The sequence below is a fragment of the Pleurodeles waltl genome, chromosome 4_2, assembly GCF_031143425.1.
Source record: "Pleurodeles waltl isolate 20211129_DDA chromosome 4_2, aPleWal1.hap1.20221129, whole genome shotgun sequence".
NCBI lineage: Eukaryota > Metazoa > Chordata > Amphibia > Caudata > Salamandridae > Pleurodeles > Pleurodeles waltl.
In genome coordinates, this window is record NC_090443.1 from 2,493,023 (window position 1) to 2,565,111 (window position 72,089).

At 46.4% G+C, this 72,089-nt stretch overlaps 1 protein-coding gene across 1 annotated transcript; it reads left to right on the plus strand.

Moving 5' to 3' along the window:
- The first annotated feature begins 42,169 nt into the window (after positions 1–42,169).
- On the plus strand, positions 42,170–46,796 carry LOC138292026 (uncharacterized). Its single transcript, XM_069230353.1, has 2 exons — positions 42,170–44,617; positions 45,144–46,796. Exons 1-2 carry the CDS (start codon positions 43,566–43,568, stop codon positions 45,253–45,255), a joined length of 1,164 nt encoding a protein of 387 aa, XP_069086454.1. The 5' UTR covers positions 42,170–43,565; the 3' UTR covers positions 45,256–46,796.
- The last annotated feature ends 25,293 nt before the right edge of the window (positions 46,797–72,089 follow it).

Sequence of the window (72,089 nt, forward strand, 5' to 3'; positions counted from 1 at the left end):
CCCAGCGTTCCCCCAAGTCTCCCGATAAAAATGATACCTCACTTGCGTGGGTAGGCCTAGCGCCGGCGACAGGAAACACCCCAAAGCGCAACGTGGACACATCCTAAATTTTGGGAAAAAACAGAGGTGTTTTTTGCGAAGTGCCTACCTGTAGATTTTGGCCTCTAGCTCAGCCGGCACCTAGGGAAACCTACCAAACCTGTGCATTTCTGAAAACTAGAGACCTAGGGGAATCCAAGGAGGGGTGACTTGTGGGGCTCGGACCAGGTTCTGTTACCCAGAATCCTTTGCAAACCTCAAAATTTGGCTAAAAAAACACATGTTCCTCACATTTCTGTGGCAGAAAGTTCTGGAATCTGAGAGGAGCTACAAATTTCCTTCCACCCAGCGTTCCCCCACGTCTCCCGATAAAAATGATACCTCACTTGTGTGGGTAGGCCTAGCGCACGCGACAGGATATGCCCCAAAACACAACGTGGACATATCACAGAAAACAGAGCTGTTTTTAGCAAAGTGACTACCTGTAGATTTTGGCCTCTAGCTCAGCCGCCACCTAGGGAAACCTACCAAACCTGTGCATTTCTGAAAACTAGAGACCTAGGGGGATCCAAGGAGGGGTGACTTGCGGGGCTCGGACCAGGTTCTGTTACCCAGAATCCTTTGCAAACCTCAAAATTTGGCTAAAAAAACACATGTTCCTCACATTTCTGTGGCAGAAAGTTCTGGAATCTGAGAGGAGCTACAAATTTCCTTCCACCCAGCGTTCCCCCACGTCTCCTGATAAAAATGATACCTCACTTGTGTGGGTAGGCCTAGCGCTCGCGACAGGATATGCCCCAAAACACAACGTGGACATATCACAGAAAACAGAGCTGTTTTTAGCAAAGTGACTACCTGTAGATTTTGGCCTCTAGCTCAGCCGCCACCTAGGGAAACCTACCAAACCTGTGCATTTCTGAAAACTAGAGACCTAGGGGGATCCAAGGAGGGGTGACTTGCGGGGCTCGGACCAGGTTCTGTTACCCAGAATCCTTTGCAAACCTCAAAATTTGGCTAAAAAAACACATGTTCCTCACATTTCTGTGGCAGAAAGTTCTGGAATCTGAGAGGAGCCACAAATTTCCTTCCACCCAGCGTTCCCCCACGTCTCCCGATAAAAATGATGCCTCACTTGTGTGGGTAGGCCTAGCGCCCGCGACAGGATATGCCCCAAAACACAACGTGGACATATCACAGAAAACAGAGCTGTTTTTAGCAAAGTGACTACCTGTAGATTTTGGCCTCTAGCTCAGCCGCCACCTAGGGAAACCTACCAAACCTGTGCATTTCTGAAAACTAGAGACCTAGGGGGATCCAAGGAGGGGTGACTTGCGGGGCTCGGACCAGGTTCTGTTACCCAGAATCCTTTGCAAACCTCAAAATTTGGCTAAAAAAACACATGTCCCTCACATTTCTGTGGCAGAAAGTTCTGGAATCTGAGAGGAGCCACAAATTTCCTTCCACCCAGCGTTCCCCCACGTCTCCCGATAAAAATGATACCTCACTTGTGTGGGTAGGCCTAGCGCCCGCGACAGGATATGCCCCAAAACACAACGTGGACATATCACAGAAAACAGAGCTGTTTTTAGCAAAGTGACTACCTGTAGATTTTGGCCTCTAGCTCAGCCGCCACCTAGGGAAACCTACCAAACCTGTGCATTTCTGAAAACTAGAGACCTAGGGAGATCCAAGGAGGGGTGACTTGCGGGGCTCGGACCAGGTTCTGTTACCCAGAATCCTTTGCAAACCTCAAAATTTGGCTAAAAAAACACATGTTCCTCACATTTCTGTGGCAGAAAGTTTTGGAATCTGAGAGGAGCCACAAATTTCCTTCCACCCAGTGTTCCCCCACGTCTCCCGATAAAAATGATACCTCACTTGTGTGGGTAGGCCTAGCTCCCGCGACAGGATATGCCCCAAAACACAACGTGGACATATCACAGAAAACAGAGCTGTTTTTAGCAAAGTGACTACCTGTAGATTTTGGCCTCTAGCTCAGCCGCCACCTAGGGAAACCTACCAAACCTGTGCATTTCTGAAAACTAGAGACCTAGGGAGATCCAAGGAGGGGTGACTTGCGGGGCTCGGACCAGGTTCTGTTACCCAGAATCCTTTGCAAACCTCAAAATTTGGCTAAAAAAACACATGTTCCTCACATTTCTGTGGCAGAAAGTTCTGGAATCTGAGAGGAGCTACAAATTTCCTTCCACCCAGCGTTCCCCCAAGTCTCCCGATAAAAATGATACCTCACTTGCGTGGGTAGGCCTAGCGCCTGCGACAGGAAACACCCCAAAGCGCAACGTGGACACATCCACAATTTTGGGAGAAAACAGTGCCTACCTGCGGATTTTGGCCTGTAGCTCACCCGGCGCCTAGGGAAACCTACCAAACCAGTGCATTTCTGAAAACTAGAGACCTAGGGGAATCCAAGGAGGGGTGACTTGCGGGGCTCGGACCAGGTTCTGTTACCCAGAATCCTTTGCAAACCTCAAAATTTGGCTAAAAAAACACATGTTCCTCACATTTCTGTGGCAGAAAGTTCTGGAATCTGATAGGAGCCGCAAATTTCCTTCCACCCAGCGTTCCCCCAAGTCTCCCGATAAAAATGATACCTCACTTGTGTGGGTGGCCCAGGTGCCTGCAACATAATAAGGCCCAAAACCTGAAGGGATTGAAGGGATAGCACAGCAAGTTTATAAGGGCATATTCTTTTATACATCTTTAGATGGACTCTGCTTTTGGGACCCACATAAGTGAGGTGTCATTTTACTTGGGAGACTGAGGGGAAAACTGGGGAGTAGGAATTTTGTGCTGGAGCGGTGATCCTACTAAGAAAAATCAGGAAAATATTCTTTTTTATGCAAATTGTGAGGTTTACAGAGGAGTCTGGGTAAGAAAATGTTGGGGGAGCCACACAAGCCACACCTCCCTAGACTCCTTGGGGTGCCTAGTTTTAAAAAGTTTCTGGGTTTTGTAGGTTTCCCTACATGACGGCCGCACCCAGGACCAAAAACATAGGTGGGCCCTCCCCCCCAAACACAGGTATTTTTGGAATATATCACTTTGATGTGTGCACATACGTCCGTGATGTGCCAAACACTAAAATTGTGAAAAGAAACACACTTAGGTTATGTGAAGAAGACCCCTCACCCACCAACCAAGTTGGTGGCATGCTTCATCATCGGGGTCCCACCTGAGGCACCTAGCGTGTCTCAAGTGTGCTGCAACGCCTGATTACAGCGGAGCAGGTTTTGTCATTTGTACCACACATACTGGTTGGATTTGGCACGAGGGTGAGTGATGGTTCAGTAGATCAAATTTTATTAACAAGAGATTTCACAAAAGTGAAATGCACTGGTAATAACTGAAAGGCCAAAAAACTGAACCAATGACTCACAGCTCGTGAGCTGTAAAGCCACGACAAGGCACCAACCGCTTTACAGTCCATTCACACACCTTTCATACATGACATGCACTAGACCATTCACGCCGCCAGCCACGGGCCCAGCACATTACAAGACTCGCATCCACAGACAGCGCCAGTCAAGGGCCCATCACTTTCATACGCCCACATGCCTGATACAGCAATCACACCAGCTGATGAGTGTGTGGACTGGCGTTTGGCCGGCACTGCCAGCCAAGCGCCACACCACCAGCCAAGCGCCACCCCACCCACACCACCAGCCAAGCGCCACCCCACACACACCGCCAGCCCAGCGCCACCCCACACACACCGCCAGCCCAGCGCCACCCCACACACACCGCCAGCCAAGCGCCACCCCACACACACCGCCAGCCAAGCGCCACCCCACACACACCGCCAGCCAAGCGCCACCACACCCACGCCGCCAGCCAAGCGCCACTCTACACATGCCATCCCCTTTTTTTGTTTTTAAACAACAAAGAAACCACTAATCATAAATTAGTACAAAACTACAAACACAAAAGGTCTAACTGAATACATGACTAATGCCAACCGTGAAACCGAACATATAAAAATATAAAACACCAGTTTACGCTCACGGAATTTCCCAATAATTCTTCTGTGTGTGGTAGCTCCTGAAACAGCCACCCACACACAGCCCAGGCTTTGAAGGACAATCAGGGCAGTACATCCTAGTCTCCTTCCTGATACCTCTTCGAGCACAGACTCTACATCTCTTAGCAGGAAAGTTTTTTTTGGCCGTGGGAGGAATGTGCTCAGCAAAGTGACGATCTTTCAATCTAGCCACATCCTCCACCACTGCTTCTCTAGGAACTCTTGCCTGTTCCAGCACAACAAGGCTAGCTATGAGAGACTCCTGAAATTTCACAAATGTCATCCTTGACTCTGGAGAACTATCCTTAAACACAACAAAAGCATTAAAAGTTGCCAAGTGGAACAAGTGAAGCGCTAATTTCTTATACCACACATAAGACTTACGAGCAGCAGTGTAAGGTTCTAACCTCTGATCTACTCTATCAACACCACCCATGTGCTTATTATAGTCTAAGATGCACACAGGTTTGCGCACTTCGGCAACCTGACCCCAAACAGCCACAGGTGAAGTACTCTCATCATGGATGGTGCTTAGCATGTATACATCCCTCTTGTCTACAAATTTCAGAGCTAGCAGCTCATCATTCCGCAAGGCACTGCACTGTCCCTTCTCAAGTTTTTTACAGACAAGCTCTTTTGGATAGCCTTTCCGATTAGAGCGGATTGTGCCACAAGCAACAGTGTCCACTCTGAACAACTCCTTGAACAACCGAACTCCAGTGTAGAAGTTATCTACATATAAATGGTGACCTTTGTTAAACAGTCGTCTACCAAGTTCCCACACAATTTTCTCACTAACTCCAAAAGTGGGAGGACAACCAGGGGGGTCAATATTGGAATCCCTACCAGTGTAGACCCGGAAATTATAAACATATCCTGTACTACTTTCTGACAGCATATACAATTTAATTCCATACCGTGCCCTCTTGCTAGGAATGTACTGCCTAAAAACCAAACGACCCTTGAACAGGACCAAAGACTCATCTACAGATATTTCTTTCCCTGGAACATAGATCTCTGAAAACCGATCTACCAAATGATCAAGGACAGGTCTAATCTTAAAAAGACGGTCAGAATCAGGATGATCTCGTGGCAAGGCTAAAGCATTATCTACAAAATGCAACATCCGAAGAAGAAGCTCATACCGGTTACGACTCATGATGGCAGGAAATATAGCAGTTGCCATCAAGGGACTAGTAGACCAATATGAAGACAGCGACGGCTTCCTTATCAGCCCCATCAAAAAAGTTAAACCCAAGAACTTTTTCAACTCTTCCAGATTTGTGGGAATCCACCGGCTAGCTCTAGAGTGTGGCCTAAGTCTGGCAGCGTTGTCCCTCAAAAACTGCTCTGCATACAAATTAGTCTGCTCAACAATCTCTTCCAAAAATATATCGTCCATAAACAAAGCAAAAAAAGTTTACGGGCAAAAAGTTTTCCGTATTAACTCGACACCCTGGAAAACCAGTAAACGCAGGCAACTGTGGCTGCTCCATGTTTGGTGCAACCCATGCGTCAGGTCTTCCAATGGGAAGCCTTTCAGCCGCTGGCTCCTGCACCATTGGCACATCACTGTCCTCCTCTAAAACAGGCCCTTCATCAGCACTGAGAGTGGCTTCATCATCAGATGATTCATCTCTGACAGAAAATTCACTTCCAGAATCCTGCACTTCCTCCTCTGCCTCAGATGCAGAGTCAGTCTCATATTCATGGTCAGAAGATGACTCAAAAAGCACACTAACAACCTGCTGAGCGGTCATCCTACGGCTGGCCATGATCCTTCCTACTAAAATTAACTGGACAAATACACCACCAACAACCAGCACTGTGTAAGATAAGTAACAAAGTATAGGTTTATCACTAAGAATTATAAACTCAAAAACTATACTGCTCACTTGCCTGAAAAAGCTTGACTCACCAGCAACTACTCTGCACAGCCACAGCAATCACCAACGATATCCCACTAAAAAGAGAAAAAAAAAAGCAAATTAGACAGAAGACAACACAATAATCATTGTGCATAACTCTAAGGACAATTTCACACACAATCCTGCATTCAGTACACCACCTACAAACATGTCATTCATGCATTGCAACAATACTCACTTGGAGTAAATTTATTTACTTACCTAAAACATGCAACTACGCAAACCGCAGGACAACTACTGCCAAAACTGCAACAAGCCACAGCAAAGTCAGCAAAAGCTTTGAACTAAAACAAAAAGGAGAAAAACTGTTATTATCATAAAAGTAAATACTTCGCCAGTTGACAAACACTCCGCCACTAACCATTTTTTCATTTTCCCGTGTCTAGTCTTCTCTGCTTGGGGGAAGATGGGCCTAAAAAAAAATAGGCCAATCTACCCCCAAGGGGAGGGGGCAGAAATCGCCCAGATTACATTGCACCCTTTGGGGGGGGCGACCCTTGCCCAAAGTGCCACACCCCCACACAAAGCACACACACACATACATAGTATCCCTGGCGCTATGGGGATTCTGCCCCCCTTGGGGACAGAAAGGCCTAAAAAATAGGCATATCTGCCCCCTAGGGGGGCAGAACTGCCCAAAAATACATGTGGGCCCCTGGGGGCGACCCTTGCCCAAGGGGCCACCCCCCAACACAAAAAATAAAAATCAACAATAAAATCCCTGGTGTCTAGTGGCTTTCTGCCCCCCTTGGGGGCAGATCGGCCTAAAAATAGGACCAATCTGCCCCCAAGGGGGGCAGAAACGACAATAAATACATTGCGCCCCTGGGGGGAGCGACCCTTGCCCAAGGGGCCACCCCCCAACACAAAGCACACATACATACATACTATTTCTGGCGCTATTGGGATTCTGCCCCCCTTGGGGGCAGAAAGGCCTAAAAAAAATAGGCCTCTCTGCCCCCAAGGGGGGCAGAACTGCCCAAAAATACATGAGGGCCCCTGGGGGCGACCCTTGCCCAAGGGGCCGCCCCCCAACACAAAAAATACACATCAACAATAAAATCCCTGGTGTCTAGTGGCTTTCTGCCCCCCTTGGGGGCAGATCGGCCTAAAAATAGGGCCAATCTGCCCCCAGGGGGGGCAGAAACGACGTAAAATACATTTGCCCCCAAAGGGGAGCGACCCTTGCCCAAGGGGCCGCCCCCCAACACAAAAAATACAAATCAACAATAAAATCCCTGGTGTCTAGTGGCTTTCTGCCCCCCTTGGGGGCAGATCGGCCTAAAAATAGGGCCAATCTGCCCCCAGGGGGGGCAGAAACGACGTAAAATACATGTGCCCCCAAAGGGGAGCGACCCTTGCCCAAGGGGCCGCCCCCCAACACAAAAAATACAAAGCAACAATAAAATCCCTGGTGTCTAGTGGCTTTCAGATCGGCCTAAAAATAGGGCCAATCTGCCCCCAGGGGGGGCAGAAACGACGTAAAATGCATGTGCCCCCAAAGGGGAGCGACCCTTGCCCAAGGGGTCGCTCCCCTACACTAATATTCACACACACACACACACATACAGAAATCCCTGGTGTCTAGTGGGCATTCCTGCTGCCCGATCGCATCGCGATCGGGCAGCAGGAATGCTCAAAGAGACATCGAGGGAAAGGAAAACCCTTTCCTTTCCCTCGATGCCTCTCTGAGAGCACCCCCACCCCGCAGGAAGGTGAAATACTTACCTTCTCCCTTGACGCGCTGGAAGCAAATGGCTTCCAGCGCGTCATTCCCCCTTTCCATGAAATCAGCGCGCGATCGCGCGCTGACGTCATGGGGGGGGGTGGGGGGGGGGGCGTGAAAGGGGAAGGGATTCCCCTTTGAGCCCTGGCCTGGGGGTGTTGGGGGGCGGCCCTCGGGGGAAGCGCTAGCGCTTCCCCCGACTGCCAGTCCCTGGACGTAATGGTTACGTCCATGGCGCCACACGGGCGCTGCCATGGACGTAACCATTACGTCCGTGGCGGGGAAGGGGTTAAACTACTGAAGAGAATTACACTGAATCACAAAAAGCAAGCTTTCTGGACCATGATCTAGCTCTTTGCCAAATTCTGTCTAATTCCATTCACCCATTTGGCTGTGTCTAATTTTCCTATGGAAAAATTAATTGGGAAAATGAATTGTTGAGACCCCATTTTTCTTAGTCCCCGCTTAACAGATCACCCCAAAACTTTCCGGAAAGGAGTTGAGGTGGATGAGCCTTTTTGTTTTTTTTTAAAGTTTCATGAAGATTCATCAGTTGGCACCAGACTTATAAGGAAACCAAAAAATGCTTTTCCTATGGAAACGTGGTCTTAACTATAACTACACAGTGGCGAACACTCTAGAGTTTTTACATAGAGCAAACCAGGGATCCTTCATATATTAGTCCACACAACAGATGTCACTCACATCAGCTTGTTTAATCAGATTTACAATGTATGTCAATGAACTCTGGGTAGGTTGTAGAGGTGGAATTCTGCACAGTAGAAAATAGGTTCCACCACTTTAGTCCACCTGGATTTTTCACAATGGACTACCTGGTTTTTGGACTTTTACTGTGAGTGGGTCTCACTACTTTAGTCTCACATATGGTAAATTTACAGTAGTAGGAACAAGAGTGTTAACCGCCAGTGTCCACCTTTCAAGATAAGGCCAATACTGTGCAGCTATGGTAAGAGACAGTTGACTATTTACACTTGAACACTTGTGCACATGCATGTACGCTTGTGTACTGGTTGCACGAGTGAGTACCATTGTGCGCAGGCCAATATCTGAGCACAGGTAGCCAGTCACAGTAGAGACGCTGCAAGGATTGGTAATGATCTGAGGTAGGCATTATAATATGAGAGGTAATTTATAGTGTAGGTCTGTAGTGCTTCCTGGAAAATCTGTGATGTTTTCACTGTATTATTATTATACATATAGATGAGGTCTACACTGAAGCAGTTTCACTCCACTTAAGCCTACAATGTCCAGGAGTAACAAACTGGGGTACAAAATGCATGCTGAGTTTGAATTTGCTGTCCCTCAATATCCCAAAACCACAATATATGGGACTTCAGGATTTATCATATTTCTCTGGCTCAGCTCATAATCAGATTGCAGGACTTTGTCGGTTCTACTAGGCTACGCTATTTGTTCTGCTTCCCAGCAGTGGAATGAAAGGCCTCCCCACATGAAAGGGCAATTAACATTGATTGACTCAGTTCCTGGGAAAGGAAAGGGTGGGGAGAAATCTGCATCTGTTAATTAACTTGTCACATAGCACCTGGAGGTCGCACAGCCCAGGCCCATTGGAACAATTGGAGGGAGGCCAGACCTCTGTAACCAACAGTGGAGAAGCTCACCTTTGAAGTTTTGATAGGAAGGGACCTGGAAGCTATGTCAATTAGGCACAGAACAGAGGCTCTCAGAGTTCTTACCAAAGAAAACTTGAAGTTGCCATTTTGGATTGTCTTAGAAGCTGTTGTGGGGAATTAGGATATTTGTGGGAGAATGATGTGGCATTGTAGGATTGGCAAGGAGTGCCTGGCTCCTAAAGCATTCCACGCTACCTTAAAAATGTTTGCCAAAGAAAGACAGTTGTGAAGACCCTGGGAGGTGATGCTGCCGGAAAGGATGCTCAGCTGGAAGGAGAAGCTACCTGGTGCACTGTAAAGATTGGCTAAGTACCTTAACTCTGGGTGACCATCAAGACTAGGATTGGTCTTTCTGGGACCAGTGTCACTACCCCCCTTAGGCCCACTGAGGCCCAGTTTGGAGAAAGGACTTGGACTCCATTGCCCTGCTGGGTGCCCCTCAAGAGGCCAGGAGGCTCTAGGGCCTATTACATGTGGCAAGGGGGGTTCTGCAGGACAAGGCAATATGTCTCCATCTGCAGGAGACGAGCCAGACTGAGGAGAAGACTGGTGCAGGGACCGAGAAATTCCAACTCCCTGCCAAAAGTGTCCCTTTAGAGAGCAGGATGTGTGATAACAATGCTCCTGGTGCCTAGGAATGGCCATCAGGAGCAAAGCAAGCTAAAGATGGGGAAAATCGGCCAAATGGGGTTAGATTTATGCAATATTGAAGAGTTGTCCTTTCTAAAGCAAATACGAAAAAAGTGACCATGTGCCCGCTCCACCATGATCCATTTCAACTACCCCTGTGGTGGGTGAGGGCCTGGGGATCGGTGCCTCATTATCAATGTAATCTTTTTGGTAGGGGACGTGTGTGATGCCCCTTCCCCGTAGGCATCAGTCTCCCTCGGGCCTGCACAGATGTTCTTTTCTGCCTTGGGGACCCCATCCCTGAGGCAGGGACATGTTTGTTTGGTGTGTTACTGCCCCCTTGCCTATATCTGGAGGGGGACGCAGGTGCACCAAGAACCATAGAACTGCTTCTGCTGCTGGAACAAAGAGAGGACTTACTCCTGCTGCAGAAGGGTGAAGGAAAGCAAATACCAGGCTCTTGCTCAGCATAAGACTGGGACTGAGGCAACCAAAACAGAGGTGAAAGTCCGTAACACAAGACTGTTGGGCAAGGTGGCAAGGCTGTTCATTAAATGTTCATTTTGTTGGGGGGGATGTGTCCATTAATGCCCTCAGAGTGCTTTTATTGGCATATTTTCTCCTATCTGGTGCCCCAAAGTGGGGCAGCCATACCACCAACAAAGTGATTAAGTGTTGTGAGGGGCTGCAAAGAGTGCAGCAGCCCATGAAGTACTTCATAAAAAGTTCACCCCATAGTGCTTTCTGCTCCCGGAGCCCTCCAACTCCCTGCAGGTCAGAACATGGTTCAAAGAGTTGTGTTTGTGCTTACTTTCCAGCGCAAATACTGAATTGCATTGGAATGTATCCCTAAAATAACACAGAGTAGCACTACATGCGACTTTACATTAAGGAGGCATACCATGGGTGGTGTATGGACGTTACCATGCACTCACCAATGGATTTTGGCGTTACACAATGGCATCAAACAATTACGCCTCAGACAGGCATAAAGTTGGAAAAAAAAAAAAAATATTCCAAACCTTTTCACGTTTGCATTTGTGCTGCACCATATGGCACATACAAAGTGGTACAATGTTAAACTTTGTCAAAGCATAGAATTGTGTGCTGGAAGATTACTCGTCCAATATAAAAACCTAAGCTTGTCATCACGTGCATTGGCGCAAGGCAGCCTAAGCCAATGCAGTACTAGAGGAGAAATAAATATGGTGCTGTTGTCTTCTCTCCTTTTCACGCAATGCAGCACAGCAGCTTTGGTGACTGCGCATCAATGTTTCTTGAGACCAAGCACTCTTAACACATAACGCCAGCCAGTCTGAATGACGTGACTTCTACACCTTATAGTCCACATTGTCTAAAGTAACACTTCCCATAGATTGATTTACACGTTTGTATAACTCATTGTCTGTGTGTAATATGTTTGTGATGTAAAGTGCACAAACACTGTACATTGGGATGAGTAGCGATATAAAATGAATAAACGTGAGAGAAGGGTTAACGAAAGGCTAGGGGCAGCGCTGGAGGGTGGTAGTGAGTGCATCCATGAAGACAGAAGCCATTGGGGGGCAAGGGGCACCAACAAAGATTGCCATTTAATTCTTCAAGAAGTGGCTGATACAGAACAGACCCTAATGTTAACAGCCCCGTCAGGCCCCAAATGAGTTCCATAGCAGGGGTGGAATTAGTCATTGTATAAAGGGCTTTGGGGGAGGGGCAGTGAAAGATGGGGCTGTGAGACTGAAGCACCCAAGGAAGTAGGCATAAATATGCACTCCGGTGGAAGGCCTAAGGAATCAGCCGCCTACATAGCCCCGGAGGAGGAACATTTTATTCACTTCCTGTGCGTTTTGTGTTTTGTTACACACCCCAGTCATAGACTTTTCCTTGTGAGACCACTTACACGCACATTTTTTCCAACTTAACTGTTTCGGAGACACAAAGGCCCATATTTATACTTTTTGACGCAAAACTGCGATAACGCAGTTTTGCGTCAAAAAAATTTGCGCCGTCTAACGGCATTTTGAAGCGGCATGCGGCGTCAAATTTATACTTTGACGTACGGCGGCGCAACCAACAGGTGGGAGTCATTATTTCGTGACGCACACAGCGTCGGTCTGTCGTAAAGGAAACCAACGTAAATGCGACGCACATCACTGTGGGTCGATTTACGACAGCGCAATTGTGAAAACGCGGGTTTTTTTCACGCTATTGCATTACATTTTTGCGCGAAAACTGCCCTATCAGCAGAGGAGAGCCAAAATGGATCCCAGATGCCCCAACAGACCCCAGGAGGATGAGAGCAGACCAGGAACCAGCCAGGAGGATCCATACAGGAACCAGGACATTTAAAAAAAAAAAAGAAAGTGTATCTTCAGTGAAGAGGAGCAGGAAATCCTGGTGAAAGGGGTGACGGAACACCAGCACCAACTTTTCATCTCCTCAAAATTGCCACTCAGTAGGAGAGAGGCCATCTGGAAACAAATAGTGGACAAGATCAACAGTGTGGCTGAAGAACGCCGCACAGTCACTGAGTGTAAGAAACGCTGGCATGACTGCAAACGTAGGACAAAAGAGAAAATGGCCAGGAACAGGAAGGCAGCAATGCAGACTGGAGGGGGGAGTCCAGCACAACAGGAGGCCCTGGACCACATGGAGGAGATGGTCGCAGCCGTCATCCCGGAGGAGATCGTCACAGGGATTCAAGGACTGGACAGCGCAGACTACCACGACACAACGCACATGCAGGGTAAGTCGCATGGGGAATTCAAATGCAATAATGGGGACTGTAAGCAGGGGGGGGGATACCTACTACACAATGCATGTAAGTTAGCATATATATGAAGTGGCATGGGTAAAGGGGCACGGCAGGGGGGCATGCCCAGTACTGACCGAAGCTGGGGCACGACAAAATACAGCAACAACAACAGTCCCATGGGGACATCCTGTAATTACAACAAGAGAGCCAAGGGAAAGCAGTGACAGGTGGGAAGGCCACTACCTCAAATCCACATCCAGGCACTTGTAGTGCAAAATCTAATCTACATCAACTAGGTCCCTATCTGTAATGCAGTAGCAAAAACAACAACTGCAATGTAACTGCCACAACAGTTGACAATAACACCTCTCATCTCTGTGCAGCTATAGTACCAAATGGCAGGAACCCCCCCCTGGAACATACATACCTAAATTAGGGTGTGAGGATGACATCCGCAACTACTCCTAGAAATAAGACAAAGGTACCAGTACACTCAAATGCCGAATGTCCATACCTGACACATACATAAGCCTAAGTAACCAGCAATAGGAGCCACACAGCACTAACGACACACACATGCTGCATACGTCAGGGTCCCTCACGTGCCTGGCTAACAAGGCTACATCACTAATGTCATACTGCTCAGACAACAACATTGAGGAGGGGACACAGGCAACTGGTCACTGAAACACACCTGCACAGTCTGACAAACAAATAGGACATTCATACGATAAACAGGCCAATCCAGTAAGACACACATGACCCAACATCATCTTCAAACATCAGCAATGTTTACATCCATACCACATCCTAACATTGACATGCATAGGTAATGCCACGTAACATGTACAGTTCATGCAATGTGAATAAAAAGTGTATGGGGCAGGGCCTGAGAGGCAAGTGTGCTGGCAGGGCAGTCACAACACCCATAGTCAGTCAAAGTGTATTGTGGCAAGTGAAACGTATACATTGCGCATTAGCTTCAGGCTTTAGGCCTTTGTGCATCTTACCCTGAATGTACTTATACTCATTTGCTCACATCTAAGAGCCTCAGAGCACTTAGCACTAAATGATTCTCATTGTCCTTCCTATCAGTTAACGTAGCAAATAGCCAGTCTTAAGGTGTGGTCAATTAGTCAAATCACACTGTTTTGCCTACTTCTGCACTGGAGTTTGCCAGAACATATTCACTCTGTGCCCCAGTCAAGGATACAGTCTGGTATGTTGCTGATAGATGTGGTAGGGGTTAAGGTTTGGCATTCCTGCGTGGGGAAACTTTGTCATCACCATGACATATGACTTTTAAAATCACTTCCTTGTCCCAAGACACGCAAGAGGGAGTTTCCAAACAGAAAATCACAACTAGATGCTGCCTGCCTTGCTGCTGATGCACAACCAGATCACAGCCTATTCCTCTGATATGAGGGATGATGTCTCCCCTGTGATTCAGACAGGCAAGCTCCAAACTTAACATGCTGTGCTATACATAGAACAAGCAGAGGGAGAGTAGAAACTGTTAGGCACCATGATAGCTGTGTACTAATGTATTACTCTCCTGCGGACTATTTCAATTCTAACAGTGTGTATTGTTTGGGTTATTGGGGCTCACACCTAAATTTCTACAAGTCAGTTGTACAATGAAACTTCATATTAAACAAATACTGTCTTTGTCCTTTGTGTATGGGAACATACCGGAAAAGACATAATTGTGTAGGATCTGAGTGACCACGACTTCCCTGAGAAGTTCCAAAGATGTCATGCGCTCGGATGTCTAAACATTCCTTTGATGTGGGAGACCAGAGGCACTGCTAGTTAGTCTGAGCAAAATGAAATATCTGGGTGACAGAGTTATTTACAAGTGGGTCAGACTTAGTCCCCCACACCATTAGCTATCCTGCTGCTTAGAAAGCCAAGAATCACATGTAGGATAATGAGAGCACACCCAACAAAATGTCCCTCCATAACAATAGTTAAACACCGAGGGAGGAGTAGGACAAAAAAAAGCCTATTCCTAAATTATTACAAAGCAACACCTAGAGGCGACCTGGCAGACATGTCTGATAGCTCCATATCATACATGTGACACACAGGTGGGCCATAGGCCTACAACAATGCCCTATGACGGACAGCAGATACCAAGACAAACACAGAGTACAAAGTTAAGGCATCCAAAGGCTTGTATTTTAGTGCAAAATTGTCACAACACAGACACACTAATTGTACCCTGTTTCATTTCAGAGGAACACGGATCTCCTGCCGATCTGCCTGTCCATGAGTTCCCTGATGACATGGATGACGAGACCATCAACCTCCCACCAGAGACCATTCAAATGGTCCTTGAAAGCCTCCAAACCCCACCTTCAGTCACAAGGAGGAGCACAGAAGAAGCAGCCACCACAGGAGAACCACCCTCACCCCAATTGTAAGACCTGCCAGCTCCAACACAGCTGAGGACTCTGACGACACTGGCACCAGCTTTGAAAGAACAGTCGTTGGGGTCCAGCGGGAGCTGGCCAAGGAGGTGCGGGTGGGGATGCAAACTATGGCAGCCAGCCTTGAGGGGGTGCGTTCGTGCATGTTGTCAACTGCAGATCAGGCAGCTGCAATGCAAGCACGAACATCGCTCTTGGAGGAACTTTTAAAAACACAAAAGGAAATCTGCACAGCTGTCATCCAGTTGACACAACAACTCCAACTGCAAGCCAGTCAACGTGTGCACGAATGCAACTTAGAATCCCTCAGGGCCAACCTGGCTGCCTACCATCGTGATGTGGCTGCCATTCTGAAAAACCAGCAGGCCCTCCTTGCTGCAGTACTGCCCTTCCTTACTCGACAGGGAGCAGCCCCCGGGATGTCTGCCTCCATGTCTTCTAACACTGAGGTGTGTGTTGCCCCTTCACAACCAACAACCACAAGGACACACCAGGCAACACACACATCAGAAGAAGAAGACATGGAACAGATTACATTCACACGCAAGAGTACCCGGAAGCCCTAGTCCCTGCACCATGGCCTACTCTGACCAAGGTCCTACGTTTTGACACATGCCAGTCTCACTACAACTACACTCAATGACTGTTCGGCAATCCACTGTATGACTTGTCCCTATTGCCAGTGAATGTCTCTCTCCTACTATTTGGCAATTCCTGTTCCTCTGCACTGTCTGTGACATCACCCCAGCATGCCAGGAGCATCATCCACACCCCGTCTGTAGGATCACCATGTAAGAATGCACCAGAACGGACTCAGCTAACATTGTGAATGGACATTTTGCACTACACCACCTATAAATAAATATCACTTGCACACCTATTGTGTCTCTGTGTTATTTCACACTTCAAATGTGCAGTACATAACTCCAAAGTGGCTGTGTGGCAACCATGTAGATTCTCTATACTACTGTCCTGATTTCATGTATACTGAAACATCTGTGCATCGGCCAGGATTGCATCATAGCCTTACTATACTGAGGAAAATAACTGATGAAGGGACTAAGCACACACAATCATGCTGTGTTGGACAGAATGATGCACCATCTATAGCTATTCTAGACAACTAATGGTGGCTGAGAAATGTAGGCACCATGCAATACTAAAATTAGAATTAATGCTGTAAAATGTAAGGAATCATAAACAAATTACACTGCATCAATCACCCTTACGGCGTATACTTCCATGAAGGAAATTCATGCTGAATCAGTACACACATGATGTAGGTCAGCAATGACAGCAACAAGACAAGAGTGTGAACAAATCCTCATCTACAAAGATCTCCCTGAACTTCACACTGCTGTCCGACCTATCTATTTACCTACAATAACAAGTCTGGAAGCACTCTTTGTGAAGTAGGATACATGCCAACCCAAAACCTTGATGATCAATGCACACTACCAATGGTGGGTCTCCCACATGGTGGATACTTACCAAGTTAGCACACGGGTAGCTGGCATGTTAAACCTCAATAGCCTGGGGATAGCGAGCATAGGACACAAATGTCATACTAAAACAATCTGCTACACTGATGTCAAGGCCAGGATAATGTAGCACCTAACGCATCATGTAAAGGGTTAACTAAATTTTTATTTCAAAGAAGTAATAAAAGAGGCAACTAAGGGAAAGGTAAACCTACACTAATCTAACCTGACTACTACTAACCCACAACTGTTCCTAACTAACCTAAGCTAAACTTACTCTACACATGTAACGAAACGATCTAAACATCAACCCCCCACCCACCATTATGAGACAAGACACATGCAGGACAACACTTACTAACCTACACACATACTATACTATCCTATACAAACATATATTTTTTTTGTTTTTTTTTTGTTTTTTTTGTTTTTTTGTTGTTTTTTTTGGTTGTTTTTATTTAAACAGGAATCCCAACATTGCCCCCCACCCACCCACCTACACAAAAATAGAAGATAGAAAGAATAAGGACCCCCCACCCTCTTACCTAACACTAACTAAGCTAATTACCTACACTTATCCTATAACTAACCCCCCAAACCCAACTAACAGTATAAAATAGGAAAGAGGTGAAAGGGGAGGGGTAAAAGTTCAGGAGGGCAAACGTACTACAGATTTGCCCTCTGTAGTGTGCGCCTGATGGAGCGCACCTTCTTTTTGACCTCATTCATGTCCTCCGTCAGGTTGTCCACCTTTCTAATCAACTTGTCCAATTTCCGGGACAATGCCTGGAAGGCCGCTGGGGCGATAGGAGGGTCAGTGCTGGTTTGCGTGCCAGTGGAGGTGGATGTTGTGGCAGGAGTTGTGTGGCCACGGGACAGTCCTGCTCCCACCACACGGCTGGGTCCAGGTCTGGAGGAAGATGCTTGGTCCGTTGCTGGGTCCACTTGGGCAGACCTGGTGGATGTGGTGTCGGTGGTTGTTGGTGGCACCGTTGGGGGAGCCTGTGGTGTGGCCCACCACGCCCCGGAGGCCCGATCTGAATGGTACTTGCGGGCCATCCTCCGATACCCACACTGCACCTGCAGGATGTGCCTGTATCTCATCGCACAGCGCTCAAAATGGTTGCGATCAGCGGCACTCAGGTTTGCAGCTGTGAAGAGAAAAGGCAAATATTTAGCTTTGGATTTCCAGTGGGTGGAATACCACAATGGGTCATTTGTCCATTACTAGAAATGTATTGGTTGCAGCAATTGTTACAACATAGTTCACGAAAGGCTCACAGGAAGTACATGTGAAGCATGCATACATAAGGGCATATCACACCTAGCATATCCATGTCTCTACATGATGTATGACATCACCCTAAACTACTCATCCAAATCATACCTAAGGCATTTGACATTATGGCACCACCTCTTCCGCATACTGACTTCACTACATATGTCATTCTATGTGCTAACAATCACACTCCTCACTCAATGGCATTTGGAATTAGTTGTGTGCTAAGATTGAACCCCAGGCCCAGAATCATATGTCCACACTAGGGGCCAGATGTAGGAATTTGGAAAATGCAACTAGCAATTTGCAATGCAGAACGGTGTCTCTGACACCGTCTGCGAGTCGCTATGGGGTCCCTAAGACCCACCTCATGAACATCAATGATGTGCGTTCCAAGTTGCGCCACCTTAGCGACTATGGGCACTCACGGGGATGGAGGCCTGCTGGGAACAGCAGACCTCCATGGACGTGACTGCTTTTAAATAAAGCAGGTTATTTTTCCCCAAGTGTAGGCCGTTTACCTGAAAGGAAAATGAGCTGCAATTAGTTAAAAATCACAACAAATTCAATCTTGGATCATTTCACGGTAATTAGTGGTCCCTTAGATCACTGGCTGTTTTGTGCAGGATTATTTTGGTCCACTCACAAAGGTGAAGGGTTACAATGGGGACCCCTTCCAGTTAGCAAGTGGGTTACCATCCACTTCAAGTGGATGATAACAACGACTCACTTTGCAACCACGTACTCGGTTGCAAATGGGATTGCCTACCACTGTGAGTTGCAAGTAGGTCTGGTAAACCCCTTAATATTTAGCAATTTGAAAAGCATTTTGCTAATATGTTCATGACCACCAATAACAATTTGGAATCGGAAACAGACGTTTGCAACTCACAAACAGAAATTTATGCCATTTGCAACGTGTAGACATTTTGCTACATGTGGCCCTAGGTACTCACTCAAGTCACAAAAGGTGTCAAGTACGTTGCTACAGTCCTAGGTACCCTGTTTCACAGTAACATCCCAGTCTTTGTGGGTGGTGTGGGAAGAACAACCAACAATCCCATGTTCGATGCACACCCAGGAGTGTTTAGAAAGTTCCACAAGTATGTGCCTTCACACACAACACCTATGAAGGGCTAGCAACACGTTGTAGTCAGCCAAACATTGTCACATCCCAGGTCCACACATGTCAAAATGATATGACTTAGGCCAACATGACATACTATCAGTGAGGCATGTTTTACAACACACACAGAGGAGGTAGAACACCCATTCTGATGATTCCACAGAACACCTAGGCCATTGCACTCAAGTCACACACACTTCTAGTTCACCTTGTGGAAGTACATGCCCCCGGAAGATCCGACCTACAGTGTACACAGTCCATCCTCAACTAGGAAGAAGCACTTGTCATCAAAGCCATGTGCCTAAGCTATCTGGGAGACTGTCAGTCTGATATGCAGACTCAGTTCATGGCAAGTCCCTGACCAAGTCTAACATTGACCAGTGTATTCCAAATGAGTCATACCATTCCCCATTGCCGCACAACTGGAATGACCTACAGCCCCTCAAACTGAGAGATGGCTAGGTATTGCTTTACAGAAACAGAAGTCCTATTTGATATCACACTAAAACAACAATGCCAATGAACGGCGAGCGCATCAAATCATGAATTCTCTTGAACACACAGTAATCCATCATGCTTCTTTACCAAACAATGAAAATGGCACTCAGGCGACACTCACTGTAGGTATCGGGTTCGTCAAAATGTGCCACCTCTCCCACGGTGTATGGGGCTGGTCCACCTGTAAGGCATGAAAGGAAGAATATACTCAGACTGGGTGAACTGACAAATAATTTAAGTTACAATGACACTGTGTGAATATGACATGGTAATGATAGACTTTCAGACATGCTCATACTGCATGGATGACTTTGTATTCAACATTATCATTGGATGAGTCTCCTGCTACAGTGACACACCCTACTACACACATGCAGTGGCCAGGACAGTCATGTGTTGGCCAAGTTAATCCTCCATTAGTATGCCCCACCAATAATGTTTTCCATACATCTCAGCATGTGCATCCCAGAGAGACATTCCAAAACTGGTTCCATGAGGACTGCATGACCCCTCACAATCAAACAGGCTAGGTGGACATGTTCAACACACAGCAACCACACACACATGTGACATATGTGTGGACAACATAACTAACTTCATGTGACGTGAAGCCAACACACATGTATAGCATCATCATGGGTATCTAATTTTCTGTCTAGCTATGGCGTCTACATATGTAGGTATGTTGTTTCAACATGACTTACTCACTGGCCATTATGACCAGTAGAGTACAAATAGAGCCGTTCACGTGTTGCTTTTCTGACACAAATGCAACACTACATTACATACAGCTACAGGCATCTGGTATGTGTTGCAAAAATGAGCCATCGGACTGGTAGCATTGGTCTTCATACACATTCTGCAACAAATACACATTAGGGCACATATGTATACCTTTGTAGCGCATCATTTGCATCATTTAGTTACGCAGAGAGGGGGCTACTTAGCAAAATACAGTTAGAAGTTGCAATTTTCTGCTGTTCTTGCGTGAAAATGTTTTGTAAAAATGGGGATATATGTGTATAACCATGGGCCTAGGTTTACCTAGCATTACACACAGTCTGCTACCTATTTAGCAGATTGGGTAACATTCATCACATGTTCCCACACAGATTTCTAATTTTCCCATGTAATTGATTTGTACTCACCAACATGGCCACCAATCCGGAGTCCCAGGTGGTCCAGCAGGTCCTGTTCCCTGGTGATCAGATCTGCCCAGCGGTGCTTGAGTTGATGGACATTTCGCATGCTCCCGTAGACCCGGCCAGGTGATGGCGCACCTTCTCCCACCGGATTTTCCTAGCCTCCGTGTGATACCCCAGTATCACACGGCCCCCAGCCTCCAGCATCAGTGGGAGGAAATGGCTAACTAGCCATATGAATCCCCCCAATTCATCTTCACCCATCCTGGACAGGCGAGGCCTACCTGACATATTTAGAGCTCTAAAAATGGACAAATGAAATATGAAAGTAAAAGTGGGAAATGGGGAAAGGTAGAGGTGTGAAAGAAAAAGAAAAAGTAGAAAAATAGCCCAACTAACCCTCCAAACTATGCTACCCACAACAGACTCCCACAGACAATACAAACTATCACAGGAATAGACAAAACAAGACTAAACAGACAGAGACAATGTTATACAACAAGAATAGATTGACAAAAAGACAAAATACAAGGGACACAGGACACAAAAGCAGTAAAACACAGGACAACACCTTTCACACAACCACACAGTCTAGATAAATCTGAGACTGCAAAGTGAAAGTGAAAGTTAACTCCCAGTACAGATTTGGTAAACAGGATATCCTATTACATCACTTCCTGCATAAAATGGCCGCCGTTTTTATTTTCCCGTTATTACGTCATATTTTCACGCATACACAATTGTGCGTCATTTTTTTTTGACGCATTACATTGCACATGATGCCGAGTCAAAAAATATGATATGAATATGAATATTTTTTATTGTACATGAGATGACCAACATATTGTCCATGTAGCGTCAATTTTACCACGCATACATCATGGGCGTCCTTTTTTTTCCACGTACAGTAGTGCACATGATGCGGAATCAAAAAATATGATATGAATATTAATATTTTTTTATGTACATGAGATGACCAACATATTGTCCATGTAGCGTCAATTTTACCACGCATACATCATGGGCGTCATTTTTTTCCCACGTACAGTAGTGCACATGATGCGGAGTCAAAAAATATGATATGAATATTAATATTTTTTATTGTACATGAGATGACCAACATATTGTCCATGTAGCGTCAATTTTACCACGCATACATCATGGGCGTCCTTTTTTTTCCACGTACAGTAGTGCACATGATGCAGAGTCCAAAAAATTGATGATGTAAATTATACTTTGATGGCAAAATATTAAGACACTTTTGGATACATTCGTATTTGACTCTGCATTGTGTGCACTCATGTACGTGAACAAATTATGACGCCCATGCTGTATGCGTAGAATATGGAGCAAATTTTTCCTTATGTCTTCATGTTTTTACCTTTGGAAAGGTGATTTGTCATGGTCAAACGTGCGATGTGATACACATTTGTGTTTGGATATGACACATGTCCGTTGTTTTATGTATAGAAGGCATTCACACTGTAATGTTTTGGATACGTTAACTAATGTATTGAACATATTTGTCAACATATTTGGGTTAATTGCTGATGGCTATTTTGAAATGATGGATGGGATACCATGATGTATTCCTTCTCCAAAATGTGTCCACAATTAGGATGGTGATGCTTTTATCTGTAGTCCTAACAGGGAGTGGAAGAGTCACTTACAGTTTTTATGGGGCTAACCATGTCCCATTATGATTTTGTGTTTCAGATTTGTGTTGGACTTATGACATGTAGGCCACACATGTGCCTTATGCATGTGTTTAGTTCACAAGTACATGATTCTTGTATGTTTTGGGGGCGGTAGAGGTGGACTTAGGCCCCCAGCACCCTAGGATTTGACCATCCAGAATAGCTACTGTATCCATGGAGTATATTTATTATATCATGGCAATCCTGCAGCAGCAGGCTAATGTAAGGCCATATGGTATGAATGACTCTTGACCATTCATTCATCTCATTAGCCCATTTGACGTTTGCAGTAATGATGAATTGGAGCAAACTTGCATACCATTTTCCTATGACTATGTTTGCAAGACTCTCAGCGTTCCAGATGTGATAATGAGAATAATTTTGTTGTTGTCTGTGTCCCTTTCTGCATAAACTGGTTTAGTGGCATGTTACAATCTTCCTGCTAGGTTCAAACTGGGACACAACTGTGATGGTCTACTTTCAAATATTAGGTTGATTGTATGACATATGTGTACATGTGTGTGGGAATGTGGATCTACTATCACCTGTCTGGGTGTATGATGTCACTGTGACTTCAAGGTCTCCTCCTGAGTTAGTGGCAGCTGATGTTGTACCAATTGGGTATTGCTCATATCACACACTTGAGAGAAGCCATTGATGACATGGTCACGTACACATGGATGGTCCCACCCTGTCTCTGAACACGCGTGATGTGACTTTCAAATGATCTCCAATTTTGGGCTGGATGAGAGACTGTTTCAGTTGTTTGGATCCGGCATGTGTAATTGCCACATTTGTACTCCTGTTGTGCTCTGTGTATGGTAATGTATCATGTCACATCCTACCCTCTGTGCATACATTTGTGATGTTTTTTTTTGGTGTGATGAATGTTATAGCATTCTTGCTCAATGAGACGACATTCATCTTCAGCAATTTCAAAATAAAGGTGGTCAGAAATGAATAGGCCAAAGCATGATGTGGTGTCTCTTATCTGTGTTTATTTACAAGTGTGGAATACAAGTGATTATAATAAATTATGAAAAAAAATTATTGACAATCTGTTGGCGCCTACGCACTCCTGCTGCCGTGTTAGGTTGTTCCCCCTCATGTTGCAGGCCAGCATCCTCCTCTTCGTCATCCTCAGGCATGTCTGGGTCCGGTTCAAGGAGGGGAATGTTCCTTTTTACACAAATATTGTGTAATATGGCACAAGTGAGTATGATCTTACAGACCATCTCTGGGGAATAGAGTAGGCTACCGCCAGTGATGTCAAGGCAGCGGAACCTTGACTTTAGGATCCCAAAGGTCCGCTCCACAATGCTGCATGTCCTCTTGTGGGCGTCATTGTATGCCCGCTCAGCAGCAGTATTTGGGTTCCCATATGGTGTCATTATCCAAGGCTGGATGCCATACCCCTAATCAGCTGAAAGAGAAACACAGAATGGTATCAATTAGATGTAGGAGGCACTGTTGTACGTATCTTTGATGGCAGTAGTTGTGTTGTGTTGTCTGTGACTATTTTGTGTACTAATGTGACAACCTATGGTTGTTGGTGAAAACTTTGGCATTGTTTTTTTTCCTTGGCTGAGCAAGTGTTTGTTGGCTAACTGTTTGTCAGCAGGATGTATTGGTTTCTCCAGTACAGTGTGCCCTCCCTTGAATTGTGACTTGTGATACAGGTGTCCGTGTGTCCTCACTGGCGGTGTGATGATAGTTCCATGCAGAGTTGAAACATGAAAGTGTATTAGAAACGTTCATATGAACATACCCAGGCCATCCCATCCCTTTAAACTTATGCATTGTATTAGTGTACAGGTTATTGTGAGCCTTCAAATTTGCAAGGTGACATTTAGGCAACCACAGTCATTAATGTCTTCACACTAAGCTGTAGAGTAAATTCCAATGTGTGAGAGGTTCAATGGTGACTTGTGAAACATGACTAGTGATGTGAGTACCTCAGTGTGTTCCTGTCTAGGTGTTGCTATTGTGGTGTATGTGTTGTTTATCCTAGAGGGTTTCTGGGCAGTGTGTATATGAGTTTGTTTTTTGTCCTTACCAACAAGTAGTCCATTGCCATACCGTCCATCCTGGAAGTGTTGGTTGATGGTGGAGTGACGGAAGATGAATGCGTCATGTACACTCCCAGGATATTTAGCCACAATGTTGGTGATCAGTCCTTGGTGATCGACTATGGCCTGCACGTTGATTGAATGTGTGTGCTTCCTGTTGCGGTAGAGGTGTTCACTCGCAGCAGGTGGCACAAGGCGTACGTGTGTACAGTCGATTGCACCAAGGACGTGCGGAAAGCCACTGATGGCGTAGAACCCCTGTTTAGTTTCCTGCTGCTTCTGCACTGTGTTAGGGAAGCAGATGTGGCGGGGTGTCAGGCGAATGATGGCATCCAGTACTTTGGGTAAAAAGGCGGAGAATGAGAGTTGTGATATTCCACCAACCAGGGCACCAGTTGTCTGAAAGGAGCCACTTGCCAGCAGGTGAAGTACGGCAAGCAGCTTTGTTTCTGTTGGGATGGTGCGTGGAGTCACTAAAGTGGGGGCCAATTGCTGTTCAATAGTTGTCAGCAGCTGCTGAATGGCCTGCCAGTTCAACCGGTACCTCTGGATGATGTCCCGTTCCCTGAGGCCATGCAGGGTTGTTCTTGGGCGGAATATCCTCTCCTGCCTTCTGCGCTGTCTTTGGGGTCCCTGCTGTTGTTGTTGTAGCTGCTGTTGTTGCTGCAGGGCTCTGCGTCTACGTGCACGCTGAAGAAAAAGCACCTCCATGTCTCCCTGTTGCTGCTCTGCTGCTCAGCTGCTCTGTTGTTTGTTCTGTGTGTTCTGATTAAGTACAGGTGTGTTTGCCCCATTTTAACGCCTGCCCTGACCCAGGCGTTAAAATTTCACGATATTCGTGCTTTGCGCCATTTTTTTGCGCCGCCTGCCGCGCGGGAGTGATTTTTGCCCTGAAGCATAAATACGACGCAACGCTATGTGCGTCGGTTTTTGGACGGGAACGCCTACCATGCATGTCATTAACGCAGGGCGGGGTGCCGCTTCCAAAAACTGGCGCACATAGCGCCATTTTCCTTGTGCGCCGGCTCGGGCGTCAGGGTTTAAATATGGGGCAACGTTTGCGCTGAAAGTGCGTCAAAATTTTTGGCGCACATTCGCCGCAAACGGAGTATAAGTATGCCCCAAAGGCTCAGCGCTGCCTCTCACCACGCATAGGTTATACTGACGGCATACCGCTTGGCTGTCAGGACCTATGCAGAAAGTTAATTTTGACTTGTGACCCATTTTATGGAGTCTTTAAAGTGTGAACCATAGTCCTTAGAACATGTATTGTATTCACTGTTGTGTGTGCAAAGAAGTCAGACAAGGCTTTAAAAGGTCGGCTGGGCCCTGCCATTGCTCAGGTCTGGCAATAAAAACGAACACTTCTTCAAAGGGGTCAATGTCCAGCCCTCCATTTCTGTTCAAGGCCATAGCAAAATAGAGGGGCAGGAGAGTGAAGCCACGGGAATTTATTTTAATGTGGGAGATAGGGAGGCGCCATCTCAGTAACTGGTCACTTGCTGACAGTCACGTAACACGCTTTCTGCATTTTATTTTATGGGATTAAGTATCCTGCCATTACTGAAGAGATGAGCCAGAGGAAGCGTGAGGTCGGAGATCGGCAGCCTGATTGGGTATCAGCACTGGGCAAAAAGCAGCGGCCATGTCTTAAGAAACATGGCTCTGCCCTGCTCTTTCCTTCTAGACAGCCAGTGCAGCAACTTTGGTTGGAATAACAACACCTATTATTTGTTAACTAACAGGGACGTGTCATGTTTTCACTTGGACGGTGCTCTTGTTTTCAAAGGTGGTAACCGAACAATTACTGTTTACAATTTTATTGCATATACAGGGGGTTATTCTAACTTTGGAGGAGTGTTAATCCGTCTCAAAAGTGACGGTAAAGTGACGGATATACCACCAGCCGTATTACGAGTTCCATAGAATAGAATGGACTTGTAATACGGCTGGTGGTAAATCCGTCACTTTTCCGTCACTTTTGGGACGGATTAACACCTCCTCCAAAGTTAGAATAACCCCCACAGTGTCTAATGTATTATTGCTAATTGCCTGCAATATGGGTGATCTATAATCTGCTAAACCTTGCAGTGGTTACTGGGCCCAGTATGATAATAATCCTTATAAACGAAGGCTTTGTTCATGAATTGGTGAGGCATAGGATCATAGTCTACACGTTTTAGGACACTCCATTTTTTCCCGTGGGCACACCTCTTATATAGGTGTCTTAGATTTGGGACCCACTGTCTTAAGTGTTGTGTGTCATCCCGGATTTCATACCCAGCAGCAACTAGAAAACAACTTGAAATGGGTCCCTATCGGGCTCTAAATTCATGTCTTTAACTTTACTTGAAGAAATATTGATCGATTTCTCAACAATGACTGTAAAATCCTTCAGGTATCAGTGATGACATTTCACTGTTTACTTCATCTTGCATTCATTATATTTGTTTTCTTCTAGGTGTTGTGTCGCTGTAGTTTTTCATGCAAAATATGTCTTTTGTTTGGAGGCTCCCTTGAAATGAGTCACCTCCAGGTGCCAGAATGAGTTGAGGTTGTGGGTGGGGTTTTGGAGGGCACACAATATAGAACTCTGAAGCTCAGGCAGAAGTACAGTGTGAGTTTCACACAGTCCTGTGAATGGGTCATAAATGTGCTCAGACTACAAGCACATCCAATCATTGTCGTATCTGCTGAGCCCACAAAGTGATGGTAGCATATGCGCCCCGAGTAATTGTGGGAAAGTGTGAGACATTCAGATAGAGGAAATCGGAAAGAATTTTGGAGAAAAGGGGCTTAAATGGCTAACAAATTGAGAGACTGCAGAAGAAAGTGGTGTGAATGGAAGTGTCTGAGATACTCTTAAGGCCACTACCACAGATCTCAGTAATGTTTAATTCAAGGTCTTGTATTTTCAGAATTGAAGCCTTTTTATTTCAAAGTTTTCCTTAAAAAACATTGTTATTTATTTATCTGATACAGCTAACAAACACTAGATAGCCAATAGGTCCAGCTTGTTTTATATATATATATATATATATATGTATATATATATATATATATATATATATATATGATGTTATCAAAGATGTCATTAATGCCGTAATTTGTGGGTAATTAGCAGTGCATGGTGTGGGTGTGAGTTATAGTTACCTTGGGCATGTGTTATAGTTACTTGGGAAACCTCTAACTATAACAGGTGAAGTTCTATGGTCTTATACATTTAAAATGTGAGCCTAACTATAACATCCCTGTAACCTTTGTTTTTTTCAGTGAATTTCTATGTTTTTTAAATTCTATTTCATAAATATAATGTCCCTGCAACCTTTGTTGTTTTCAGTGTTTTTTTTTTTTTTTTAACATAAAGTAATTTTCATTACTATGGGGGTCATTACAACATTGGCGGTAAAAGCCTCTTACCAACGTGCAGAAGTCCGCCAACACACCACCGCAGCTGCGGAATTCTTCCACGGTCATTATGACCCAAAGCCCGGAATCCGCCAAAATCTAGACACCAACAGAAGTCCGCCACACCAAAGGTCAGTGATAAACTGGCAATAACAAAACCTCCACCGTCACGCCAACAGGAATACGCCCACACTATCATGACCCACGAATCCATGCGGCGGTCTTTCAACCATGGTATTCCATTGGCGGTACACACAGCCACGCTCAAAACACACACACATTTACGAAACACAACCACATTGGACAATTCAAAAAACACACACATGATACACATACACACACACCACTCCCACACACCCAATACAATATAAAACACACACCCACATCACCCACAAACCCCTTCAACAACAATTGCGACTCAAGGCCAGAGAGAGACACCACCATCTACAAACTTGCATCCACAGGCACTCAACACCATCACCCACATAACATCCATGCACCTCACACAACACACCTCTAAATATCACCCCACACATCACAACACACACCACCCCACACATCACCCACACCACCCCATGGCACTGCAAAGACTCTGGGGAGGAGCTCACGGTCATGGTGGAGGAAATCATCTGGGTAGAGCCACAGCTATTCGGATCACAGGTGCAGCACACCTCCATAGCTAGGAAGATGGAGCTATGACGAAGAATCGTGGACAGGGTCAACGCAGTGGGACAGCACCCAAGAAATAGGGATGACATCAGGAAGAGGTAGAACGACCTACAGGGGAAGGTGCATTCCGTGGTCTCAAGACACCACATCCCGGTACAGAGGACTGGCGGCGGACCCCCACCTCCTCCCCCACAACTAACTTCATGGGAGGAGCAGGTCTTGGCTATACTGCACCCTGAGGGCCTCGCAGGAGTAGCTGGAGGAATGGACTCTGGTAAGACAAATCTTTACTACTTCATCCCCCACCCTACCTGCATGCCATCACATACCCCCACCCTCGCCCTCACCCCCATCACTCCAACTCCTCACACATGTCCCAATATCACAAACCACACATCCCAAACTCAAGCCCTGCATGCAAAACCAAAGCATGGACACCCATCACCAAAGCCTGGCCACTGCACATACCCATACACCCCCCTAAACCATCATCACACAAGGTCCCACACAGGAATGCAAGCACTGGGGTACACGGTCACCCACCCATTGCACACCATGGCACACACAGATGCAATAATCATGCTTTTACACCCCTGCAGGACCCCTACCCAACGTCACCGGACAGGAGGGTCCAGATATGTTCACTCCACCCACAGAAGAATCCCACAGTGATGACAGCAGCTCTGTCCAACTGGATCTAGATGACCAGCCCGGCCCATCTGGGACCTCGGGACAGTCGGTTCCCCTCACACTGGCACAAGCCACTACAGACCTTCCCCCCTCAGGAAACACCAGCACAGCACCCACCCAGCGGGCCCATACCTCTGTCCCCAGGACATGTCAAGCAGCAGTGTGTCCACCACTAAAGGGAACCCAGGCTAACCCACCATCCCAACAACACCAGGGACCTGGGGGCAGTGGCAGTGGGCACACGGTTCAGGGGACAGAGGCTCAGGAACACAGGGGAACTGGGAGGGCTGCTGTGTGACAGGGGGAGGACAGGCCAAAGGAACCCCCTCTCCACGAGGCCCTCTCCAACATCATGGGAGCCTACCACCATTCCCAGGAGACGATGGCAACGGTACTGGCCAAGTTTCAGGAGACCCAGCGGCTGCAGGAGGAACAGTATTTGGGCTTCAGGGAGGAACTCAAATCCATCAATTCCACCCTGGGCACCATTGTAGGGGTGCTGAAGGAACTTGTGAACACCAGGAGGGACACTGTGGCACAACAAGGGGCCCCTGACACTAGCCTGGACGATGAACTGCCCACCACCTCCGCCGGCGCTAGTGGACAGGAGGCATCGCCACAGGACCACCACACCAGCACCCCACCGCCTGCAGAGGGAGAACCACCCCGCAAACGGTCCCTGAGATCCAGTACGAAGACAGAGAACGATACTAAGACCCCCGCCAAGAAATGAGACCGCCCTGATTGTCATCCATTTGTCCCACCTTGTCACCCTGTCCATCGTTAAACTGCCCCAGTTCCACTTCCTATGCCCCTTTGGACAATGCACCTGTGTGACTAATAGACTGGACTCTGCCATGGACATTCCGCCACCATCACCCCTCACCATTTTACAACCCCCTCCAATATTGAGCACTTAAATAAACCCCCTTAAAGCACAAAACAATCTGGAGTCTGTCTGTGATTTCGAAATAGTGTATTAGCAATTACAGTGGCAAAATGCTCTTTCAAATGTAATGTCAACATACCTATGTCACGCAGCTCTAGTCCATGAGGAAACAAAGCAGATGTCACACAGTGGGACCCACATCTGTTAAATCGTAAGGGAAAGTGACAACTCAGTGACCATACACTGGGTGAAAATGACAGACAGTAAAGAGGTAGTAGATTTAAATTAGATGTAGCAGGCAGTGTTGTTTTCTTACCTGTGTCTCACTGGAAGTATTGCAGGATCACCGTGTTCCTGTTGTCGATGTCCTCTTCTTCTGCTTCCTCGTCTTCACTGTCCACAGGCTCCACAGCTGCCACAACACCTCCTTCTGGGCCATCCTCCTGCAGAAAAGGCACCTGTCGTCGCAAAGCCAAGTTGTGAAGAATACAGCAGGCCACGATGATCTGGCATACCTTCTTTGGTGAGTAGAATAGGAAACCACCTGTTAGGGTTTGTGCACAGCAAGGAGCATGTCCCCTCTCACTGCACTAGTGGGTTCTGTAATAGCTCCCTTTTAAAATTACTATTGAAAGCCTTTCTTGTTATCTCACCTTCCCCCCCCCCCTAGGCTTCTGTGTATGTTGTTTAATGTGCTGTTTTGTTTACACATTGGGCCTTGCTTTTACCAAGGCTTCTTTAAAACACTCCTCTCTAGGCCATGTGTTAATTTAACTCATTTGCATAATAACTGAAACTCTGCACACCTTTCAAGAACATGTGCAGCATGTGAGGACCACACCCAGCTCTTCAAACCACACCCAGCTCTGCACACCTTTCAAGAACATGTGCAGCATGTGAGGACCACACCCAGCCCTGTCTATAAAAGGCAGCCCCCGAGCCTCACCCAGTGCTTGTGCTCGTCTACCTCCCGCTTACCTGAGGACAGATCCCTCGGCGCTGGCACTCCTGCTCTCTACAGACTTTCATTGGCTTCAATGGGCGCAGCTGCTGGCTCTTCCTTCTTCCGGTTCCTCCTTGCCTTAGCCTCTCTCCTACAAGCAACCTGCCAAAGAGAAAGAAGACAAGGTTAGACTGATCAGTATCTCTTGCCAGCAACAAGTAAGTGCAAAACTTTTATTACCTGAAAGAACTTTGACAACAATTTCTGGATTCGTGTATAGACAATTTGAAACAAGATACCTTCCACGAACATTGTGATTCAAACTCTTTGTTACAAGAATACTTTGCGGAACTTTGTGAAGCAAACATTTTTTTTTTTTTATGGAACTTTTAAGAATCGAACCGTGGAAACCATTAACAGCAAGGCAAACAGTAAATCAAGGACTTGCACAAATTACATGCTGTATTTTGACGTAAAAGTACAGTATTTGTTTTATAAAAGATTCTGGAAATATGGGAAAAGTGAGTCTGCTATTGGGAATTTAGGCTTTAGTTATATTAAGATGAATGTTTGATATTGGTAATTCTGATAACGGTATTTGTTTAATGTTTTAGAAGCTTTAGAGTAATAGAAAGCACATCCCAGAGCAGTAACACATTCCAAACCTGTAAACTAGAGACCAGGATCCAAGAGGTACTTTTAGAAGAAAATTTCTAATAAATAAAGGGATAGTCAGGAACCCAGTTAGGAATAGGTTGTACTTATCTGTTCTTTGTTTATGTTTCATTAGGCACCAGTTTCTACAAAAGTCAGAGAGGGCCGCAGGTTTGTGCAGCACTTCAACAGTGGAAACGCAAGAACGGTGTTGTCTCTTTATTTTATTTTATCCACTTCCCCCCTTCCCTTGAGCTTCAGTTCTTAGTGCACTGTTTTAAAAACTAGTGTGCTGGAACAAGCAGTTTCAGGGTGGGGTCGGATTGTCTTCAACCTCCATCAGAACTGAACAAGGACTCAGGTGAGCTGGGCTTTGACAGAAGCACAAGCCTTAAATAAAAAAATAAAAATTCAGTTCTGGTGGACGATGAATATCGGGGAAGAAATAGAGGGCATTGACGTCACGGATATGGCGCAGGCCCTAAATGAGGACTTGGCTCATAATGAATCAGTGTCTGGCATCTTGCAGCATATGCAAGAGGAAATAGAGAGATTAAAGATGGAGAATACCTCTTTAAAACAGGATTTAAGCAGGTATAAATTTAGGGTATCTCAGTGGAACACAGCTTTTACGCCTTTGTTTAAAACCTCCTCAGAGACAGGGGCACCATCAAAACATACAACTTTGCCTCCCCCAGTTGAGGTCACTGTTAATGTTCCTAATGCTGTGCCCTTTGCAGCACCTGAACGTTTTCATGGAGATAGTAACAAATTCCATGTTTTTATCAATCAATGTCAATTACACTTCGTTTGTAAGCCGCAACAGTTCCCTACTGATGCTACGAAAGTGGCATTCGTCTTGTCTTATTCGGGTGGCACAGCAGCCAATTGGTCAATTCCTTTCGTGGAGAGAGATGATCCCATCCTCCATAATTGGAATCAATTTAAACGTACCATGACCAGCCTTTTTGCAAAACACACTTTCATGTAGGCAAGTGATAATGAGCTTTTAAATCTTAAACAAGGTAACAAGGATTTATTGACCTATCTCACTAGTTTTAATCGTTTACTCACCGAGACACACTGGCCAGAAGAAAAGCGTGTCTCCCTTTTCTATAAAGGTTTGAGAGACGAGTTAAAAGACGCGCTGGCTCATATCGTTGATTTGCCAGAAGACTATTCGGATTTTGTAGATTTAGTTGTGAAATTAGAACATAGACTAGGAGAAAAAAATAGGAGAACCCATTATTCCTCCCCAAAAGTTTTTGGCACCAGTACAACAGAAGGATTTCATCACAGATCTATATAATGCACACATGCAAATAGCACCTCAGGATTGGTTAAAAGATTCCCATTACACAATACAACGAGGTTTATTGTATCACGACAACATGCTGTTAGTGCCCACCTCTGAATTACAAACACAGGTGATAATTTGGCATCACGCCTCACCGTTGGCAGGTCATCCTGGTTGGGTAAAAACCCTGGAAAATGTGCAAAAACACTTTTGGTGGGACACTATAAGAAAGGACATTAAGCAATTTGTCACTACCTGTCCAATTTGTGCAAGACATAAATCTTCTCATAAGGCCCCTGACGGTTTGTTAATACCAATGCCAACACCCAAGCAACCTTGGCACATTGTGAGCGTGGACTTTATTGTAGGTTTACCACCTGTAAAATCTTTCACAACAGTGTTGGTTATAGTGGATTTTTTATCTAAAATGGCACATTTTGTACCATTACGGAAATTACCCACGGCGGCAGAATTTGCAGATATTTTTATAAGGGAAATTGTGCGTTTACATGGTTTGCCAAGCAAAGTGGTGTCAGACCGAGGGAGCCAGTTCAACTCTAAATTTTGGAAAAAATTATGTAAAAAACTGAAAATAGATGTGGCATTATCCACTGCTTTCCACCCAGAGACAGATGGACAGACTGAACGACTGAACCAAACCTTACTTCAAACGCTACGTTGTTTATTGGCTGATTATTCTAGTGAATGGTTGGAAGCTCTCCCTGTAGCGGAGTTTGTTTATAATAATACTGAGCATTCAGCTCTACTTTGCTCACCATTCTATTTCTTGCAGGGGTATCATCCAAGAGCTATACCCATTTTGTTAGAAGATTCTCTGTTACCTACAGTAACGGATAGACTAACAAGGTTAGGTGACATACAAGACAAAGCCAGGAAACATTTATTAAAGTACAAGGAAAGCATGAAAAGCCAAGCAGACAAACACAGATCTGAGGCCCCAATGTATAAAATCGGTGACAAGGTATGGCTCTCCACAAAGAACCTAAACATAGAGGGATCCCGAAAGCTGCAACCACGTTTCATTGGACCCTTTAGTATAACTGCCATAGTAAACCCGGTAACAGTAAAATTAGATTTACCAAAAGAATATCCAGTACATACTACATTCCATGTGTCCTTGCTTAAGCCGTACAATCCAAAAACCCGACCTGAACCACCACCTCCACCCATACCAATTAAGGGAAATCTAGAATATGAAGTGAAAAGCATAAAAGACTCAAAAAGAATTAGGGGACGTCTGTTTTATTTAGTAGAATGGAAAGGATATGATGAATCTGAGAATTCATGGGAACCAGCATCATATGTACATGCCCCACAGCTGATTAGACGGTTTTATTTAAAAAATCCAGGAAAACCCCGTCCTGTAGGAGGGCCTTTGAGGGGGGCAACTGTTAGGGTTTGTGCACAGCAAAGAGCACGTCCCCTCTCACTGCACTAGTGGGTTCTGTAATAGCTCCCTTTTAAAATTACTATTGAAAGCCTTTCTTGTTATCTCACCTTCCCCCCCCCCTAGGCTTCTGTGTATGTTGTTTAATGTGCTGTTTTGTTTACACATTGGGCCTTGCTTTTACCAAGGCTTCTTTAAAACACTCCTCTCTAGGCCATGTGTTAATTTAACTAATTTGCATAATAACTGAAACTCTGCACACCTTTCAAGAACATGTGCAGCATGTGAGGACCACACCCAGCTCTTCAAACCACACCCAGCTCTGCACACCTTTCAAGAACATGTGCAGCATGTGAGGACCACACCCAGCCCTGTCTATAAAAGGCAGCCCTCGAGCCTTGCCCAGTGCTTGTGCTCGTCTACCTCCCGCTTACCTGAGGACAGATCCCTCGGCGCTGGCACTCCTGCTCTCTACAGACTTTCATTGGCTTCAATGGGCGCAGCTGCTGGCTCTTCCTTCTTCCGGTTTCCGGTTCCTCCTTGCCTCAGCCTCTCTCCTACAAGCAACCTGCAAAAGAGAAAGAAGACAAGGTTAGACTGATCAGTATCTCTTGCCAGCAACAAGTAAGTGCAAAACTTTTATTACCTGAAAGAACTTTGACAACAATTTCTGGATTCGTGTATAGACAATTTGAAACAAGATACCTTCCACGAACATTGTGATTCAAACTCTTTGTTACAACAATACTTTCCGTGGAAACCATTAACAGCAAGGCAAACAGTAAATCAAGGACTTGCACAAATTACATGCTGTATTTTGACGTAAAAGTACAGTATTTGTTTTATAAAAGATTCTGGAAATATGGGAAAAGTGAGTCTGCTATTGGCAATTTAGGCTTTAGTTATATTAAGATGAATGTTTGATATTGATAATTCTGATAACGGTATTTGTTTAATGTTTTAGAAGCTTTAGAGTAATAGAAAGCACATCCCAGAGCAGTAACATATTCCAAACCTGGAAACTAGAGACCAGGATCCAAGAGGTACTTTTAGAAGAAAATTTCTAATAAATAAAGGGATAGTCAGGAACCCAGTTAGGAATAGGATGTACTTATCTGTTCTTTGTTTATGTTTCATTAGGCACCAGTTTCTACCGAAGTCAGAGAGGGCCGCAGATTTGTGCAGCACTTCAACAGTGGAAACGCAGTTGTCTCTTTATTTTATTTTATCCACTTCCCCCCTTCCCTTGAGCTTCTGTTCTTAGTGCACTGTTTTAAAAACTAGTGTGCTGGAACAAGCAGTTTCAGGGTGGGGTCGGATTGTCTTCAACCTCCATCAGAACTGAACAAGGACTCAGGTGAGCTGGGCTTTGACACCACCTGCCATATGGAGGCACCGGAACCTGGCCTTCAGGAGGACGAAGGTCCTCTCTATAATCCTCCTGGTTCGCCCATGGGCCTCATTGTAGCGTTCCTCTGCCCTGGTCCTGGGATTCCTCACTGGGGTCAGTGGACATGACAGGTTGGGGTAACCAGAGTCAACTACAAATGGCAAGGGACAACTGTTAGACACACACTAACTCATAGGGACATCCACAGACCCAGACAACTATTCCCACTGTATTGGGTCCATTTGCTCACCTAATAGCCACACCCGGTGCCTCTGTAGTTGCCCCATCACATAAGGGATGGTGGTGTTCCGTAGGATGTAAGCGTCATGCACTGAGCCAGGGAATTTTGCATTAACATGGGAGATGTACTGGTCTTCCAAACACACCATCTGCACATTCATGGAATGGTAACTCTTCCGGTTTCTGTACACCTGTTCACTCCTGCGTGGGGGGACCAAGGCCACATGTGTCCCATCAATGGCACCTATGATGTTGGGGAAATGTCCCAGGGCATAGAAGTCACCTTTCACTGTAGGCAAGTCCTCCACTAGAGGGAAAACGATGTAGCTCCGCATGTGTTTCAGCAGGGCAGACAACACTCTGGACAACACGTTGGAAAACATAGGCTGAGACATCCCTGATGCTATGGCCACTGTTGTTTGAAAAGACCCACTTGCTAGGAAATGGTGTACTGACAGGACCTGCACTTGAGGGGGGATTCCTGTGGGATGGCGGATAGCTGACATCAGGTCTGGCTCCAACTGGCCACACAGTTCATGGATTGTGGCACGATCAAGCCTGTAGGTGATGATCACATGTCGCTCCTCCATTGTCGACAGGTCCACCAGCAGTCTGTACACCGGAGGATGCCGCCATCTCCTCACATGCCCCAGCGGACGGTGCCTATGGAGGAGAACAGCGAGCAGAAAGTCAACCAACTCTGAGGTATGTAAACATAGCTTACTCTGAAAATATTAATAAATCGAAATTTGCCTGTATGAGTGTTTAGGCAAGGCCATGTGGCCCCCTGAAATGGCGGCTGCCTGACCTGTAAGGTGGGACAAGGGGATATGAGGTAACTGCGCTGGGGTTGTACACCGTCACGTTAGGCGGTCGAAGACCGCTGCACAATTCTGCATTATTAACATTGGACCCTATGGGTCCCAGGAGCCAATGACGATGTACGCCGGCAGTGACGGTACGCACCGCTGCGGACGTGACCGCCATTTTCTCTCTGTTCAATCACTTGATACCTGATCTTCAACAGGAGAGGACCTACACTGCAAGTGCTGCTGTGACCTCAGTCTGGAAGAGACAATGGCTCGTGTGTCTGGGAAAAGGGCCCCTGCCTTCAGCACGGAGGAGTTGGAGAAACTCGTGGATGGGGTCCTCCCCCAGTACACGCTACTCTACGGTCCTCCAGACAAACAGGTAAGGTCACTGTGAGCATGCTGTATGGGCAATGCCTGTCTGGAGTAGGGTGGATGAAAGATAGGGGTGGGTGAGAATGAGGCGTGCATTAAACGACGGTGAGTGCATGTGCGTCATGGCAAGGGTAGGGATGCGGGCCAATGACTGTGACGGTGCAGTTGGTAATTACTTCTCTTTTTCTCCTGTACAATTCCTGTAGGTCAGCGCCCACCAGAAGAAGGACATTTGGCGTGCCATCGCCAAGGAAGTCCGGACCCTGGGGGGTCTACCACAGACGGAGCACCCACTGCCGGAAAAGATGGGAAGACATTCGCCGCTGGAGCAAGAAGAAGGCGGAGGCCCAGCTGGGGATGGCCTCCCAACGTGGGAGGGGTGCCCGTCGCGCCACGACCCCCCTGATGTTCAGGATCCTGGCGGTGGCGTACCCAGAGTTGGATGGGCACTTGAGGGCATCACAGCAGCAACAAGGGGGTGAGTACACTCTCATTCTGCTGATTCAGCGTGCATTGTAGGTGTCTGGGTGGGGGAGGTGGGCTGTGGGTTCCCCTAGTCCAGGGCGAGTATAGTATGCAAGGTCCCTTCTTCATGCAGGCCCTGTGGTACCCCACCCCACCTGTGTACAGTGCCAACTAGACCTAGTCAGGCTCCTGTGACATCCATGTGTGCAGAAATCGGCCATAGCCTTGTAAGCCATGTCCCGGGGATCGAATAGTAGACTCCAAGTGCGCGGCGTAGTGCAGGGGGCTTCTGTTTCTGTTGTGTCCGCCAACGGTAGTGGTATTGCATGCACTGAACATGTCTTTCTTCTGTCTTCCACCCCCTTTTTGTGGCCTCCCTGTTCTTGTGTGCATTAGCATCATCAGGCGGAGGAGCAGTGGCACCGGAGCAGGAGGGAGCTGCATCCCACATGGCCCTGGAGGGCGACACTACGGAGTCTGAAGTCACCAGTGGGACGGAGGGCGAGGGGAGCTCCACGGCGGGGACAGGAGCTGACCCCAGCGATACGGACTCCTCCTCTGATGGGTGCTCCCTTGATGTGGCGGCCCCATCTGTGCCCCCGCATCTACAGGTACGGTCGCCACCCCCCCACCAGCACCGCCCTCCCAGCAGCCCCTCAGCGTTTGCCCCGTGCCTGCTCACCCAGGAGGGTGGGCATCACCTTCGCCCGAGGCACCTCAGCCTCTGCCCCAGGCACCCCTGCTTCCCTCAGTGAGAAGGCCATTGACCTCCTCAGGTCCCTCACTGTTGGGCAGTCTACCATTTTGAATGCCATCTAGGGTGTAGATAGGCAGTTGCAACAAACCAATGCATACCTGGAGGGCATTCACTCTGGTCAGGCAGCCCTTCAGCGAGCTTTTCAGACTCTGGCCTCAGCACTGATGGCAGCCATCGTCTTGTCTCTAGCCCCCCCCCCCTCCAACTTCCTCCACCCAGACCCACACCCCTGTACCTCAGCCTATCCCAAGCACACCTTCAGACCAGCATGCACACACCTCAACACACAAAGGAAGCTCTGGCAAACATAAGCACCACACATCCCACAGGCACTCACGCAAGCATCAGACACATGCAGACACACCAACATCCACTGCCTCCACGGTGTCCCCCTCCTCCTCGTCTCCCTCCTCCCTCCCTGTCTCGTCTCCACTCACATCTGCATGCACTACATCCTCAGCCACTACGTCCATCACCAGCACACCCACCACCACACCCCACTCACATGCAGTCACCACCCCCACTACCATTCACACATCCCCTGTGTCCTCTCCCAGTGTGTCTGTGAGGCCACCTCCCAAGATACACAAACGCAGCCACACACCCATACACCCACCCAACAGCCATCCACCTCATGACAGCCTCCAGCCCATGCACCTTCACCCAAAGTCAGCAAACGTACACCTCCTACAACCACCACCTCTTCCTCCACTCCCAAACCCCCTCCAGCTACCCGTCCCAGTGTTCCTAAAAAAAGATTCCTGGCCAGCCTTGACCTCTTTCCTTCACCTCTCCCACCCCTTCAGTCTCCTACGGCCCGACTCTCCAGGTCCCAACCTAGCACCTCAGCAACAGCATCGGCGGGACCAGTGGTACCAGTAGTCACCGGATTATGGAGTGCACCAGGCAGCAGGGCATCCATTGTGGCAAGGAGCCAGAATACAGACAATCCTCCACTTGTCAAGCATAAAAAGTTGGCCAGTGCCTGGCGGGAGAGGGGAAAGAAATCAGCCACTAAAGCCGCTCCCACGGGTACAGTTGGGAGTGTAGAGACATCTGCGACACCATCCAAGGTGGGGAAGGGGCACATTAAAACCCTCAAGTCTGGGAAGATCATCACGGCGGACAAGACCGCCATCAGCCCGCTGCCCAAGACAAGACCGCCAGCAGCAGCCCCGCTGCCCAGGACAAGACCGCCAGCAGCCCGCTGCACAAGACAGGACCGCCAGCAGCAGCCCCGCTGCCCAGGACAAGACAGCCAGCAGCCCCGCTGCCCAGGACAGGACTGCCAGCAGCCCCGCTGCCCAAGACAGGACCACCAGCAGCAGCCCCGCTGCCCAGGACAGGACCGCCAGCAGCCCCGCTGCCCAAGACAAGACCGCCAGCAGCAGCCCCGCTGCCCAGGACAAGACCGCCAGCAGCCCCGCTGCCCAAGACAGGTCCACCAGCAGCAGCCCCGCTGCCCAGAACAGGACCGCCAGCAGCCCCGCTGCCCAGGACAAGACCGCCAGCAGCCCCGCTGCCCAAGACAGGACCACCAGCAGCAGCCCCGCTGCCCAAGACAGGACCACCAGCAGCAGCCCCGCTGCCCAAGACAGGACCGCCAGCAGCAGCCCCGCTACCCAGGACAGGACCGCCAGCAGCAGCCCCGCTGCCCAGGACAAGACCGCCAGAACCACCGCATGACAGTGAGCGCCAATGATTACTACGCAACTGAGGCAGCCACGGCCAGGATGCAGCACTCTGGGCACCAAGCCCCTCCAGAACCAGTGGAGAGTTACATCCACTACCTCTGTCCTTGGCAGGATGAAGCACTCTGGGCACCAAGCCCCCTCCAGAACCAATGGAGAAAGGCATCCACTTGAGAGACTGTGGCTTTGCACTCCCCAGGATTGAACGGTGGGCAACCCACCCACTGTAGAGACATGAGAGATTGTGGCTTTGCACTCCCCAGGATTGAACGGTGGGCAAACCACCCACTGTAGAGACATGAGAGACTGTGGCTTTGCACTCCCCAGGATTGAACGGTGGGCAACCCACCCACTGTAGAGACATGAGAGACTGTGGCTTTGTACTCCCAGGATTGAACGGTGGGCAACCCACCCACTGTAGAGACTTGAGAGACTGTGGCTTTGGACTCCCCAGGATTGAACAGTTGGCAAACCACCCACTGTAGAGACTTGTGATACTGTGGCTTTGGACTCCCCAGGATTGAACAGTGGGCATGGAGCCCCCTCGTGGATCTGGCGTCGTGCACTCATCCGGCTGAGGTGCCCCCTCTTCCCTTCCCCCTGAGGTGCCTGTTTTATTTCTATCTGATGCCCCTGCAGTGTTCTCTCCGTCTTGTTCGGGTATTGAGTGTGGGCCTCGCCCATGCCTTTTGGGCCCAGTGATCCACGGACTTTGATGGTGGAATCCCTTGGACTTGTGTTCTTGGTGTATATAATTGTATATAGTATATAAATGTATATATATGTCAATATTTTTGATTTATGTAATTGAATATATCACAATTATTCAACTCATTTTCTTTTGTCCTTGCATTCTTCCGGGGGGGTTAGGGGTAGTTAATTTAATGTATCAATATGTATTTGCGTGTGTTGTAGTGGGTGAGGGTGGGGGTGGGGGTGTTGCGTATTGCGTGTGTGTGTCACAGTTTTTTCCCTCCTCCCTCCCCTGTGTCGTAGGTGCAGTACTCACCGTGGTCTTCGCCGCCGGCGTACGTGCTCCTGGTATAGGAGCAGGAAGATAAAGGCTGGGAGTATCTGAAGTTCCGGTTCCATGGCATCCTGGTTCCTCGTGGGGTGTGTAGAGGTGATCGTTTTCCCTTCGAAGTCCTGTTTCCGCCGTGTTTTTGTTCGCGGTGAATCCACCCCAGAGAAGGTGGCGGATTGTTGGGTTGTAATAGTGTGGGGGGTACATTGTCCTCCGCCTGTCTGTTGGCAGTTACCACCGCGGTGTTTGTTTGTTTGTACCGCCGTGGCGGTCGGAATGCTAAAGTGGCTGTCTATGTTGACGGTTTCCGCCACGGTCGTGATTCAATTTTTTTTTACCGCCAGCCTGTTGGCGGTCTTACCGCTGCTTTAACACTGACCGCCAGGGTTGTAATGACCACCTATGTGTTAATCCAACCACCAGCGCGCACCGTGGTGGTAGTTGGCTGCAGGGCCTTGCCTCTGGCCAGTCCTGCCCCAACCCTTTTAACCACATAACCCCACACTGTGCATGGCCTTCGGCCGTGTGTAGCAGGGGTTGGCCTCAGAGCAACATGAACTCCACCTCCTGGAGCCAGACCTAAATATTTAATTTTCTTTTGGGGAGAGGGGCTGCGTGCCTCCACCTTCCCAGGCCAATCTCACCCCGGGGGACCCCATCCCCCAGGGCCTGGCCTAAATATATATATATTTTTCGATGGCCCACCTACCCCAGACCGATCTCAGCCCGGGAATCCCATCCCCTGGGGCTCAGCCTAAATCATTATTTTTGGGGGAAAGGGGGCTGTGTGCGACAGTATTTGGCTGCAGGGCCTGGCCTGTGGCAAGACCCTGCGGCCAGACCCTCTAACCACCCAATCCCACTCTGTGCATGGCCCGGTGGCTGTGCACAGAGTCTGTCTGGACTTGAGAATAGGTGTGAGAGGGTGTATTTTGGGTGAGAGTGTGTACTGCTGTTTGTTAAATTTTGTTTTGACCAATGACTTTGTGTTTCACCATTGCGCATATTAGTTGCTCAATGTTCACCAGTAGCACATGGTATGTTTTGTTCAGTTGAGCCGCCTATGGGCTTTGACATTGCATTAGTCATTACATTCTGTATTCTGCCTATTGGCTTTGACATGGCATTAGCCATTACTTTCTGTATTCAGTTGAGCCGCCTATGGGCTTTGACATCGCATTAGCCATTACATTCTGTATTCTGCCTATTGGCTTTGACATGCTGTATCCAGTCTAGCCGCCTATTGGCTTTGACATTGCATGCCTATTGACTTTGACATGATGTATTCAGTTTAGCTGCCTATTGACTTTGACATGCTATTAGATATTCTGCCTATTGGCTTTGACATGATATCACATATTGCATTTTATATTCAGCTCAGCTGCCTATGGGCTTTGACATGATATTATACATTGCATTTTGTATTCAGCTCAGCTGCCTATTGGCTTTGACATGACACTAGACATTGCATTTGATATTTAGGTTAGCTGCCTATTGCCCTTAACATGACAGTGCATTTGATACTTAGGTTAGCTGCCTATTGCCTTTAACGTGGAGTTAGACATTGCAGTTGAGAATCCAAGCTGTATTTTTCCAAGCTGTGTTTTTGCACCAGAGAACCAAGATGTTTTTTCTCACAGTAGACTAGACATGATAAGAGAGACTACATGGGTGTTGTTTTTCTCTTCGCTTGAGCTTGGGAACAGGAGTAGTCTTGGAGACCTGGCCAGTCTCCAAAAGGCTTGCTCAGTTTCCCAGGTCTGAGAGGAGGGGGCACACCTTTGTAACGAATGTAACAGGCTGCAGAGGGTCAGATTCGAATCTGCCGGACCTCGTGCTGGAGCTTGGCGCCAGCTGCCAGCAATCCCGTGTGGGTAGATGAATCTCTCTTTCTCGCGGCTGACAGGGGTCCTCAGCTTGCAGACCTTAGAAAGATGAAGCTGTGAATAGTTCCCACACGGTGAAGTATTTGTTTTGCTTTGCATTCAATATCTTATAAATATAACCTGCTGTGTATATTGCAAACTGATATATTTTGTTTGATTAACGCGGACTTGAAAGCTACTAATTCGTCATACATAAAATATTGTGGTTGGGGAAGAATTAACAACAATAAAAGTCTTCTTTGACCTCAGAAGTGCATTTCTGTTGTGTTATGTTAGTGCTGAGAAACTAAATAAGAGGAAAGCACTACAATTGGTACCTGGAGTCGTGGGGTCGGTCATTAAGAGGTGATTAAGAGGGTGTTGACGAGTTAGTAGATTTCTAAGTGCACACTTTAAAAGTGTAATTGTTTTTTGTTGTTTGGAGAATTACAGAAATTGTTTTCTGTTTGGGGAATCACAGTAGCACGGCAGACCATGTCTGGGACATGTGTTGATAAACTGCCTGATGGTGCTACGAAAAACTGTGAATTGTTTTCTGTTTGGGGAATTACAGAAGAAAATGCATGTGTAGCTAAAATGCCTGATGTAGAAAACGTGTCTTTTGGAAGTAATGATGACAGAAAGGTCTGGATACCTTTATCTGCTTACAGAGAAATGCAGGAAAAATGTAGGAAGTTGGAACATGAAAATAGGAATTTACGTGAGCAAATTAGCCCGACTGAAAGTTATAAAAGGGCTGTTTTTGAAGAAACGTTCTTGTCCCATTCCAGTAATGAGGGGGTTAAGACAGCTCCGAGCTGCACTGAGTTTTCGTGTGAGCCAGGGTTTTTGGCAGACAAAATGCATTCCTTAACAAAACGAAGGATTTTAGAGCAAGACACCCCGAGTTTCATTAGTTTGTTTGATTTTTGGAAAAAGAATAGCCCTCATTTGAGTGAAATCCGAACACTTTTGTATATGGTCACTGTGAGAAATTATATGCAGCTGCGCGCTTGTGATTTGGCAAATGAAATAATGCAGACTTTAGGTTTCTGCGCAGTGCAAGAAGGAAATACTTATGTACATGTAACTCAAGAACAAGGGAAGAAAATAGTGCCCCTAGCTAGAATCATACAATGGATCTGGTACTTGCAAGACAGGGCTAGAGTACCACAGGTAAAAGAATTACCGGTGAAATTGTGTGCACCATTTGAATTCGTGTCTACTGAAGATAAAAAGCATGTTTGTTTTACTAATGATTCATTGACTGAAATGTTGTTTTCTGGCACAGTAGAAGAAACAGCGTTGTATAATGTGTGTCAGATTTTAAAGCAAGAGCTACGTGAGATGTGTCATTTTTATGCTGATTTTTGGTTCTTTGATAATGTTTTAGCCACATGGCTTGTACCTAACTGGTTCAATTACCTTGCAGATGTTAATGAGCAAAATTCAGAGAGAGAAGTGTACACCCAGAATTCTGCCTTAGTGGGGATGGCTAAGTGGGTGCCCCAGAAATGTGAACAGCTGAGAGAAAAACCCACTTACAGGTGGGCAGAGATGAGAGAGATGCACATTCCCCTAGATTTGATAAAAACTGTGCAGCACGCACAAAAGCAATCTGTCATGCAAGCAGTCACAGAGCAGTTGGGGAGAGGAAAGTTACCAGGACAGAAATGGCAAATTGATCAGGTTTTAGGGAGAGTGATTGCTGCAAATTACCAAGGAAAAATCGAAATTATGCTGATACCTAGAAAAGAATCTGATTCATTCATACAAATTGGAGACAGAATGGCCCAACTTGACAAAAATGCAGTGAATGGAGGTTTGGTAAAGAATGAGTCTGCCCCAGCCCTTCTGACAGTGCAAGAAAAGGGAAGCTGTGGCGCAGCAGATACAAACCTCAGTGCTGATGTGTGGGCTGAAGCCCCAAGTGATCCTCCAGAACCTGCAGAAAATATAACAAAGGGCCTCAAAAACGTCCTGCTGATTATAAAACAGGGAGAGAAAGAGGAAGGGTGCAGTTTAAATGAAAAATGTTATTTGCAAGAAAAGTCATACTTGTTTCTTTTGCAGATCCTACCACGTTTCGCCACTGTCCCTGAGTGTGCTGTGTGGTCCCCCTTCCGGTGTGTGCGTGTGGGGTCGGGGAAGGGACCGAACCCCCAACCTGAACCTGGCTGAGTAAAGTGCCAGCACCATGGATCCATTTTGAGCAAACTGCGCCTTCAGTTCAAGTTCAACTTGTTTGATTGCATTCTTCCACGGGAACTAAGCTGTGTTTTTTTTTTTTTTTCCCTCTCGTATGGAACTCTGACTTTTGCTTATCTTCCAGCAAACCTTTCAGGTGGACCGTGCACCTTTACATGAGCAGAACTCATGCCACATCAAATTGCTAATGTAGATGTATCTGATGTGAAAGGTTATGAAATCAATGTGTTAATTCACTTCTGTTGCTTTACAGGGATTGCTTTGATCATTCAAATTTTTTTGTTTGAAACAAGAGATATGTGAAACAAAAATTCATTGGTCAAAGGGCGGAATGTACTGCCGTTTGTTAAATTTTGTTTTGACCAATGACTTTGTGTTTCACCATTGCGCATATTAGTTGCTCAATGTTCACCAGTAGCACATGGTATGTTTTGTTCAGTTGAGCCGCCTATGGGCTTTGACATTGCATTAGTCATTACATTCTGTATTCTGCCTATTGGCTTTGACATGGCATTAGCCATTACTTTCTGTATTCAGTTGAGCCGCCTATGGGCTTTGACATCGCATTAGCCATTACATTCTGTATTCTGCCTATTGGCTTTGACATGCTGTATCCAGTCTAGCCGCCTATTGGCTTTGACATTGCATGCCTATTGACTTTGACATGATGTATTCAGTTTAGCTGCCTATTGACTTTGACATGCTATTAGATATTCTGCCTATTGGCTTTGACATGATATCACATATTGCATTTTATATTCAGCTCAGCTGCCTATGGGCTTTGACATGATATTATACATTGCATTTTGTATTCAGCTCAGCTGCCTATTGGCTTTGACATGACACTAGACATTGCATTTGATATTTAGGTTAGCTGCCTATTGCCTTTAACATGACAGTGCATTTGATACTTAGGTTAGCTGCCTATTGCCTTTAACGTGGAGTTAGACATTGCAGTTGAGAATCCAAGCTGTATTTTTCCAAGCTGTGTTTTTGCACCAGAGAACCAAGATGTTTTTTCTCACAGTAGACTAGACATGATAAGAGAGACTACATGGGTGTTGTTTTTCTCTTCGCTTGAGCTTGGGAACAGGAGTAGTCTTGGAGACCTGGCCAGTCTCCAAAAGGCTTGCTCAGTTTCCCAGGTCTGAGAGGAGGGGGCACACCTTTGTAACGAATGTAACAGGCTGCAGAGGGTCAGATTCGAATCTGCCGGACCTCGTGCTGGAGCTTGGCGCCAGCTGCCAGCAATCCCGTGTGGGTAGATGAATCTCTCTTTCTCGCGGCTGACAGGGGTCCTCAGCTTGCAGACCTTAGAAAGATGAAGCTGTGAATAGTTCCCACACAGTGAAGTATTTGTTTTGCTTTGCATTCAATATCTTATAAATATAACCTGCTGTGTATATTGCAAACTGATATATTTTGTTTGATTAACGCGGACTTGAAAGCTACTAATTCGTCATACATAAAATATTGTGGTTGGGGAAGAATTAACAACAATAAAAGTCTTCTTTGACCTCAGAAGTGCATTTCTGTTGTGTTATGTTAGTGCTGAGAAACTAAATAAGAGGAAAGCACTACAGAGTGGCTGTGAGAGTGTCTGTCTCGGTGTGAGAGTGGGTGCATCAGTGTTTGTGTGGGTCTGTAAGTGGGTGTGTGAGGGTTACAGTGGGTCTGTGACCGGGTGTGTGAGAGTCTTAGTGTGTCTGTGAGTGGGTGCATCAGTCTCTGAGTGGGTCTGTGAGTGGGTGCAAAAGGGTCTGAGTGGGTGTGTGAGTGGGAGAAAGAAATTAAAAAAGAAATTGAGAGAGTGAGAGAAAGAGAGTAAGAGGGAGAGAGATAGAGAGTTTTTAGACTTCGGAGAAAGATATATTTAGAATGAGATATTTCTGGACAAATGAACAGAAAAATGTATTTGTCAATTAAAAAGAGTGAGAACACCTTTTATTATGAACCTTAAACTTTAGAAAGAAAATTAAATACAGTAGGGCAATGACTACAGACACACCTGTACTAGGACACTTTCAATGTGAGGGTCTGTGACCTTAACCATTATGCCACGGGTGATTTCCTCCAGTGGTATGTTTATTTTTTAGAAGTCATTGCATGGCGAGACCATTGCAATGTCTGTCTCACTCTTCCATCCCATTATGGGATGAAGAAGAGAGATAGTGACAGGACAGTGGGGGGAGCCTCAAGGCCCCTTCTGTCCTAGCTGGCTTCCCACGTCCTGTGGGAGCCAGCATTGCTCCCACAAGCTCCCTGCATGTGGGAGAAATGTTTTCATCTGTTTTTCAGCACGTACATTTGCGTGCAGGGAAACAGATGAAAACTCCACTTTCTGACAGCAGGAGCTGTTTGACAGCTCCTGCTGTCAGAAAGGGGACTTTGTTTGCTTTTTCTTGGTAGGAGCTGTCAGCGATCACCAAACAGAAGCAAACAGCTATGTCCCGGGAGTGGGCATCCCAGGACATAGCAGGAGCCAGCCTTGGGGAGTAGTTGTCTCCAGGGCTTTCATTGTCTCCTCGAGGGGGACCGCACAGCCCCCTCCAACTTTAATAGCCCCAGCAAGGTGGTGATCCCCGTGGCTTGGGGGTCCGAAATTGACCCCCTATATGTTTTAAAATGTGTGCCCACAGGATGATGTAATCAATTATGTTAACAGTAATGTCATTTAAGATGTCATCAGTGATGTCATGATGTAATATGTGAGGTCATAAGCAGTGTATTGGGGGTGAAAGTTATAGTTAGCTGAGGTAACTATAACTGATGAATTTCACTGGTTTTGTACATGTGAAATGTGAGCCTAACTATAAAATCCTTGTAACCTTTGTTTTTTTCAGTGAATTTCCATGGTTTTTCCAATTATATTCCTAACTATAACGTCCTTGTAACCTTTGTTTTTTTCAATGAACTTCTACGTTTTTTGTAACGTAAAGTAATTTTCATTACTAAATGTTAATCCAACCACCACCACGCAAGGCCAGCCTGTGGCCAGGCCTTGCAGTCAACCTCCATAACCACCCAACCCTGTGCTGTGCAATGCCATGCACAGTGGGGGTAGGCAGAATAGCCTTTTTTTTAACATCAGAAAAATCTGATTTTCCCAATGTTTTTTAAGGAAAAATGCTTTTAAGCCCTAGCAGGGGCCTTCTGGGGCCCCAACACTAGAACTAAGGGGTCAGGGTCTCCCAACACTAGATTTTTTTAAACTCTTTTTTCCTGGGACTTGGCTGAATCCTTACAAATACCTTAGTATTTCATATAACACATGCACTCAGGAAGAGAATTCTGGTAAATGTATTGATAAACACAAGTTCCAGCCCCAGCAACGTGTTTCGGCTCTACTGCCTTGCTCACGCATAATGGCTCATGTGATACCCTGACTATAAAACACCGCAGTGAAACATGGAAATCAATGAAGGACTGGCAGTCAGAAAGCATTGAAAATTATGTCACAGCATTTGGCCGTCTTGGAGTGAGGCACACACTTTAAGTAATGAAGCAAAAAACAAAGTTGCTTAAACAGTGTTACTCAGAATACAGTGATATCCTTCAAATATAAAATTCAATAATCAACTTGCTATGTGCATACAGCAGTATCACGAGGCACCATATGTTCCATGATCAATTTCACATACAATGGTAAATAGAACATAGAAAAACCGAACATTTGAAAAAAGAAACAAAACATAAAAATATATATAAAATAAAGTCCAAATGGGCAGTGCCTCATAAATAAATGATAATTATAATTTATCCAAACTTGAAAATAATCACTTTTGCATAAACCCGCATATGATCCAGACTGATTCAGAGTACTAATTGGCATACAAGAGAATTTGTGAAAATAATATATAATTATATGCTGCACTGCATCTTCTAACATAAGTCTAGCCCCAATGAGTGAATTCTTAGGCCTTACACACATATTACTTGATCGAAGTTGTCAGGCATTACAGATAACTGCCAGTAATATAAAGAAAACTCGAAGTGCTCAGAAAAATATAAGTTAGAAATAAGTCATATCACCCAGTGACATCCTTCAAAGTGATGGGAAAGGGTGGGGTAGGGTGCCCAGCCGGAGCCCCCTCTCGATTCCCAACAAAGCTAGGTGAGAGTCCCTTCCTCTCCTCCCTAAAGTAAAAAATATAAAAGAAACAGGTATCAACCATAACAAAGGAAACATTTTAAATCATAGCCGCATACATCACATACAATACTGAAAACTGTTCCAGATGGACATGAAGTTCTTCATCTGTGTTAAGACCTTTGGGTGTTTTTTTTAAGCTCAGCAATCAACCTTAATTACTGTTTCCTGAGCCTAGAGACCCTGTCACTATCTCTAGGATCTACAACAATGTGTTCTATACCAAAATATTTCAATAACGTTCGGTCACTATAATGATGTAATTCAAAAGGACGCGCAACTGGGTGGTGCCTGTCCTTATTAGTGATGTCTCTGATGTGTTCTAGTATTCTCTTCCACACAGGGTGTATAGTGCTGCCTACATACCAGAGATCACAGGAGCATTCCAGTATGTAGACAACAAAACCTTTGCTGTGTGTAAGAAATAGAGCTATAGCCTTCTGTGCAGTAGTATGTGGTATGGTGATCTCCTGTGACCAGCGTCACGCAACACCTCTTTGGGCAGCATGACGTAGTGGTAGACTTGAAAGAAGAAACAAACAAAAAAAATATATATATATATAATATATATATACATATATATGTATATTTATATATATATATATATATATATATATATATATATATATATATATATATATATATATATATATTTACAGCGGAAAGCAATTTATTTAGACATAGGTGGCTCGTGCCAAGGTGATATTTCTAAGAATGCTTCTGCTAATGGATAATCTAGGACTTCCATACTTTCCTATTTAACTACGTAGCTGGGGCACTTAATCATGAAATTAGTAACTGTGAGGAGAGGTTGGGTATTCGACCCAACGCATCTGTTTATAATGTGGGTTCTCTGAAGGTTGCCCCTAACATTGTTTCCTTATCAAGTCCTATTGGGCTGACGGTTGGAGGGGCAGGGTTGTTCCTGCCACAAGTACCTCCTTTACCACCATTGCTGATGCCAATCAACCCCTGTTACAAGAAGGGGATAAGGGCTCACCCACAGTTTGGGGCCCCCCAGCTTCTAAGTGTAAAAAAGTAAAGAAAGGGGGCCTGTTATCCATTTGTTGAGTGGCTAAGCATAAGGGAAAGGCAGTGTCTTTAGTGCCTACGGTGAGCATTAGAGACAATCAGAAGTCACACAGCACAATCATTAATATAAATGCTCTTACTCCATTATTGAAACCTCTCATTGAAGCGACGGTTGATAGATGTTTAACCAACTGCATGAACAAACTGTTAGCCATTGAGGCCTTAAAGAACTTAGGTCCATATTTATACTTTTTTAGCACCGCATTTGCGTAATTTTTTTAGGCAAAAGCGGCGCAAACTTACAAAATCTAATTGTATTTTGTAAGTTTCCGCCACTTTCGCGTAAACAAAATGGCACAAATGCGGCACTAAAAAAGGTATAAATATGGGACTTATTGCTTTCTTGTAATGTCAGTACATCTGGAGCAGGTCTCAGTATGAATGCTATAGGTATTGGCCCTTTTGCCCATGAAAGGAATTTGTTAATAATAAATATAAACCCGGCACTGTTGCCAGAGGGCAGTCACTGTGGTGTTACTTCTTCATCCTTCCCTGAAGCAAATGCTGCAGAAGGTACATGGGACCAACGTAGCATTTTACCTCTGAGCTCTGGTTCTCCCCAACGTTCCAGCAAAAATATTTCTATACCTTTAGTACCTACTAGGGAGACAAGGCATGTAAAGGAGGGGTTGCAGAGAGGCCTTCTTTGGAACAGGACGGTGGGGTACATCGCAGGCAAATGTATGATAAGTCTCCTACTGCACAAGTAACACTGCATTTCCCCCTTGCCTCTGCTCCTCATATTGTCGTTCTTACTGGTATTCCGGAGTTGAGGAAAGGGACTAGTGAAGGTTATTGGAACTTAAGGAATAAAGTTACCCATTGGCTATCAAACTTGGATCCAGAAGGCCGCCTCCTGCCCAAAAGGATTCTTATGATTAGGAGGGTTGATTGGGTTGTGCCTTCCTCCAAGAACAGCCCTGGAGATTGATTTGTGATTAACTTTGATGGACAGAACATTGTCCTACTGGTTTCAAACCTGGTACCTCCAATAGTTCTTCCATCTTCCATCCAGGCCCTAGTTTTTTTTTATAGGCTGTCGTTGTTCCACTTGTATCACAGCAGGATGGTAATTCTAGACTGAAGCAGGTAGCCGGGATAAGACAACCTGTGGAACAGAGTTTGTGTTATCAACCAACAATAGGTTTGAGGCTTTGGGTTTAGATAGTGTGGACTGACTTCCTCCTTTTTGAGATAAGAGAACACCTTCCAAGGGTCAATCTGAGCCTGTACCTGGTCGATCACCAGCCAATTATTTTATATTGGGGAATTTGTCACCTGATGCTCATGATATTTCTCAGATAGGTCCCAGTGGTAACTTCTATGCCGCTGGGTTTAGGATCTGAAGAGGGGGGTAGAAGTTGGTCTCGTAGAACATAGCGGGGGTTAGAAGTAAAAAGAATAACCTGGAGTGGCTTGCCTATCTCAAGTCCTTTGTGGTAATATGTCTGCAGGATATATGGGAAACAGAGGGTATCATTTTCATGGATGGGTTTAAGTTATTTTTTAACCCTGTGGTGCCCTCGCTCAGAGAGAGGCCTAAAGGAGGCCTATTAACCTTGGTTTCAAGGTCTTTGAGTTGTAGAGTTAGACAGGTGCCAATATCTTTACCTAATGTCCAAGTCCTGGTTTTCTAAGCTACCGGGATAGGTATTTTTGTTTTAGTGAATTCTTATAATGCAACTCATGGACCTCCTTTTTGTGGCACACTTCAGACACTGAGGTCCTGCATAACGGAGCGTGCAAGTGTGGGCTTTGTCTGGGTGGGGGATTTTAATTTACAACCCAGCATTCACTTGTTTCTGTCGTAGGACCATATGTGTGGTTATCACGCTTTGCACCTCGAGCACAGTCCGGTGGGCTATCATTTAAATAGTATTTTAACTAAGTTTAATCTGAAGTGTGTTATGACCGAGGCACACGTAGATTCAGAGGGTAATTTCCCTCCAACTTTCATCGGTCATGGCTCGAAAACCATGTTAGATTATATTTTCTGCTCCGCTTCATTAAGGGATTGGTTTGGCCCTTGTGGCATTAGTGTCTTTATGAAATCTCGTCACTGCTAAAAAGAGAGAGTTTGATATTTGCCTGGGGGAGCAGCCTTTTGCTGGGTCACTTTGGGGGGCCTATTGGGCTATACTGGAGGAACTTCGTGATAATTTGACTCTTCCCTTAGTGCAATGCGCCAATAACAATCTGAGATGGTTTGACAGTAATTGTTCCAATTGTCACAAGTTGCTATTGTGTGCCCTTAAGACTTCTCCTAAAGATTATGGCCTAATTCTTGTCAGACATAGAGCCTATAAACAGGCGATTGAATTCAGGAAGAAAGATCTTAGAGAGGCAGCGTGGTGTGATCTATTGGAGGCATCTAATAAAGCTGACAGTGGCAAGTTTTGGGAGTTAGTCAATCACCCTTTGTTTAAAGGAGATAGTATTCATGGTATTTTCTCCCATATCGTCCCAGAAGACTGCATTAAGCATTTTGAAAGCATTTATGGGGGGGTTCCGAGACTGGCCTAATCACAGCTCCTATTGTGAATCCTGTAGGTGTTAAGACCCGTCTATCCTTTAAAGTTACAGAGGTTGAGTGTGCTATCCAGTCACAAGGCCGCCGCCCCGGACAGAATACCTGCTGACTTATTTAAGGCTGCACCAGGTCTCTGGGCCCTGATTTTAACTTGATTTTTTAATTTAGCTGTGCAGATGGGCTTACTGCGTTCTTGGTCTGAGTCTATCATTGTTCCCATTTATAAGAAGAGTTCTAGGGACCTCCCTAGTTGTTACAGTCCCAGCTCTTTGATAGACTCAGTGGTTAGAGTCATGGGCAGGGTGATTCTTGAGAGGGCTTTGGCCTGGCAGGGGTCTGTTTTGTCAGATTTTCAGTATGGTTTCGGGCCTGACTTGACACCTGTGATCAATGCCTTAATTTTTATATGCTGATTAATAAATATACTGTAGGTAAATCAGGGTCACTTTTTATAGCATACATGGATCTCTCCTCTGCCTTTGACATGGTAAATAGGTCTAAGCTGTGGAAGATATTATTGGAAAAGGGTCTGGACCCAGATATTGTGTGCTTTTAAGTTGATTTGCATAGGGACATGAGGGAGGAGTTTGTTATAATGCAGAGGGGGCGTCTACAAGCTCTTTTAATCTATGGACTGGCGCTTGAAAATGTTGCATACTGGCACTGTTTTTGTTCATGTTCATGTTGTACGAGGATGACCTTGGGTCAGGTTGCTTGATAAGCCTGTGGGTTGTCCATGTAAAGGTGTACGGATGATCACTGCATTATTGTATGCGGATGACATCGTATTACTGTCTAGGACCACAATGGTGTTGCAGACACTACTTGATGGCTTTGTGGACTATATGAATAACTTAGATCTTTCCACAAATTATAGCAAATCCCAGGTGATGGTGGTTTTGCCCAAAGTCGACTAGAGTAAACTCTTTTCATGTATAGAACAATAAGTTGTTGAGAGTTCAAACCTATTCTAATTTGGGCATGGTGTTTGATGCTCATATTATGTGGAGCCCCCTAGTGAAAGCAATGAAGCTTGCCCTTTCAAAAATTATTAGTGCTCTGTTTTCCTTTTCAGCAAGTACGTAGTAGGCCATTGGGAGCTCTGTTGAAGGTTCATCAGGCCAAATCTGTCTCTATGGCCACCTACCACAGTGACATTTGGGGTTATGCCAATGTCAATGATTTACAAGTCGCCCAAAATAGTTTTTGTAGGTGTTTACTAGCAGATGTCGACATCCACTCCAGCATTTCTGATCGATGAAGACCTGGGTTTACCATATATTTCAGACCTTATTGCCCTGTGCCCGTTGATTAGGTGGCTGACTATTTGGGTGTGCATAGAAAATACCTTGGGTAGGTAGATTCTTATAAACTGTTTGGCCTTAGACGGTTGGTGGCCGATTGGCTGGTTAAAATATGTTAGGGATATTTTTGTTAAACTAGGTAGACCAGCCTTGTGTAAATCACCTACCGCCATGATAAAGGCTGACACTGCTTGGACCAAGGTAATTTTTCTACAGTGGAGAATATTGGAAAGGGAGCTGAAGGAAAACACGGTCCATGCCCACTCTCTGCTGGCGACTAGTCTTCTTATTGAACCTTATTTGACCTATTCCTTTAATCTCCATCATCATTATCTTTTAACTAGGTTCAGATTAAATCAGTATAATTTTTTATTAGCACACCCATTAATAGCACTGGAGGCACATCATTAACATGTCAAAAAAGTGCTTGCCTTATTATGCACTTGATTTACAGGGATGGACAGCCTCCCTTCCCCCGCTGAGCCACTCCCTTCCCTCCCTGTTTACCCCATTAAACAGTCTCCTGTCTGAGTTACCGCACTTCTGCCTTTACAGTAAAGAATTTCTAGCTAGGAATGAAGGAGGGTTAAATAACACTTGCGTATTGTTTCGCTGACCTGCAACTGAATGGTTAACAGTAGGCTTCTCTTTGACATGCACACATGCACAGAACTGTTGTAGTAGGGGAAAGGCGTGTGACTGCCTCCCACACACTGAGTGGGTACAGCTTCCATCCTCACAAACAACCACTGTATACATGCACACAGAAGGGTCATTACAATACTTTCACACACATAATATTGTGACAGGCAGTGCCACTTTACTTGGTTTCACAGAACCAGTAAATTCAGGCAGTTGTGCTGTCATCTTCCATCACAAACACACTGTCCCTGCATCCTTGCAGGCAGGTCGCTTCCTCCTCACCACTGCTCCGATAAGTGCTGCCATTGTTTTGGGCTTGTTTGGGTTTGTCTGGGCTTGTTTGGGCTTGTTTGGGCTTCTCCTCTCCCGGAAGGTTTGCGTTGCTGCTTCCCCGCGGCCCGCCCCCCTCCCTCCTCCTCGGAGCTCTTCCAGCTCCTGACTCCTGCTGCCCCCTCCCCCGTACTCCCATTGGAGGTTTCCCTCCCTCCTCCCAGCTGCCACTCCCTCCCACCTCTCCTCTTCTGCGGGCCGCAGCGCGGACGCGCCAAAGGCAATCCCGTCTGCGCCCGTCCGTGCCAAGACCGCGCCCAGCGCCGGACCCCCTGGCCAACACGCCTCCCGAGCCACCGAACACCTTTATACTGCCAACGAACTCCACGCCCTTAATCTAGGATGCTCCTCCATCTGCTTCCAGTCCACACTGACGCGCACCAAAGGACCCTTCTCCTACAAAGCCTGCAATTTCACCTGCAACCTAACCTCCAAACTCCAAATCAAAACACACAACCGCCTAAGATGCATCCTACTTAACACCCGCTCCGTCCACAAACATGCAATTGAACTTTGGGACCTCCTGACCACATACTCGCCCGACGTCGCATTCCTCACTGAAACCTGGATGAAATCGGCCTCGGAACCAGACGTAACCATAGCCATACCAGAAAACTACAAGATCGCCAGAAGAGACCGAAACAACAGAACAGGAGGAGGAATCGCCATAGTCCACAAAAACACCATAAGAGTCTCCACCAACTCCCACAACACCATCAACTCCGCCGAGCACCTCCACTTCAAAATCCACATCAACGCCAACAACACACTCAGAGGAACACTGGTCCACAGACCCCCTGGACCCAGACCGCAGTTCTGCGACGACATCGCCGACGACATCAGCTCCCAAGCCCTCGCCTCAACAGACTACATCCTCCTCGGTGACCTAAAGTTCCACCTAGAAAATAACAACGATATCAACACCACCAACCTAATCGACAACCTCGACAACTTCGGCCTCAAGCAACTCGTCACTTCACCCACCCACTCCTCAGGCCACACACTCGACCCCATCTTCTCAGCCAGCAACCACGTCTCTTTCAGCCACACCACCGAACTCAGCTGGACAGACCACCGCTGCATCCACTTCTTCTACCAGTCACTCACCACCACCGCATACAACCCCCGACACAACTGGAGCAAATCTCAATGAATCAACTGATCTCCACTCTCGCCCGTGCCCCACCCCCGGGAACCCCAGACACCAACACAGCCACCACCAACCTGCATCACTGGATAGAAGATGATGCCAACACCCTCGCACCGCTCAAAAAAAAAACAAACACCTCCCACAGAATCAAGGCCAGCTGGTTCACCTCAGAACTACAGGAATCCAAACGGCTATGTCGCAGAACTGAAACAACCTGGCACCTTGACCCTACCAACTCCAACCACATTGCTTTTAAGGAGGCCCTTCGCAAACATCACCAAATGATCCGCACCACCAAAAGGACCCACTTCAAAAACCGCATTGATGCTAACGCTCACAATAGTGAAGAGCTCTTCGGCATCATCAATGAGCTCTCCACCCCCAGGACCTGCTCCAACGAACCCCCTCCATCACAGAAGTTCTGCAACTTAGTGACAACCCACTTCCATTGAAAGGTAGAAGAAATCCACAATAGCTTCAAACCCCAGACCCACCAGCTGACTACAAACACCCAAGAACCCAACGCTCCAAGCAACACCCACCTCCTCCACACCTGGATCCCTGTCAACATAGAGGACATCGCCACCACCGTGGCCTCCATCCACTCCGGATCACCTTCGGACCCCTGCCCACACCATATCTTCAATAAGGCAAACATCATCATCGCCCCCCACCTCTGCAAAACCATCAACAGCTCCTTCAAGTCAGCCACCTTCCCAAAAAGATGGAAGCACGCAGAAATCAATGCCCTGCTGAAGAAACCAAAGGCAGACCCAGATGACCCCAAGAACTACCGACAGATCTCCCTCCTCCCCTTCCCAGCCAATGTCATCAAAAAATCATAAACAGCCAACTATCCCAGTTCCTGGAAGACAGCAAGGTACTCGACACCTCCCAATCTGGATTCTGCAGAAACCACAGCACCGAGACTGCACTCATTGCTGCCACAGATGACATTAGGACCATGCTCGATGAAGGAGAAACAGCACCACTCATCCCTCCTGGACCTCTCCGCAGCTTTCGACACAGTATGTCATCACACTCTCCGCACACGCATCCACAACGCTGGAATCCACGACAAGGTTCTCGACTGGATCTCGTCATTTCTCTCAGGCAGAACCCAGAAAGTCGACCTCCCACCGTTCCTGTCAGAAGCCTCCAGAATCATCTGTGGCGTTCCCCAAGGATCTTCGCTCAGCCCCACGCTCTTCAGCGTTTACATGGCACCCCTCGCCAACATCGCACGAACCCACCAAATCAACATAGTTTCCTACGCAGACGACACTCAGCTCCTCCTCTCCCTCACAAAAGACCCTACAACTGCAAAGAACAACCTCCACAACGGACTTCACGCCATCGCCAGCTGGATGGAATCAAGCCACCTCAAGTTAAACACCGACAAGACAGAAATCCTCATCTTTGGCACCAACCCCTCAACTTGGAATGACTCCTGGTGGCCCACCTTCCTAGGAACTGCGCCCTCACCCACCACCCACGCACGCAACCTAGGCTTCATCTTGGTCTCCACACTCAGCATGACTCAGCAGGTCAATGCCATCTCCTCTTCCTGCTACAACACTCTCCACATGCTCCGCAAAATCTTCAAGTGGATTCCCATCGAAACCAGGAAAACTGTCACCCACGCCCTGGTCAGCAGCCGATTGGACTACGGAAACGCCCTATATGCAGGAATAAAAACCAAACTCCTAACAAAGATGCAAAGAATCCAGAACGCATCCGCTCATCTCATTCTGGTCATCCCACGCCGTGACCACATTTCCCCCCACCTCAGAGACCTTCACTGGCTACCAGTATCAAAGAGGACCATCTTCAAACTCCTCATTCACGCACACAAGGCCCTCCACGACATAGGCCCAGCCTACCTCAACGACAGACTCACCTTCCACACCCCCACCCGCAATCTTCGATCCGCCAGCCTCGCCCTCACCTCCATCCCGCGCATCCGCCGCACAACCGCCGGAGGAAGATCCTTCTCTCACCTAGCTGCCAAGACCTGGAACTTCCTACTGCTCCACCTTCGCCAGCCCCAAGACCTCTTGACATTCAGGAAACGCCTCAAGAAATGGCTCTACGACCAGTAGCTCCCCCCCCCCCAGCACCTTGAGACCCTAACGGGTGATTAGTGCGCTCTATAAATCCTTGATTGATTGATTGATTGATTGACAAACAGCAGTCAATCAGTTTTGGACTGCAAACCAAAAACACACAGGAAACGTTTTAAAGCCAACCACATGTTGTTGTTGCACCAAAGGATGGGATGTAGGGATGCGGCCCAACCATCTCAAGATCCCGTCAGGTTTTCTCTACTCAACACAAACATAGAAAAATACAGACCAAACTTTTTACAGTAGATATCTAGATCCCGCCTAGATAGTGTATGTGCTGCCTCTTCAAGATCTTTTGTTCCCAGTCGCTTCCTCCCACCCCCCACTAACCATGTTGCCCCCAACTCGCTCTTACTCCCTCCATGTAGCTCCTGTCCCACTGGGAATTTAAAAAAAGCACTATGATGCAGTCAGCCCTGTCCAAGTTATAGCTTTGTTTTCATTACTTTCATCATGCTGCACAGCATCCACATTACTGTACAACATGACTAAATCACATTGACAAAGCCAACAGCTATAGCCAGTGCTTTAAATGGGCCGGTACTCTCCGGTACTGAGTACCGGCACTTTTTTATTTTGAGAGGGTGAGTACAGGCATATCTCAAGAAAAACGTAATACTTTTAATTGGAGAGTACCGGCACTTCTCAGAAACAAGCAGGTACTCTGGTACAGAGTACCTGCACTTCTATTTTTCCATTTAAAGCACTGGCTATAGCATAGGCAAGACCTTTAGCTTTCCTGTTGCTTGTTCAAACTTTTGTGGTTAAATAGCAGCAGGACTTCCGTGCAGTTATAATAAAATGTTTGCGTTTTGGGTGGTATTACTTAGTAGTGGAAAATCATCCACGCACAGAGCCATAGGGCTGATATAGGAACTATGTCTGTGGAAAGGTAGGAACGAAAGGGCTGGTAGTCGCAGAGGCAGAGCCAGCAGTGGGTGGCACCAACAGCAACCTCCTAAAAATCTTTTGGAGCAGGCACTTTCATCTTTTTCTTTTACACCTTAAACACTATGAGCAATATTACCCACTCCCAGGAGATGAGAGAGTAATTGCTCGGCTATCTGCCGCTTGCACACATGTCTGGAGCAATTAGCTTTCTCGAGTCTATTTTAAACTGCTGCTACACTCAGCCAATGAAACAGAGTCAAAACGTGCTGCCTCTCCCTAATAGCTAGCAGTAGCTTTAATCTTTCAAAAAGACCCTCCCTCTTCAGTTTTGATAAGTGGAGACGTCTCTGCTATTCTTATCGGGAGAAGAAAAGTAATTAAAATGATAACTTCTGTGTTATTTTTCCCCTCGACTCAAAAGTGGATCAGCCATTTCTATTCAATACTTGACTGTTATGGAAAATCAGCTTTTGGCGAATCGAGAAGGACTTCGAGGCAATTCTGAGGCACACTTACCAAATTCCTTTCAGTCACCCCCAGATGGGCGAGATGGACTCAGGTGACCAAATTTCCACTTTGTACTTTCGGCACCATTTGAAGCCCTATGGCGAAGGGTAGGTCCTGCATGGCCATATGCCATTTTCTTAAGGTTTTGAAATAGTTTAGTCAATGACTCATCAAAACACAGCAAAAAAGGTCACCTGTGCTGACAGCCCAAGTCTCTACAGTAGCATCTTTCAGATTTATATCTCTAAAGAACACTCACGTTTGCCCTCACCTGTTGCTATCACATTAAGGCCCATATTTATGGGAAAATGACAGAGCACGACGCTGCATCAAAATTGGCAGCGCCACGCCTGTCATTTTCACAACACAAGGATGCGCAGTACTTAAGTGAATACCCCTGTGTTGTCTCGCTGGTGCTAAATTTAGCTGTCAGCGCCAACAAAGGCATCCTTGCACCATTGTGCAAGGATGTCCGCGTTGAGGGGTGTGATTGTTTATTTGCAGTAAGGTGTCTCTTCCTGCACATAAAAAAATCACTTCTGTGCAGCACACGCAGAAGTGCCAAAGCGAAAGAGACACCTTCCTGCACATAAACAATAATTTATGGCATTTTGCTCTCTCTTTGCGTGCTGCAGAATGGCATTACACCTCTTTGTAAATATGGAGCAGTGGTTAGCGCTACTGGAGCGTCACATAAAGTGACGCTCCAGTGGCACTAGGCGATTATATATATGCTCCCAACTCTTTTACGGCCCTCATAGTAACTGCTCTAAACAACTCTCATCTGGACACCTCTTAGAGTGGTCACAGTAACAACCAGCCCACAACTGCTCTTTGCTCTTGCACTAAAGAAATAGTTGTAAAATCTATTTTTTCCATTTTTACTCTTAGGCCAACTTCTAAAGCAAGCAAAAGGTTTCTCTGGGGGTACAACAATAATCCAATGTACACTTACGGACGTTCCCTGCCCATCCACCTCATTAGCGCTCATCCAGTTTTATGACTCGGGTTTCGCGTGGACCGGCTGCTCATCCGCCCTCCCTTGTGGAAATTTGTGGGTACTCATTCCAACTAGTTTCTGGTCAATACAGATGTGACATATTGTGATTTGAACATTGGACTTTTCTTGCCCAACCAAACTAGACTACTAGTTAAAGTAAATATCAGCTGACACCGCTAGATACAATGACCAGGTCTCATATGCAAATGGTATTAATTTGATTTTATTTTCCATGGTAGTAAAGCGAATATTCAACAATCCAAATGTCAGCCACTGGAATGGATCCAGCAGAAATTATAGTTTCACCAGCATCCCCTCTCCAAAGACAAACGTCTGATGTCCACGTGACTAATTCCCTCTGGTGAGGAGAGACGCACCTTCCATTAGCAGCTTTGGTCTCTGCCCAACTCTGACAAGACAATTTGTGCCAAACACACACTAAATCCCCTTTGTTCCCTCCAGAGAACCTCCTTCCAGAGAATCTCAATTGATTTTTGACGTGTGAAGCCTGAACTAAAAAAGGAAAGAACAAAAACAATACCCAAATCAAAACATGTAAAGCATGCAGCGCCACAGCGCGTGTCGCGAGCCTTGCGCGTGAAAACCTGCAGCAGATTACATTTGCCGTTTCCTGAGATCCTGCTGGGGATAGTGGAAGCTGTGGCTGCTTTTTGACTGCTAAGAAAATGATTTTTTGTCTCATATTCATATCGCTCTAGGGATCATAAAAATAACAATTGAAAAAGTGCCAGGCTGCCTCCGAGCTTCGAAGTAAAAGGGTAGTATTTGGTCCTTCAAATAAGCTCCTTCTAAAGTGGAAGGATGGCTCCCTATGTGTATTAGAGCCTACTGGGCTTTAAAAACTCGCAAACTAAATTGTTTAAAAACTGTAGCAAAAGAAGGATACAAGAGAAAGGATACATTTATGTTCTTATAGTCTTATTAGTCCATAGTACATGCAACTCTAAAATATGAATTTCCAGCACAATGCCACCTCAACGTGGCACGTTTTGTAAAGGCACGTGCGGGTAGGAGTGCAACTGATACAAAAAGACCAGGAAAGGTTTAGAAATCTATTATTTGACTTACAAGTGCGACTTGACTCCTTTATCACCAGCAGAACTATGGCTTCCAGACAGCAGCCCCTAAAATTCAGAAATATTTTGCCCACACCTCCCCTTTAACACTGCTAAGGTCCTCATACACCCATTCTTGTCAGCAGCCTAGATTAGTCAGAGACGTTTTAAGGCACTGGCAAAGTGGGCTCTGGCCCAGGGTCCCAACCTTTCACCCACCCCCCATAGAGCCAGCATTGTTCTGCTTTCCTTTAACTCATTTTTGTGGGGGTGGTATGTGAAAGTCTATTGCATACATTTTGCAGAGAAATATGTTTCTGTTTCACGCAACATCCACTGAGAGGTTTCTTTTACATCAAAACAGGATCTCACATATCAGAAATGGAAGGCGGTTAAAGAGGTTATTTGCACTAATATTCATGAGCTGCTGCCATATTACAATATTGAAAACACACACCAATATCCCTGAACATTAGATGTAGACACATTCAGAATTCAGACGAGTGTGTCTGTACACAAAGTGTACCTGGTCAAAGAGGGTATGAAAGAACTGAAATTGGATCATAAATTCAAAGGTGTTCCGAACAGGGGCCCCCAAAATACGTTTGGCCCAGGACCCCCTAAAATCCTTAAGATGTCCCTGAGATCACTGCAGCAGTCTTCTGGTAGAACTCCAAAAATAGGCACTTCTGCCCATAGATAATGCCATTAATTTCAATACCCGCAGAGTCTTTTCTTTCTCTTGCCGGGATACAATCTCCTGTCATCGTATACAAACCGGCTGGTGTCCACAAGCAGCAGACTCCAATGTAAACTCCTCATCATGTGCTTCAAAGTCATTCAAAGCTTTCTTTTCCTTTTATCAACAACAATATATTAGTTAAATGAATAGTGGCACTCCCCAAGAAAGACAGTATCACATGTAGTATCCGATTGGTTCCTCGGTTTATTATTTCTTCAGGTCATAGAGATCTGACCATCTAACACATGTTTCTTCACAGTAAGTGTAAGACCGTTAACTTCAACAGGGCATATAAAATGTGTGGTTGTCATCAGTAAATGGAGCAGTGTAATATCTCCAGTGATAGTCTTGGGAATGGTGTCTCTCGGAGGGCCTGTTCTGGTTCAGAGTCGTTGAGCTTACCATGATACAGCACATGTGGGCTGGTTTGATCTTTATGACCTGAAGAAATAATAGAGGAACCAATTGGATACTATGTATGATACTGTCTTTCTTGGGGAGTTCAAGACCTTCAAGAAGACTCATGTTCTTGGCTTTAAGTTCTCTGGGCTAATGTGTCTTGTTATACTTCCTAGCTCGCATTGACAATGTAGCGCTCTTCACCATCTGTATTTGTACTGTTAGGAAGGTGTTTTAATATTTCTGTCCTTATTTTTGACTCACTCACCTCATACTACAGAGGCCCAGTGAAATGATGAATTGAGCTACGAACTAAGGGCCACATGTACGTACCTTTTATCTCATTGCAAAGAGCCTGTTTTGCAGAATCGAGCCGTTTGCAACGAGAAAAAAGCATTTTGATATGTACAGACCCATTTTTGCGATTTGCTAATCCAGTACTGAATTGCAAAAAGGGTTTGCGAGTCGCAATTAGGAAGGGGCATTCCCTTCCTAATTGAGAGTCGCAGTCAGATGTATGATTGTTTTGTGACCGCGAATGCGGTCAAAAAACAATTGCAGTTAGCACCAGTCTCAAACTGGTGCTAACTCATTCGCAAAAGGGAAGGGGTCCCCACGGTACCCCTTCCCCTTTGTGAATGCATGCAAAAGCATTTTTTCAGAGCTGGAAGTGGTACCACAGACCACTGCCTGCTCTGAAAAAATGAAAAGAAAACTTTTCATTTTTGTTTTCGAAATGGATTCCGTTTTCCTTTAACCCCTTCTGTTCCGCGGACGTAGTGGTTACGTCCCGCGGCACAGTGCTCCTGTGTCGAGGACGTAACCATTACGTCCTCTGCCCGGAGCCCAGAAGGAGCGCTAGCGTTCCCTCCGTGGGGTTAGCCCCCACCCACCCAAGGCGGGGATGGAAGTGGAAGACCTTCCCCTTCCACCCCGGCCCTCTTCTGCCCCCCACCACCCGTAATGACATCATTACCCACTGCCGGTCGCACTGGAAGCCATTTGCTTCCAGTGCGATCACAGGAGAACAGGTGAGTTTCTCCTCCGGCGGGTTGGGGTTTTGGGACAAAGAGGCACCGGGGAAAGGAAAGGCTTTTCCTTTCCCCCGGTGTCTCTATGAGCATTTCTGCTGCCCGATCGCATTGCGATCGGGCAGCAGAAATGCCCACTAGACGGCAGGGATTTTTTTTTTTTATTTGCTCAAAAATGTTTTCCTTATTTGGGAGGGGCCCCTTTGGCAAGGGTCGCTCCCATTTGGAGGGCATGTTTGTATGGCCATTTCTGCCCCCCTTGGGGGCAGATCGGCTTAATATTTTTAGGCCGATCTGCCCCCAAGGGGGGCAGAATCCACTAGACGCCAGGGATGTTTTTTTTGTTGATGTTTGTAATATTTTGCATTGGGTAGCGGCCCCTTGGGCAAGGGTCGCTCCCATTTGGGGGCATGTTTCTTGTGGCCAGATCGGCCTATTATTTTTAGGCTGATCTGCCCCCAAGGGGGGCAGAATCCACTAGACGCCAGGGATTTTTTTTTTTGTTGATGTTTGTAATGTTTTGCGTTTGGGAGCGGCCCCTTGGGCAAGGGTCGCTCTCATTTGGGGGCATGTTTGTTCTGGCCATTTCTGCCCCTGATCTGCCCCCAAGGGGGGCAGAAACCACTAGAATGCCAGGGATTTTTTAACATGTTTATTTTTGTTGGGGGGGCCCCCTTGAGCAATGGATGCCCCCCCCCAAAGGGGGCATTGAACTGTTGGCCATTTCTGCCCCCCTTGGGGACATATCGGCCTATTATTTTTAGGCGGATCGGCCCCCAAGGGGGTCAGAAACCACTAGAACACCAGGGATTTTTTTAAATATGTTTATTTATGTGGGGGGCGTCCCCTTGGGCAAGGGGCGCCCCCCAAGGGGGGCATTGAACTGTTGGCCATTTCTGCCTCCCATAGGGGCAGATGGGCCTATTTATTTTAGGCCCATGTGCCCCCAAGGGGGGCAGAAGCCACGTAGGCACCAGGGATAGTGTGTGTGTGGCTTGTTTTTTGTTTGGGGGTGGGCCCTTGGGCAAGGGTCACTCCCCCTGGGGACACACATCTAAAGGTATTTTTTGCCCTCCTTGGGGCAGATAGGCCTATTTTTTAGTAGGCCCATCTGCACCTATGGCAGAATCCACTTAGGCACCAATTTCTAAATGCTTGATGGTGGGATGTTGGTCAACTGACGAAGTATTTGCATTTGTGATAATTGTTTTCCTCCTTTTTGTTCTAGTTCAAAGCTTTTTCTTTTCTTCGCTGTGGCTCCTTGCGGTTTGCATAGTTGCATGTTTTAGGTAAGTAAAAACAATTTATTCTAAAGGAGGATTGTTGCCATGCATGAATGACATGTTTGTAGGTGATCTACTAAATGCAGGTTTGTGTGAAATTGTCCTTCGATTAATGCACAATGATATTTGTGTTGTCTTATTTCTAATTTGCTTTTCTTTCTTTCTTTTTAGTGGGATATCATTGGTGATTGCTGTGTCTGTGCAGAGTAGTTGCTGGTGATTCAAGCTTTTTCAGGCAAGTGAGCGGTATAGTTTTTGAGTTTATAACTCTTACTAATAAAGCTACACTTTATTACTTATCTTACACAGTGCTGGTTGTTGGTGGTGCAAATGTCCAGTTAATTTTCGTAGGAAAGATCATGGATAACCGCAGGATGACCGCTCAGCAAGTGGTTGGTATACTTTTTGAGTCATTGTCTGATCATGATTATGAGACGGAATCTGCATCTGAGGCAGAGGAGGAAGTGAGAGATTCTGGCAGTGAAGTTTCTGTTGGAGAGGAATCTTCTGATGAGGAAGCCACACCCAGTGCAGATGAAGGGCCTGTTTCAGAGTAGGACACTGATGTGCCATTAGTGCAGCAACCTGGGGCTAAAAGGTTTCCCGTTTGAAGACCTGAACTCTGGGTTGCCCCAAACATGGAGCAGCCAGAGTTGCCTGCCTTTACTGGTCTCCTGGGGTGTAGAGTCAATACTGAGAACTTTTTGCCTGTCAATTTCTTTGAGTTATTTGTGGATGATGTGTTGTGGAAGAGATTGTTGAGCAGACTAATTTGTATGCGGAGCAGTATTTGAGGGACAACGCTGCTAGACTTAGGCCGCACTTTAGAGCTGGCTAGTGGATTCCCACAAATTTGGAGGAGATGAAAAGGTTTTTAGGTTTGACTCTTTTGATGGGGTTGATAAGGAAGCCGTCACTGGCTTCCTATTGGTCTACTAGTCCCTTGATGGCAACAGCTATATTTCCTGCAACAATGAGTCATAATCGGTATTTGCTTCTACTTAGGATGCTGCATTTTATTGACAATGCATTAGGCTTGCCAGGAAATCACCCTGATTCTGACCGTCTTTTTCAGATTAGGCCTGTCCTTGATCATTTTGTATATCGGTTTTCAGAGGTCTATGTTCCAGGCAAAGAAATAGCTGTGGACGAGTTTTTGGTCCTCTTCAAGGGTCATTTGGTTTTTAGGCAGTGCATTCCGAGCAAGAGGGCACGATGTGGAATTAAATTGTATATGCTGTCTGAAAGTAGTACAGAATATGTGTATAATGTCCATGTCTACACTGGTAGGGATTCCAGTATTGACCCCCCTGGTTGTCCTCCCACTTTTGGAGTTACTGAGAAAATTGTGTGGGAACTTGGTGTACGACTGTTCAACAAAGGTCACCATTTGTATGTAGATAACTTTTACACTGGAGTGCAGTTGTTCAAGGAATTGTTTAGAGTGGACACTGTTGCTTGTGGCACAATTCGTTGTAACCGGAAAGGCTATCCAAGGGAGCTTGTCTGTAAAAAACTTCAGAGGGGACAGTGCAGTGCTTTGCGGAATGATGAGATGCTCGCTTTGAAGTTTTAAGACAGGAGTCTACATGCTAAGTACCATCCATGATGAGAGTACTTCCCCCGTGACCTTTTGGGGCCAGGTTGCTGAAGTTCGCAAACCTGTGTGCATTTTAGATTATAATAAGCACATGGGAGGTGTAGATAGAGTTGATCAAAGGTTGGAACCTTATACTGCTATTCGTAAGTCTTACGTTTGGTATAAGAAGTTCGCAATTCACCTCTTCCACTTAGCAACTTTTAATGCTTTTATTGTGTTTAAGGATAGGTCTCCAGAGTCAAAGATGACATTTGTGAAATTTCAGGAGTCAGTGATAGAGAGCCTTATTGTGGTGGAACAGGCCAGAGTTCCTAGAGAAGCAGTGGTGGAGGATGTGGCTAGATTGAAAGATCGCCACTTTGCTGAGCACATTCCTCCACACCCAAAAAAGACTTTCCAGCTAAGAAATGTAGAGTGTGTTTTCGAACAAGATATCCGGAGGGAGACTCGAATGTGCTGCCCAGATTGTCCTTCAAAGCCTGGGCTGTGTGTGGGCGGTTGTTTTAAGAATTACCACACCCAGAAGAATTACTGGGAACAACCATGAGTGTAAACTCATGTCTGTTTTGTATTTTCATGTGTTCAGTTTCATGGTTATCATTTCTGTCATGTACTTAGTTAGAGCTTTTGTGTTTGTAGTTTTGTAATTATTTCTAATTAGTTAGGGGTTTCTTTGTTAAAAAAAAAAAAAAGTGATGCCATTGTGTGTGGAGTGGGGCTTGGCTGAGGGTGTACATAGTGTACATATTGACTTGCTGTTGGCTACTGCCACACACTGCCAGCCAAACACCAGTCCACACACTCCCATCAGCTGGTGTGATTGTTGTATCAGGCATGTGGGCGTATGCAAGTGATGGGCCCTTGAGTGGCGCTGTCTGTCGATGCGAGTGTTGTAATGTGCTGGGCCCGTGGCTGGCGGCGTGAATGGTTGTAGGAGGCTGGACTGGCTTGTAGTGAGTACCAAGGGGTACTTGCACCTTGCACCAGGCCCAGTTATCCCTTATTAGTGTATAGGGTGTCTAGCAGCTTAGGCTGATAGATAATGGTAGCTTAGCAGAGCAGCTTAGGCTGAACTAGGAGACGTGTGAAGCTACCACAGTACCACTTAGGGTCATATGCACAATATCATAAGAAAACACAATACACAGTTATACTAAAAATAAAGGTACTTTATTTTTATGACAATATGCCAAAGTATCTTAGAGTGTACCCTCAGTGAGAGGATAGGAAATATACACAAGATATATATACACAATAGCAAAAATATGCAGTATAGTCTTAGAAAACAGTGCAAACAATGTATAATTACAATAGGATGCAATGGGGAAACATAGGGATAGGGGCAACACAAACCATATACTCCAAAAGTGGAATGCGAACCACGAATGGACCTCAAACCTATGTGACCTTGTAGAGGGTCGCTGAGACTATTAGAAAATAGTGAGAGTTAGAAAAATAACCCTCCCCAAGACCCTGAAAAGTGAGTGCAAAGTGCACTAAAGTTCCCCTAAGGACAAAGAAGTCGTGTTAGAGGAATAATGCAGGAAAGACACAAACCAGCAATGCAACAACTGTGGATTTCCAATCTAGGGTACCTGTGGAACAAGGGGACCAAGTCCAAAAGTCACAAGCAAGTCGGAGATGGGCAGATGCCCAGGAAATGCCAGCTGCGGGTGGAAAGAAGCTTCTACCGGACAGAAGAAGCTGAGGTTTCTGCAGGAACGAAAAGGGCTAGAGACTTCCCCTTTGGTGGACGGATCCCTCTCGCCTTGGAGAGTCGTGCAGAAGTGTTTTCCCGCCGGAAGGATGCCAACAAGCCTTACTAGTTGCAAATCATGCGTTTAACGTTTTTGGACGCTGCCAGGGCCCAGGAGGGACCAGGAGGTCGCAAATTGGACCTGAAGAAAGAGGGGACGTAGAGCAAGACAAAGAGCCCTCACTGAAGCAGGTAGCACCCGGAGAAGTGCCAGACACAAGCACTACGAGGATGCGTGAAACGGTGCTCGCCGAAGTTGCACAAAGGAGTCCCACGTCGCCGGAGACCAACTTAGAAAGTCGTGCAATGCAGGTTAGAGTGCCGTGGACCCAGGCTTGGCTGTGCACAAAGGATTTCCGCCGGAAGTGCACAGGGGCCGGAGTAGCTGCAAAGTCGCGGTTCCCAGCAATGCAGCCCAGCGAGGTGAGGCAAGGACTTACCTCCACCAAACTTGGACTGAAGAGTCACTGGACTATGGGGGTCACTTGGACAGAGTTGCTGGATTCGAGGGACCTCGCTCGTCGTGCTGAGAGGAGACCCAAGGGACCGGTAATGCAGCTTTTTGGTGCCTGCGGTTGCAGGGGGAAGATTCCGTCGACCCACGGGAGATTTCTTCGGAGCTTCTGGTGCCGAGAGGAGGCAGACTACCCCCACAGCATGCACAAGCAGGAAAACAGTCGAGAAGGCGGCAGGATCAGCGTTACAGAGTTGCAGTAGTCGTCTTTGCTACTATGTTGCAGGTTTGCAGGCTTCCAGCGCGGTCAGCAGTCGTTTCCTTATCAGAAGGTGAAGAGAGAGATGCAGAGGAACTCGGATGAGCTCTTGCATTCGTTATCTAAAGTTTCCCCAGAGACAGAGACCCTAAATAGCCAGAAAAGAGGGTTTGGCTACCTAGGAGAGAGGATAGGCTACTAACACCTGAAGGAGCCTATCAGCAGGAGTCTCTGACATCACCTGGTGGCACTGGCCACTCAGAGCAGTCCAGTGTGCCAGCAGCACCTCTGTTTCCAAGATGGCAGAGGTCTGGAGCACACTGGAGGAGCTCTGGACACCTCCCAGGGGAGGTGCAGGTCAGGGGAGTGGTCACTCCCCTTTCCTTTGTCCAGTTTCGCGCCAGAGAAGGGGCTAAGGGGTCCCTGAACCGGTGTAGACTGGCTTATGCAGAATTGGGCACATCTGTGCCCAAGAAAGCATTTCCAGAGGCTGGGGGAGGCTACTCCTCCCCTGCCTTCACACCATTTTCCAAAGGGAGAGGGTGTCACACCCTCTCTCAGAGGGAGTTCTTTGTTCTGCCATCCTGGGCCAGGCCTGGCTGGACCCCAGGAGGGCAGATGCCTGTCTGAGGGGTTGGCAGCAGCAGCAGCTGCAGTGAAACCCCAGGAAGGGCAGTTTGGCAGTACCAGGGTCTGTGCTACAGACCACTGGGATCATGGGATTGTGCCAACTATGCCAGGATGGCATAGAGGGGGCAATTCCATGATCATAGACATGTTACATGGCCATATTCGGAGTTACCATTGTGAAGCTACATATAGGTAGTGACCTATATGTAGTGCACGCGTGTAATGGTGTCCCCGCACTCACAAAGTTCAGGGAATTGGCTCTGAACAAAGTGGGGGCACCTTGGCTAGTGCCAGGGTGCCCTCACACTAAGTAACTTTGCACCTAACCTTTACCAGGTAAAGGTTAGACATATAGGTGACTTATAAGTTACTTAAGTGCAGTGTAAAATGGCTGTGAAATAACGTGGACGTCATTTCACTCAGGCTGCAGTGGCAGGCCTGTGTAAGAATTATCAGAGCTCCCTATGGGTGGCAAAAGAAATGCTGCAGCCCATAGGGATCTCCTGGAACCCCAATACCCTGGGTACCTCAGTACCATATACTAGGGAATTATAAGGGTGTTCCAGTGAGCCAATGTAAATTGGTAAAATTGGTCACTAGCCTGTTAGTGACAATTTGAAAGTAATGAGAGAGCATAACCACTGAGGTTCTGGTTAGCAGAGCCTCAGTGAGACAGTTAGGCACCACACAGGGAACATATACATGCACACCTATGAGCACTGGGGCCCTGTGTGACAGGGTCCCAGTGACACATACATATAGGCCACAAACCTATGAGCACTGGGGTCCTGACCAGCAGGATCCCAGTGACACATAACAAACATACTGAAAACATAGTGTTTTCACTATGAGCACTGAGGCCTGGCTATCAGGATCCCAGTGAGACAGTGAAAACAGTGACAAACACCCTGACATACACTCACAAACAGGCCAAAAGTGGGGGTAACAAGGCTAGAAAGAGGCTACCTTCTCACACAACCCCCCCCCCCAAACGAAGGACAATAAGGCTAACCTTGGCCAGTTGAGACTTTATTGTCTAAGTGGTGATAAGTAGAGAGTAGCTCTGCAATAGACTGGTTACTCCCTTTATCATCCACTATATGGTTACTTCCCTGTGGGGATGTAAACCACCCTGTTTGAAGTTTTTTAGCTAAGCAACAATGTGAAGATGTATTTTCAGAGTTTCTATCAGTAAGTTTTAGTTTAGAGCAGTGGGAATTGTCCACTGAACCTATTTGTAGTGATGGAAATGCCAGACAGGGATGCTGTCTCAGAAAAGCCATAGCTGGGCAAAAACTTTGTCCATCTGGCTAGAAGAGAGAACAGGGATGCTGTTTCTCTTGAGTTGGAGCAGGGCAGGGATGCTGTCCTATGAGCTCCACACTAGGGCAGGGATGCTGTCCTAAGTGTTGTGAGGTAGTGCAGGGTTTCTGCACTAAAGTTTCTCTGGGAGGGTTGGAGGGATGCTCCATGTTAACTAAAATGGTGCTGTTTTTCTCACCAATGTTAGTTATCCCACAGAGAGGTACTTCCACCTCAGGGAGTCCAGCTTTGCCAGCTGATGATTCCCTTGGAACAGGTGCCACCCCAGGAGAGGTTTCTCCCACCACAGGAATAGTATCCTGAATGGTAGGGTGGTTAGGGGATACTGTGATACCCTTTTTACCTGTTGATGGAGAGGGATCCTGAGTTTTCAGGCCTTCTCTCCTTTGCTTTTTCATTTCACTTGAAATGAGAGGGAACAATTCCTCAGGGATGCCCAGCATGGCTGCATGGGCATAAAACTCTACATCAGCCCAACCTGAGGCCTCTAGGTCATTACCTAAGAGACAGTCTACAGGTAAGCTAGGTGATACCAC

Bases quoted from the DNA above. Each gene is read 5' to 3' on its own strand.
- LOC138292026 (XM_069230353.1), top strand. From the start codon at position 43,566: ATGTCTGGGACATGTGTTGATAAACTGCCTGATGGTGCTACGAAAAAC. The intron at 44,618-45,143 runs GTGGGCAGAGAT...TTTCTTTTGCAG, and splicing joins AGAGAAAAACCCACTTACAG to ATCCTACCACGTTTCGCCAC.